This window comes from Perissodus microlepis, chromosome 4, assembly GCF_051167445.1.
Source record: "Perissodus microlepis isolate ML-2025 ecotype Zambia chromosome 4, ASM5116744v1, whole genome shotgun sequence".
Classification (NCBI taxonomy): Eukaryota; Metazoa; Chordata; class Actinopteri; order Cichliformes; family Cichlidae; genus Perissodus; species Perissodus microlepis.
In genome coordinates this window covers 5,292,853-5,359,339 of record NC_140464.1, presented here as the reverse complement: position 1 = coordinate 5,359,339, position 66,487 = coordinate 5,292,853, and the positions used below count along the sequence as shown (strand labels likewise).

Here is a 66,487-nt window from a genome sequence, read left to right as displayed (position 1 = left end):
ACCCTGGACAGGTCGCCAGCCTGTTACAGGCCAAGCTCTGCGATGGGGGGGGTTAATAAGCTCCCTGCAGCTGTTGATAGTTTGATCATTGCCAAGTTAACTTTGTTACCATGTACAGTCAGGTATACACTGTATACCACAGCCACAGCAGTCACAGCACCTCATACATGATCCTCCTCCTCGAGATTAGATATAAGCAGGTCTGAAATCAGCACCCACCGACCAATCAGATCTTTGCAAAATGGCATCACCATTCCTTCAGACTTCTATTCATGCATTTTTGGAGGGTCAAAAGTTGCACACATCTATTTTTCTGGTGAGCGTCAGTAGTAAATATAGATTCTTGGACACAACTTTGTTCCTTGATGTTTTTTTTCCTGTTTTCTACAAATAATTTTATAACACTTTTATTGTTCTACATTGACGCTTAGATCATACGACACATGATGTAAGCCGAGGCTTGAATAGAATTTTTAACCTGCCAAGTGGGCGAGCAGACAACATGGACACCCAAGTTTGTGAATGTGATAACTCTAAAAAGAAGCAAACTAGGAGTTTCAAATGGATACCATAGGTGCATCTACTAAAAATCTTGATCGAGTTTGAATCTCATTGACTTTGGCCTCAAGGTCATAGGTAAGAGATCAAGTTTTCTTGCATTGTAAATGCAATAACTTGAAAACAAGGTGATGTAGAATTTTGAAATTCATACCATATCTACTAGGAAGCTGAGGGGTACAATTAGCCACCGCCAGTATTTTGTATTTATTGTTTTTATACCCAGACGATTAAATTTCACTGCAGCTGCAGCTGAAAGAATAAGCATGTAGTCTATGTTTTGTGAATAACGATGTCTTAAATCCAACCATGTTTGATTCCTCAACTTACCACTGAGCTAAAAGCTTTGACATCGGCGAGCAAATGTCTGTTTTTAGCAATTTTTTGTGAAAGTGTGTCTTCAAATTTACACAGTGTAAAAATGGCAACGCTCACTGATGTCATGATTCAGACAAGCAGCTTCAGTGCATGCCCCCAATGAAATTACGATTGTAATCCATCAGATTAATACATCCCACGTATTAATAAAAGAGATGATACGTGCTGATAAGTTTGTTTACTTACACAGTCTGCATTTTTACCAGCACTCTGTCTGGTCTTCAAATAGGTTAAACCTAATATAGTCGATCTTTTCCAGCATTCATACAGTGTTTTCAATACTACACCGCTGCACTGTGCTTGTCCTGTTACAGACACTGATACCGCAGATTTGTCTGCAGCAGCTGTGTTGCTGTTGGTCTGTATTCTGTGTTTTACCTCTTTATATTTTTCCATGATTGTAGTTTTAAGTCCAGGGCTAAGCTGTCAGTAGGCCTGTCTACAGCTGTGATTGGTCAGATGCTGCCCAAACCACCCTTTTCATATGAACATGCTTCTACCTAGATTGATGAACCCTGGGTTAACTTATTAAATAGATAACCACCTTTCTAAGACCTGCCAACGTTAGGGTAAGTGAAACCAGATAATGGAAGGATACGTGAACTTGCTCTGTGCAGTTGTACAGTAGGCTTTTAAGACTTTAAGATTATTTGATGTGTGGATGCGTACACCTCGGAGAGCTTTTGTCAAGCTGAGCAGTGTTGTCATACATCAAACCTTATAAAAATCTCATGTTCAGAGTGAAACACATGTTTTCTCCGGGGAGATCTTATGTGACTGCAGTAAAAAGAAATGTTCACATTCTCTAATTCTGGGTCAAATGACAAAAACAAATTATATTAAAAAGAAAAGCTAAGCTTGTCAGCAGAAGTAACTGAGCTTTTGATATTCCACAACACACCGAGTACAGTCAAGTCAAAAATATGTATAGACAACAAAAAGTACATATGTGGTCCTGATCCTTTTTTTTAATAATTCAACTAGTTGTTGTACTCCTTTGTAGTTCTAGTTTTCATGTTCCCCTCTCCCTGTCTTCATGCCTCAGTGTGTTATCTGCCTTGCAGTAACTTCCTGTTTTCCTCTTTTAGAGTTTTATTTCCTTGTTAAATCTAGTTGGAATATCGCATTGATGGAAATCTCTCTCTCTTTTTGAGATTATGTATCGGAATTTCAGGAGCAGGACCACGCCTCCAAACACGCTCCTTCCGGTTGTCATCTACATAGGTTCCCCCTGTTCTGCAAGCTGTTCATTTACGTGCCCCACCCTCCCTCCCTCCTTGTTCTCAATTCTTTAACTTCTTCATTTCTATTTAGTACATGGGGATTTGCCAGGCCTGGGAGCCATCGCCAGTCCCCTTCGAGGCCCCCCCCCAAACCGCAGCTCAATTCATGTCAAAGCATTCACTTTTACTAAAACGCTGTCAAACATAAAATGAGGACGTGGGCCCAGCTAATGAATTGTAACTGTGTGCCTCTTTGGTGTTGTGCATTTGGGTCTGTTTAAGACCTTTTGCTAAATTATCAAACAAGCAGCTCATAAATTCACCGTGCTCCGTCTGGCCTCTGGCTTCTGGCAAAGCTTCTGTCGCATTTACGTGCAGTGCTGAATTTTTTTTGGAGGGAAAGTTTATAACTAAACTTACTATGGCCACAAGTGCTCAGCAAGTTCATGCAGCTTCTGGTCAAACATGTTCTGTAAAATAAAACAATTCATGCATATTTAGAAATATGTCTGCCACGTTTTGAATATCCAGCTAGATTCCAGACATTTCCTTAAACTGTTTAAAATTTGAGACAATTTCTCAACTAGTGTTGTGAATAGTAGCACAGAGGTGCAGACGCTGGTAATGGCTCTGGGGAAACAGTTTGTTTTTGTAGAATTTCCATGTTAAAAGCTGGTCTTTTACAGTTACACTTTGATTTGATACCTGTTGCACCGAGGTGCAGTACTGTCATCTGACAGCAAAAATGTTCTGAGATGAAGCCACAGGCCAACTGGGGCTTCCCTGTGTGGAGTTTCTCCCTGTGCCTGTGTGTTCTCTCTGTGTACTCCAGCCTTCTCCCACAGTCCAAAGATATGTTTTTTCTTCTTCTTCTTTTGGTTCCTCCCTTTAGGTATCACTAAAGCAGATTGTCTGCCTCTGTCTCACCCTGTCCCTAGTGTCCTCTTTTGTCACACCACCTCTCTGCATGTCCTTCTTCACTACATCCACGACTCGTCCTTCTACCATGCTTTTCCCCGTTCCTCTTTCTTTGTCTTCCACTGGCACCCTGTTGGCCAACAGCACTAGAGCATGTTGGTGTTTCATCCCAGGCTCCAACCAATCCAGTATGAAAATGATATTGTTGATGATATGCATGTTTGATTAGGCAAAGAATTTTAACTAGATGCCCTTCTGATGCAACCGTGATACACCCTCAGCCAGGCGACACAGCCAGGATTAATCAGACCGCAACTTCTGCCCTGGCCGCTGCCCACAAATGTCCACTCTTTGTCATCAGCCATCTTGACGCTTTCTCTGTAGCCTTTTTTCTCTCCTGTGATGCCAAGCCCAGTGTAGGCCTGGCAGAGCAACTGTCCCACGAAGCACCCAGAGAAGTACCTTGCCCTCCAGCCTTGCTTCTGGCACTCCTTGACCCTGCCACTCTCCTCCATATACTCGTCTCCTCTTGGTGCTTTTAGCTCCAGCACAATAATATTCTTTTTCGCTCTTTCTCCACCCTTTCTACCTGAATTGGATAAACAATTAATCAAATGCATGGATGGACCCAGTTGTGTTTTCTGGGCATCAGAAGAAGAACATTTTTTCTTTGCATGCTAACTTTTAAATATCCTTTTTGCAGTCCCCCTCTGCAGAATTGACCTTCTAAGCTTTTTACCTGTAGATTTGTTAAAAAGGTTTTAAAAAAAAAATCTTCTTCTTTCATTATATATAATACATATTGTTAAATTTTGCATTTTAATGCCTTGCCTGGTTAAAATCACACTGCACTGTCCTGTGGTACAAATTGTTAGTAAAGGAAAGTACAACCTGGCACCATTTGGGCTTTGTTTGATTTTTGGATGTACAGTAACAGCAGCTGTTTCTGCAAGATTTTGTTGATTAGTTTAGTTCACTTTGGAATATTTTAAACATTTTTTAAAAACGGGAAATTAAAACAAGTACCTTTAGAATGGGTTTCTTTAAAATACTGGCATATGAAAGTGGAACAAAGACACTGAATGTGATATGAAACGTGCAAGTTAACCATAAAACAACTCAGTGCTTTATACCGAACATTCCAATATCAAGCATTTGAGTAAAGATATTTTCTTTTGTGTGCCTCATATAGATTTATGACATTTGCATTAAAAAGACGATTACACATATTAAGTGCAGTTACCCTTACGTGCCGGGACACATCCTCACACACAGTATGCCCATAGTCTGTGCTGTTTGACCACTTTTTACTGCAAAGTGGTTTGGGCCTGAAATTAAAATATTGATGGCTGGGTGACATTTTGGTTATTGCTGTCTGCGTTGCCACCGCGAGGAAAGCAGCGGACCAGTTTAAGGGCCAGTTTGGCCTGGCTATAAGCTAGAGATGAAGATTATACAGCATGGTGCAAGAAGTACTGCTCGGCATAATGGGGTTTATAGGCCTGTGGCAGAGTTTGCTTTACGCCCTGCCGGAGGAGGTGTTGACAGGAGCGAGAGACAGAAAGGAACGAGAGACGTGTCTTATTATTCAGCCTCACCACGTAGTGCGAATGAGTTGCGGTGGTCATGTTTGAAGATGTGATGATGAGATTAGGGTGCATGTGGAGAGACGATGAGGAAAAGGAGGCAGGTAAGAGCAGCGTATAACACCTAAAATTGGATCTGTCTTCAGGAGCTTTGTGGTCGAGGTCCACTTGGCCTGGGTGTGGGAGGATCAATGTCTCCATTGAGCCCTAATGGATGCGGTTGCCAGATAGGGCTGTTAGTGATAAGGGAGGAGTATTAGCTTTAGTGTTGCAGATATAGGCTTGGTTAACTTTGTGTTTAAAGGAGCTTCTTGTTTTTCTGTGGGTGAAAGCCAAGTGTTTCAGGGTCTACACTGCCATAAGCGTTGGAGCATTCAACCCTTGCTTGCTTGTCACGACAGCCAGAATGTTCAATTTGGTATCAAACGGGTTAGGATCTCTGCAACCTGTGGCGTGTTGTTTCACCATCAGATACGGATCAGGGCTCTGTTAGGGCCTCGGAGGCTGCGAAGAGTTCAGTCTTGAGACAGCATGTGAGAAGGGAGCGGCAGAAGGAGAAAGGCAGGAGGCCTGTTCCCTACACCACCGGCATATCTGCCCCAGTTCCTCTCACCACGCCATTCCAGCGCAGTAAGGCGATGGCAGAGGTTTCACCCCGGCGCAGCAACTACCGCCGAGGCCACAGGACCTAAACATAACCCAGGGCAAAGAGAGCGCCTGCACATCTCTGAACCAATATGCCAGCACAGCATAACACACAGCAATACAAGGCAGAGCACAGAAGGCGTGAGCAACCTCATCCACAGGGCAGAGGCAGAAATACTAGATGGCAAGCTTTTTGTCTTCATATGAGGCACATTAATCCTCACAGTGGCTCCCATCTTTATTCATTTATCGGCCTGTGGTGTCCACTCAATCAGTCAGTTAAAGTCTGGCCTGATGGAGCGAGCCCCGCACACCCACCACAGCGAGGGAGAGAGGGAGAGAGAGGGGAGGGAAGGTTATACTCCATACCATATAGCCTGAGCAGACACTGCAGTACAGAGATACAAACAGGGTGGGATGGGGAGGAAGAGGAGGAAATGTGAGGGGGCTCTTTTAAATAATGAGGCAAGGAGGGAGGAGAAAGGGAGAGAGGGGGGGAGGTGAGACAACTGGAGGTGAAAAGAGAGCAGCCTTATATCAAGAGTGAGCGAGATTGAGAGGTTCAAAGTGAAGGAGGGGAGAGAACAGTCAATATCAAGAGCGAGCGTTAGGGAGAGATCCGGGACGACGACAACACCTCCACAGACTACTGAGGTATGTATGTGGGAGGGAGGAGGGAGAGGAGGGAGAGGAGGACAGGGAGTAGGGAGGGAAGGAGGGACGTGTTGGTGGAGAGTGTGTGAGAGTTTAGAGAGAGGGAGGGATATCCACTGCACTGTTGTGTGACTGGAAATTTAATAGAGAGAGAGAGAGAGAGAGAGGGAGGCAGGAAGGCAGCAGGGGAGGAGGGAGGGTGGGGTGGAGAGAAGGGCGAAGGAGCGACGCAATGCAAAAAGCACTGAGCGAGAGCCGTTGTTGTTGGAATTACAGAGGACTGGGACAGAGCGTGGATGCTGCTAGACCCTCACTGCAGAGCGTGGGGCTGTTTGTGTGTGTGTGTGTGGGTTTGGTGGGGGTGGGGGAGTGGGGGGTGGGGGTCAAGTGAGCGAGAACATATTGTGCATAAAGTGGAAGAGAGCAGCCAAGGCCACGTAGAGTGTGCACTGTGCAATGTTTAATAAGAGAGAGGAACAGGTTGGCCACCCTGTTGCTGCATCCAGACTAAATATGCAGGGGTCAGTCATAACCCTGATCCCCATCTAAATCATGCCTGTATGTGTGTATATGTGTGTGTGTGCGATAGCCGGGAGCAGTGCTGGAAGGAAGACACGTGTGTGAGGAGTGTGTGCATGAAAACACGTGCCTGTGATGAAGTGCTGGCGTTGAGGTGCAAGAATGTGAGAAGAGTGATCCACTGAGTCTCGATATAGAACATTATCAATCCAGCACTAATCACCCGTCTGAATCCCCCCACAGCACTCACACACTCATCCCCTCTTCCCCTCTGTTATCTGATGGACACACGCTCAACCACCCACCCACCCTCTCGCGCACATCTCCCCGCTAATATCTTGCTGAAGTGATTGACAACTCAACCCCGAGCAGACCTCCAACCTTAACCTGACCTTAAACCTCACCTCACTCCCCCATTTAATAACCTATCCCCGGAGAGGCTTTGCCCAAACTGTCATCACCTGAAACCAATCACATTAGTGCTCACATTCTTTAAAAAGGAAAGTTAATTTCTGGGAAATAAACACGCTCAACCCCCCGCGCCCAACACAATACCCCTCCTTTCCTCCATCTTAGGATGCCAATCAATATACCCGCACGCGTACTGTATATGCCACACGTACGACGGGATCCACAATGGCAGCAGGACTCAAATCCAACGAGGTAGCGCTGTACAGGTGGGGCTCAGCACTGCGTGTGCGTGAGTGTTGCCAAGGGAACCGACCAAGCAGCAGTGTTCCTTGTAACAAGCAGTAAACAGCACCATCACCGTCATTTTATAGAGATTATGCGAGCATATGGACACGTGCGTGACTGTCTCTGGGATCAAATGTAAGAAAACACCGCAGCTGAATAGTGAAATGCAACGAAAGTGTGGGTTCCTGTGACTAATTATAATCATAACACATAGGAAGGTGATAATTACTGTTACATTGGATGCATTTATTTATTATGTAATCCCATTTTTTGCGTTATTAATAGGCTGTTTAATGCTACGAGCGCGTTTGCAACTGACTGTTTAGGTTTTATGTGCAACGCAGACTAACGCAAAATCACTCATTTAACATTTTTTTTTTGCTTCAAAAGTAAGAATTTAAAATAACAATATATATATATATATATATATATATATTTTATTTTTTTTTTAAAAAAAGAAAAACTGTCCCGGCAGTGTAGCCCATCCCCTCTGAATCGACCAGTGGTTCCATCCACCTGAAGATGTCTGAGACAATTCTCATTACCAGCGGTAGAAGCGCAGCACTTGGAAAGGGTGAATCAATCAGAGAGGGAGAGAGAAAAAGAGAGAAAGGGAGAGAGAGAGAGAAGAAACAGTGAGGGAGACGGAGGAGAGAGAGAGAGAGAGAGGAGAGCGAGAGGAGGGAGAGAAGACAGCGTCGGCGGCTCTGCAGTGGAATACGCTGTTATTTGAGGGAAGGTGAGAGCTCTCGGAGTACCGACACGCGCGCTTTGAGCGAAGATGTGTTTCAGGACTTGATGGTAGCATAATAAAATAAAGGTAAGTGTCTCGATGACATTCAGAGTCCGGGTGCAGTTTCGTGACATTCTGGTGTTTGTCTGGTGTGTCCGCTTGTGTGTGTGTGCGCGCGCGAGAGAGTCTGGCGGACAGTTAAGTGCATTTCACGCGCTACAAACTACTAATATGTTGGAAATCCGCGTGTATCATGACCGGATGTGATTTGGGAACTGTCCTCGTTTGGAATCCGAGAGAGGCCTATAAAGGTGGCTGATATCCAGGAATTACGCGTGACAACAAGACAGACGTGTGTCACAGGGAATCGATTCAATTCTATTGATTTGCATGATTGGATGTGGTCTGTATGCGCAGTTCAAACTTTGCACCAGCTCCTTGGGATGTGTTTCTTGTTTCTGTTTGTGTTCTGTGTGCTTTTTCAGCACAAGTTAATCTAACCTTGGCGATAACAGGAGCATCCACTGTAGCACAAGCTGTTGACAGGGCTTAATATATGATCCGTTTAACGCGCAGCTTTCACTCAAATATACTCAATTAAACCCCCCCTAATCGGACCAGTTTACAATGTTAATGTGTGTGTGTTGGGCTTCAGTTACCCTGGCTGGCCCCTGTTGATGACCCCAGATTTGGAGGAAAATGCGCAGGCACCTTGCGGCTTACGCGCGGTGGGTTAAGCTCTGAGTCAGAGCCTGGGGCCCCTCCGGCTGAGAACAAGGAGCAGATAGATTAGGACTGATGAATGAAGATCTACTGCCTCTATCTGCAACACAATGATATGGTTATGAAGGGATTTAAATGCTAATGTGCAGTGTTTGAGAGAAATCCGAACCGACTGGGACTAGCAGGAGGAGATTGCTGGCAATGTGTGCGCTGTGGACCAGCTGGATGATCTCCTGAGTTTTATGACAGACAGAATAGGTTATTAATGGGGTGTAGGAAGGTGAACTGGGGCACTGGGGCAGGATTAGACAAGAAAAAGGTTGGAAGGATCTGCGTGTGTCTGTAGTTATGTGTGGGAAGGGGAAGGGGGTGTTGATGCACCGAGAGGCCCCTCCAACAGTGTACGTTTTAGCAGATTTGCATGCCTGGAAGGAAGAAAATGAAGCCGAATTTCAGGGAGGTTCAGAAGAAGTGTGTGTGTGTGTGTTTTTAACTGGAAGATGGCTTGTGTCAGTATGGATTTCCTCCCATCCGCTCATACTGCTAAAGCAGGACTGTTTGCTGCTTGCATTTTACACCCCGCAATTCAAAGCTCTTTACAGTACCTATAAATTTCTACACCATTGTAGCTAAAACAGTCGAGCAAATGACCACGACATATACCATTTATGGGCCCTCATTCCACTGCACATCCTTTCTATTGGATCCAAAATAAGCCTAGAGACGTAAAACTTTAAGAGGATGGTAAGTTTTTATGTTGCTCATAAAAGCATGTATTTCATCCAATCATATTGGTTTATGGTCAATAGTGAGGAAGCGAGGCTTCTTTCTTAGCTGATCGTGAACTGTATTTACAACAGCACCAGTAACTGCAAGGTTCGGGCTTCATGAAAAGCTTGTCACATGATATCGCATTTAAAGCCAAGGTGCTCCAGCTCGGGGCAGCGCTTCAAAATATCAAGACATCTCACTGCCGCAAAAGCCAGGCCGGAATGTCACCGGAATTTGTTCATCTTGAACTTTGCTGCTACCCTCCTCCCACCAACCCCACAAACCGAAGCGTTACCTCACTTACTAAAAGACAGCCACATTGTGACCACTCAAACAAGACAGCAGTCTATTTAGCTTCTGTGATGTGGTTTTTATGGATGGAGGGACGTGATTTCTTGTGATCCTCATTCTTGGGATTTTAATTCTAAATAAAATCAAGAAGACCCTGTACTGAATGAGTAAAGACCTTGAAATAGGGGGAATCTAATGCACAACTTACAGTAGGTCAGATCTCTATGAAGTCCTGAAGGTGCAAAGTCATGACACCTCTTGACCTAATATGCATGTTATTAAAATTGAACAATGTCACGATTCACAAGGAAAGGTTAACACAGATTAGTTAAATGGGATGCAGGTGGAATGTTTTATTCATCTGATTTCCTCTTCATGGACTCTGTTCATGTAACGGGAACATTTAGACACTGGTAGCTCCAAGGTCTAAATTGTCGGCAACCAAAGGAAGGACATTTGGCAGATTTTCTTTTTAATTCTAAAATGTGCGAAAGGTGGAAAAATAAATACAATAAAATATAGCAGTCAACACTTTCCTGAAGGATTTTCTGAACCTCTTCTACAGTCTGACCACTTAAAAAAAGAAATAGCATGTGGGTCATCTTGCAAATTTCAACTGTCACCTGATAAATTTAACACACAGACACACACATTCCACTGACTCCTTCCTGTGTCACAAATTAAGCACCGGCTGAGCAATTTCAGTCATTTGAGGAATCAGGCCAAGCTGCTCTTTAATTTCCTAGGCACACCACTTATGCATGGCCGATGAGCTTGATGAAAACAAGCAAGCAGGTTAACAGGGACATGGTAAATTACACCTGCACACCTGGCCTAGAGGGAAGGTGTGACTTTGAGATAATGCTCAGCCCCCCACTGCTCTAACGTTGTCGGAATAGTGGAGCCATTGCGGATTATTTCCAGAGGAGATATAGAAAAGTCGAAGCAAATCCTCCAAAAACAAACACCCTAGGTGGCAAAGGGCATGAGAGGAGTCCAGCATATAAATGATTGCCCCCTAAAATATTGTCCCAATGATTTGTGCATCTCCCAAATGAAGCCAGGGTGCTTTTAATCTGGTTAAAGTGTAGTTTGCCTTTCTTTGTCCCCTTACTGTAAAAGGACAATGGACTGCATTAATTCGCTGCTACATTAGAATGCAAAGGGAGTAACTGTTGCCCTAAATATGGTGTCTGCCTGAGTTTGTGCATACCTGTGTGTTTATGCACACGCACTCATTTCTGTGACAAAGAGCCAGAGCCAGATAGAGATTATAGATGACACTTAAACTGTTCTAATCAGGGCAAGCTGGCCGCTGATCTCTTCATAGAGCGGCGGTGTCACTGATTGATGGCTGCAAGACTTGCTGATGTACACGGGTTGAAGGGTGAAGGGAGAGTCGGTGATCAGCCAAGAGAGGCAGAGAATTGTGGGAGGAACCTCCGGCGTTCAGCTCAAAATGCAGCACGACGAGGGACCCATCTGAGACGCTGGGATCGTATCGCACACAGTCGCCACGTGCTCACGCCACGCCAGAACCTGGATATCCGAGATTCTGTTTTTGTGCATGATGTGGCACAATTTGAATCCCCGTAACCTGGGGGCAGGGAGTGCATGGGCACTGACCCGTGCGGAGCAGAAATGCTAAGCTCCCTATGATGGCGCGGTGGGTATAATTAGCCATGATTGGTTTGATTGAGTCTTCTGTCCAGGCCTGGGTGTTGGCCCTTTGGGGAACATGATGATTGTCCAGACATTAATTATTGAATAATAGTTGGAAGATTGGCAATGGTTAATGACACAAAATGAAAGCTATAATCCATTGAATTGACATAATTAGAAATGGTGAGATTTCCCCTGAGGAGTATATTCTCATCATGACCTAAAGTGAAGAGCGACGCCTGAAAAAATGAACTAAGGCGATTCCTTCCCCCTCCTACCTCATGAGTTCATGAAGGCACATTGGGAGAGCTGCCTGGAGGTGCTCAAAAATCCGATCATCTCCTAGTAAAGATGGCTGAAAGCGGCTGTTTCTTGCTCGTGTCACCGTGAGTGGCAGTCAGGATGCAGTTTCGGTTTGTGCTGTCTGAAATGAGCTCGCCAGAGAGAGCGGTCAGCTCTGAGTGTCTGATATTGAGTTTGGCAAATAGAAGAGATATTATCTTCTCCTGGTTAGATTAAGTATTAGTAAATGTGATTGGGTAATGAAGGCGGTCAAGCCTCAATGACCACCCTGCTTTACAGCTACTGCCGGCTTGGCTGCATCTATGCACAGAATCTTGAGGGAGTTTGTTTCGGGTCAGTGGTGGCATAAGAGTTCAATAAAGCATTGCAGAGTCAGGCTGAGGCCTTTCCTCCTCTGTCTGCCTCACTGGCTGGCTGTGCTGGCCGGAGGCACAACAGTTGTGGCATACTGATGCTGATGATGATGACAGTATAAATATTGATGATGGAGATGGCAAGAAACAGAAGCATGAAATTATAATCCTGATGACCAAAGTGTGATGCTAAATGTTTTCTCTCTCTCGCTCTTTTTTTTCTTCCTCCCGCTGTTGTTTTTACATGTGATTCAAGCCTGACACAGACAGGTTTGGTTTCCACGGCGCTCTGAGAGATCACAATGAGATGCCAGGAGAGAAGCGTGGGCATGCTGTCGCACAAGATGACACGTAATCCAAACGTCCTTTTTTTTAGCTGGTTGGAGGTTGTCGTATTTTCAGGGGCAGCAATAGGGGCTGTGCTGATGTCACTGTGAGATGGCGGCTCCTGAGGTGGGGGTGGGCGATAAGACATGCCAGCAGCCGTCCCTGGAGGCCGTTAAGGGCCCCAGAGGAGGCAGTTAGCAAAGCTACGCGCCATCGCTGTGATAAATCGCAGATTCTGCTGTATGGTTAGGACGATTACTCTCGGTGCCATCACATGAACCTGTGCACGTCTTCACTGTTTGTTTTCCAAGTCCCCGGACTCCCCGAGATATATGTAGAGTGTTGACTCAGTTGTACTGGTTTATTTATATATTGTGCCCCTCTTGCATATTTCTCTTGTGGTAGCTTTCAGATTGGGTGGTGCAGTGACGAGGTGTTCAGGCTCAAATTTCTCTATCAGACTCAAAACAGTTGATATGGTAAGGCACTTCCCATACTAAACCCTCAGTGAGGCTTAGTTTGACCTTTTCTGTTAGAATAGAGACTTAAAGAGTTAGAACATCCCAGACCAATATATCTAGATTGCTTTGGTGTGAGCTGCTGTGTACTTTTGGAGATATTATGTCTGCCCTCTCATGAATACCAAAAAACTAGACCTTACTTGCCTTGTGGTGCTCAAAGTGCAACAGTGGGGTGGTTGAGAAATGTGAAGAATCTTAGTTTTCCCGATGAGGCACAGAAACAACTTGTTGAACTTGATATAGTTATCTTTAAAGTGACCAAAGACCAAAATAACCAAGAGTTCTATCTAAAGAAATATACCGAAGGCGACCTAACTGATAGGAATAAACCAAAATGCATCAACTTACCTGCCTAGCATGGGGAAAACATGTCAAAAGAAACAGCATCCCACCACTACAAACTCCTTCAGTCTATCAAGCAAACCGCATAGCAAAAGCTACAGGTGGAAACACGTGTGGCAGGTTGGAATAGGAGGAAGATGAATAAATCTCTGCCCACGATGGCACCAGACTGTCCTCAGCCTGGAGCCAATCATCTGCAAGCCGAAAGATGGCACATCAATCATGGCCAAGTACCTGCACATTTCAGTTATCATATATCGACACACTAAACCACACGAACCAAACATCCCACAAGGAGAAGGAAAAACAGATCCGTTACACTCATGACAAAATACCATTGAAGTCGTAAAAGTCTCTTTCCAGAAATCATGATACATTTATCAAAAAAATTCTAATTTTTTAAAAATCCACAAACCTTGCTGTGATCAGTTTCACCTTAGGAGCTATTTTCTTTCTACTGTCTACATCGGTCAATCCAGAAAACATCCAGTTAGCTAATATGATGGCTCAGCTGAAGGTGCTGCAGTCATGGGTATTCACCTGTCTTTGCAGGTAGATAAAGACCTAAAAATAAGACTGTGCCAAATACTAAATCATTTGGATATCCATTTGTTGAGTATTTAATTCTGAATTTTCAGATTTGGTTATTTTTTATAAAATGTTGACTGTATACTCAGCTTGTGTGACTGACCTCCCTCACACTCCCAGTAGTGAGCATCACACTTCAAATGACCTCACTGCTGCTAACTTAGCGACTTTGCTGGGAGATTAAGCAACTTTTCACACCCCTGTAGAGGATTTTTTTTAAAGGCATTGCAAAAAAAAAAAAAAATCTCTGGTCAGCATCACGACGACTTCTCCTGGCACAGGAACAGAGGTCTCCCTCTCTCTGCTGTCTTCACTGGATGAGTAGAGCTTCTAAGAGTGACAGAGCAGTGGTGCATAGTGCGAGAGAAAAAAAAAGTAAGAAAATAGTTACTAAATGAAACTGCTCACATCAAAGTTTGTGGGCTTTTAGAGTACCCGGGTCATGAATTCTGGCATTGCTGTTGAGTTTGGATTTTTGAGTACCACAAGGCGAGTGCCGTTTAGTTCTAATACATCCAAGAGAAGGCAGGCATCTGAACAGCTGATAGCTTTAAAAGCAGGGCACTCATACTAGATTAATTTAGATGGATGAACAACACTACAGTCTAGAGGACGGGCATGTATCTTTGATTTTGGAGTGAACTGTTCCTTTAATGGTTGTATTTTTCCTCTCAGCTGTGGGTTTGCAGTGACCTGACTGATCAAACAAATCCGAAGATAAAATAGTTTTGTTTTTTTTTCAGTTATCACGCAGTTATTTCTCCTCTTAGAGGCGTAGTCATTTAGAGTTTTTGTTTGGCCAAAATCAGATTCGATCCAGGGACTGTTCCACGGTTCCACACTGCAGGGTTTAGCGAACTGACACCCCGCTTTGGGAGCTGCAGAGCAGGGCCGCGGACGCCCCGAGCCCCCGCCGATGTGACGGAGAGACGCAAGATGGTGAGTGGTTACTATGGCAGGTTACTATGGCAACCTCAGGTCTCTGTGAGAGCTTCCATTTCGCACAGCGTGGGAGAGAGTAAGAGAGAGGGAGAGAGGGGGAATGAGACAGAGAGGGAGAGAGATGGGCTGGAGAGAAGAACCTGCAGAGGAAGAAGGGTGGAGAAATCAGCAGAGGAGGTGAGGTGTGGAAATAAACATGCCTTAGGTGTAGAGAGAGGAAAGCGGGGCGAGGAGACGAGCACAAAGGAGGTAGAGAGAGAGAAGAGGAGTGTGAAGGGGGAAAAGTGATGGAGAGGTGTAAGTGATGGGGTGAGACTGAGGTGTGAGAGGAGCCGATCGGAGGGCAGCGAAGACGATCACGTGGCGCTTTAGAGCAGATCTGCACTGCATCCAGACGCAGGCTGGAACATTTCAACGCTGTTTTGTAATCTTTCTGGTGCTGCACACTATTTATCGCTCCTTCTATCTCCATTTCTTCTCCCTCACCTCTCTGATTCAGTTGGCACGGCGCTCAGCGGCGAGAGACATTGTGTCAGTCTTGGTGACTAGTCTCCATGGAGACGTCCATCAGTCAGTCCGTGTCAGTGTTTTGTGGGCAAAGCCTTATCGTGTTTGTCAGTGTGAGTGTTTATCTGTCTGTGTATTAGTCAGTGTGTCACTCATAGAGAAGGCTGGGGCGAGGCCTGAATGGATGGGGGCCGAGAGCGTGTTGCTTATCACTCACTCATGAACGCACACGCCGTCGGTTTGTTTGGGAAAAAGACGAAGGTTTATGCGTAAAACCGCGAGGATTCGCCGGAGACGTTCACACAGATGCACACAAAATAAAAGTGTACCCACCTCTGCTCCACATGTTGCACGACACTTAGTAAATACTTATTCTCCCTTTTTCCACCCGTGTTGTCCGAGTTAAACGCTGAGCCTTGTTCCAGTGTAAAATCTGGCATCATATGTTGCAGAGAACTCCTTTGGTTATATAATTCACTTTCACTGTTCTGCATGTTGTTAATGTGCAAAACACCAGCAATATGACAGCATCAGTGCTGAAAATGTCCCATTTTATAACTAATCTAATTGATTTTTCTTTATAGTGAGCAGACAGTTGAGTGGTGTGTTGCAGTCATGTAACAGAAAATGTTTTTCAAATAGAACATATGCAGTTATAGCATTCTCCTTTGCTTTAAAGAATAGCACTTCACTTGCACAGGCAGTTAATATCTTAATCGTTTTTATTTTAAACTGTTGCTGTTCTCATTATTTCTCAGGCATTTGCTCATTTTTATTCTACACTATGTAGCTGGAAGAGAGTCCACAACTCCATTTGTGAAATCATGTATTGATGACCTTCACTTTGACCTTGAGTAGTAAAGGAAGACTTGTAATGACATTACTTGTTCTAATTAGAAACAAACGTTTTCCTGATTAAAGGTGCTCAGTCGGAGCGGCTAGCTTGGAGTGTGTGTGTGTGTGTGTAAATGATGTAAGTGTGTGGGGGACTCGACTTAATGTTACATATAAAAAAACGCTCTTGTTAACTTCAAAGTGGGGCTGTTGCACAGCATTGTTGAATCGCAGTGACTCCTCACTCCAATTAGAGATGCAGCGAGCTTTGTCCTGATACATGGATGTGCATCAAACCAGGCTCCAGCCATTACATTTATACACAGCAAACAGTGCACACTCTGGGGCTTTGCCACTACCTAAATAGTGCAAACCATTAAGCTCCCTTAGCAGTGCTGAAGTGTATTTTACCCTTTAGCATATGGTTCTCAAAGTGCAGCCCTTGCTATCATAATTTTTTCATAAGAATGAAAAAAATAAATAAATAGAGGTCTTTGGCACAAATTCACCCACTTCCAAGATGCACTGAGGAGAGAATAAAGTCAGAAGAGAGAAAAACTCCAGCAACACTCACTTGACTGACATATTTTGGCTTGTGGCTTTTTGTCGGGGTCAAAATTGAAACATATCAACTTTTTAAATAAAATAAGTATAGGTACCAAAAATACAAAACTGTGTGCTCACTTGGTGTTGACATCCAAAGACATTATGGAGCAAAATTTAAACATCATTCCACCCATGTTTCTTCTTGGACACTCCCCTTTGTCTGTGATTGGCCTGAAATCGCTTGACCATATGAGCCCATCCTTGTAGATGTTTAACTTTCAGATATCTTTGTGAATGTAGATGACTGGTTGTTTTTTCCGACTCTGTACCCGTCCTATGTAAAATGTTGTCTATAACATCTTAAATAAGATTGGTTTTGATGATGTGCTCTGATAAGGCAAAAAGTCGAGTATGTTGGTCGAGTAATTGAAGTCTAGCTGGAGTTTTGACCTCTTAAGGCCTCTGCACACAGGCCTAGATACTGGTCGGTGATCACCTGGCAACCACAAGTCGCTAGGGAAAAATGTATAACAGCTGACTGGATGGCGACTGGTCGCTGTCAGTAGATGAAATAGATTTCAAAGAGAGTGCAGAACCAAAAACCTCCATGTGATGACTTTGGTAGCCAGCAAGTCACTGTGGTTTGTATCAAAGATGCCAACTTATCTGCAAACACTTGCCAACTGCTCACCAGGCAGTAGTGAAAGGTCAACACAAACGGGAAAGTGAAAATGTCAAAGTAAAACTTGTGACTTACTGCTGCAACCAGTACATTTTAAAAAGTCCCATTTTCGCTTTGAAGGCAAACCAGCTTTATTTCTGATTTGCATTCCACTTTCCACAGTTTCACCACCATTTAACTGGGGTAGTCTGCTAATTCTCCAGAGGACTGGTAATGAACTAATCATTTCATTCAGGTGTGTTGACCCAGGGTGATACCTAAAACCTGCAGGACGCCAGCACTCGAGGCCTGGAGTTGCCCACCCCTGCACTAGACTTTAGGCCTGCATGACCAAATCTTTAGCAACTCATTTCACCTACCTTCCAACAACCACTGACTAACCAGTTTTCCCTGCAAACAGAGGTTGCCTCGGGGTTGTAAAGTAATCTCTACGCCTACTAGGACAGAGGCCTAAGATAACAATGCAATCATGTTATCACATAGTTCATGTCATACCATGATATTGCAGCCCAGCAGGAAACTAACAGAGTATGTCTGTAATTTCAGTTCCCCTGTTTTAGTCATCGAAGCAGGTTAAATCTTCCTAACATTGACAGATACTGTCAATATTAAAAAACAGCCACCTTGGATATGGTTGAAAAACTCTAAACCAGTATGAAAATGATTATTAACAACATAAAGCACTGTGCTGAGCAGACATGGTACACACTCTAACTGAAAGTGTTTTCACTGATGTGTCAATTTTCCCCATGCAGTCCTCAATCATACGCAAGCTCTAAACTGGCTATTTGAGAACCACTGCTTTAACATGCCCAGGGGAAACTGTATTTGAAATGACCTCAAAACAAAACAAAAAAACCCCCAAAAAAACAAAACAAAACAAATTAATTAATTAACACCACTTTACCAGTATCACAGAAATAAGTTGCCTTCTGTGTAGTCAAATTTTAATAAGCAAAACAGTAGTGTGTGACCTTTTCTGTCATGGATGGGAATGGCAGCTGAGAACCATTTCCAAATTATCCCATCTATCGGAATTGAACGCCTCCAAGCTTATTACCTGCTATTATCAATTCTGGCATGTTTTTGTCGTTATACAACAATGACGTCAAACTAATAGTCGAGCTTTTACACACCTGAGTCATATACAGGCCTGTTTTTTTTCCTACACCGTGTTCAGACTCTAAATAATAAGCAGCTGCACTGATACTGGAAATCTGTGAAGGCAATATTTTTTTTTAAAAGAAAATGATCAAGGATCAAACCTATCAGCAGAACTGTTATAGCTAATATCCCCAAAGATCTATTTTTTTTTTTTATCTACACATTCTGTTCAACAGAAGACTTTAACATATATAATGCCTGCAAGCATGTCCAGCTCCATTGTTTTTAAAGACTTCACTACTGTACTAAGAGTACTTTTGCATGATTCACAGTTCAGAATGATCATTATTTATCCTACATCCTCTCCCTTTAATTTGTCCTTTTTCTGATTGGCTGTGCCTCATAAACATCAGGTGGATGGGGGTTGTGTGCTCACAACCAGATGTGTGCCTGATGTGACTATTTTAGGGACCTTTGGCTCAATGAAATTAAAAACATCAACTAGCAGAAAAAAATGGTTTCAAACGGAATGTTTGGAGCAGTCTGAAATTTCAGCAACAACGTTTACTTATACATATGCTCACCTCATTATTTGCAAATTTGACCATGTTCAGATGCAGAAAAAGGTCGACTTTGAGGGATAAAGGAGTGTTAACAGTTAAATATTAAGAGCGACAAAATTCTAACTCATCTGTAAAACTGCCAAACAAAAAATATCCCAAATATTAGAGTTTTATAGGAGTACTTATACTTGCCAAGCCTCATGCTGAAAGACATTATGCACATTAGTTTGACGCGACTTCAGTGTGATGTGAAAAATATATAAATTATATAATTTTCATGAGCAGTAATGCAGTACTAAATGTAGACTCCTATGAAACATAGATAAACTTGATGATGCCTTCAGGTTCTTGTTAAAACCTCAAAAAATGTCAGATATTAGAATTTATTGCCAAACTGCAGCGTCTGTATTTAGTCCAAACTAAGAATAATGATAAAAGCATAATGTGACTGTGACAGCCAACTGCTGCACGTCACTATTATCATAAGTGATTGCAGAACACCCACTTTAATGCAATAAATTGAGAAGTGTCAATGAAGAAAAACAAATAGTCATCTCCATTTGTATCCAGATAAAAAGATTTTTGTTGCCTTAACAGATGCATCCTGTTACATAAACCAGCAAAGCAAATGCGAAAAATCAGTGGATTATTTTAGAAAATGACAATAATACAGAGCAAGAATTACACATGGTAATCTAAGTTATGACAGGCAGATTACACCCCTGTAACAACTGTAACAAACCAGCATCAATTCATCTTTAGCTGAACATGTAATTATGGAGGAGTGAAAGATAACTGCGCTAGCAACTCCGTGTGTAAGAGGATAGTGTTGTCACGATACTAGAATTTCAAACCCAATTTCAAAACCATTTTCAGTACCAAAAACAACAAAATATAAAATATGAAAAAGAGACAAAATTTCAAACACTCAAACTGACGTCAGATGCTGCTCACATGGAGTTGTCAAGGTAGGCTGCCACTGTTTCTTTCTAGTTGTTGGTTGACTTCTCTCAGCATCTATCTGGGACTTTAGGAGGAAAGTTACACCTTTTAGACTCAAATAATTATGTTATCCTGTTAAATTAACATAATCTATGGGCTGGACTGATAATGTTTGCTTCCTGGCTCCCACCATTAACATTATGGTTTTGTTATTAGCTGTAGCTGCTAACTGCTGCCTTAATGATAACGAATTATAACAGATGGCTAATGTTGCTCCTGCCAGCTTAACACTTATGAGTTTAACATTGTTGAAACTGGAGCTATGCTGACCTCTCACGTTGTCTCAAAAAGTGTCGGTTAGTGTGGTGAGTTAGTGGTGTTAGTGCTCACGTTTTCAGCTGCTAGTGAGGGGAGGGGCTGTGTGCCTGCCTGTTGGTATTGATACTGTTGCAAATGAGCATCGAATCCAATAGTAATTTGTATCAATTGTATCGATTTATCTGACAATCCTATATTCAGTTGTCCATGAAGTGTATTTCCTTAAATTTCAATGGTACCTCCACCTAAAATGGGATACAAACACATTTCTGTTAAAAAAAAAACAAATCAATGAATTGTTTCTTGTTATCCATTTTAAACTCTTAACCTCCACCTGGTCACCAGTGACCCCAGAGTTTGTGATGGTGATACGGTTAGGTTTACATCTACCCCTTTATTTCAGTTTTTAAAAATCTGTTTAGCATATTCAGTCTTGTAGATGTAAAAAAACTGTAAAAAATCTGTGTTAGAAATCTGATTTAAAAGGTAGAATTGTATAGTTTCTGAATCTTTTTTTGTTTAGCATGTGGCTAAAATGCAACTCTAACCCTCCCTTACTTTAGGGGTGGACAATTAATTTGCTCAAGGGTTCACATAAAAACTGGGACTGTTGTGGAAGGCTGCACCAATAAGATGGAGTCAGTTCTGGTCAATAATAATTTTATATCTGTAAAAAGTTGTTGGTGTGGCCCTCCATAATGGTCACAGTTTCTCATGAGGCTTCTTGCAAAAATTAATTGTCCACCTTTGCTCTACATGGTTCACTGGTGAGCTAGTGGATGTTAAGAGGTTAACAATTTATTTCTATTCCCATATTATGGTTATCCATCTGATGCCTGAGAGAAATAACGTGTTTTGCTCAGTTGTTTTATAGATTGTGGTCACAGTTTTATTCTGTATTGTCTGTCTTTACAAAATGCTTATAATTATATTTATTCACATGTCCCAATTATAATACAGCATACACCTTCACACATATACATATTTAATTTTTTTTTTTCTGATATAAATTGCTGGGACCAAAAATGTTCACATGATGCATATAAAGACGTTTTTGTACAACAATGACGTCAAACTAATAGTCGAGCTTTTACACACCTGAGTCATATACAGGCCTGTTTTTTTTCCTACACTGTGTTCAGACTCTAAATAATAAGCAGCTGCACTGATACTGGAAATCTGTGAAGGCAATATTTTTTTTTAAAAGAAAATGATCAAGGATCAAACCTATCAGCAGAACTGTTATAGCTAATATCCCCAAAGGTCTATATATATTTTAATCTACACATTCTGTTCAACAGAAGACTTTAACATATATAATGCCTGCAAGCATGTCCAGCTCCATTGTTTTTAAAGACTTCTGTACTAAGAGTACTTTTGCATGATTCACAGTTCATTATTTATCCTACATCCTCTCCCTTTAATTTGTCCTTCTTCTGATTGGCTGTGCCTCATAAACATCAGGTGGATGGGGGTTGTGTGCTCAGAACCAGATGTGTGCCTGATGTGACTATTTTAGGGACCTTTGGCTCAATGAAATTAAAAACATCAACTAGCAGAAAAAAATGGTGCATATAAAGACGTGAACCAGTATCAATTTGTGCATTATGGAAACATGTCTGCTTCAGTTGGAAATATTCCACCTCTATCGCACACAGACCTCATACTCATCCAAACACACCCATCCAATTTGGTGGTCAGTTCATGCTGACAAATTTCCAAACACTCTGTCAGATCTTTCAGCGCCTCCACCAGCTGACTGCTGGACTATAGTGCAAGCAACAAAGAGCAAAACTTCCCTTTGTGTTTGTTTGAACCTAACTTTTAACTGTAAATGACATATTACCTTTTACTTTTTGAGGATTACTTTTTTTCATTGACTTCAATCCAGGGCACGCAGATGCAATGATTAATGTTTGTTTCAGCAAAATGGCACATTATTGTTTTTGGATTGAGCTGATGATGGCAGTAACTCATGCATAAATAAAAGAAAAAAAAATTTGGAATAAGTGCCAGTATTCTGTTTATTATATTTGTTAAGTGATACAGTGTTCCAGATGTAGTACAACTTTGTTTCTTTTAAAGAAACCAGTTCAGCTTTGCTCATGCACATTGTACACTGACCAAAAAAGTATGATGATACACGCGCTGAACACGGCATAGTCTGACCCCATCACAGAAATGTCACACACATAAACAGCCACATGGAGTCAGAGTTGACATGCTATAGTGTGACCTCCTGCAAGAAATTCTACACTGAGCTAAAAAAACTACAAAAAAAGGAAAGCGAGGGCAGCGTGAAACCCAGAAATGCTGAACCAAGTCCTCCTCTCCAAAACAGCTGGGAGCAACTAACGCTCAGCTCAGAAACACTGGGAAAAGGTTTTAGTGTAACCCCCCCCCCACCTACCCCTCCAAAGGAAAAAAAAAGTGCAGTTTGCATTGCTCTGTAAATCGCTGAGAGACATTTTGATTAGCTGCTGGCTTTGGCTTCTCCCCTCAGCGCGCAGGAATTCAGTGTATCAACACACTTAACAACCTTAAATACGGATTAATTGTTCACAAAATCGGCGTCCCGACTAGGCAGCGCCACAGAACGGACAGTAATAAGTGGATTTCATTTGAAGTAGGGAGGTGGCGTAGTGAATGTGACGATGTTAACATTAAAAAGACTTTTATCCCAGCATGTAATGACAAGTGGTATGAAGCCCCCAGTTAGAGATTTGAACATGTGGGGTAGGTAATGTAATGTCTGTTAATGGGAGTGCTTTAGCAGGGTGGTGAACACAGTGACTTTTAATCTGGAGCTCTATGCCCCCTCTGAAGGGGAGGAGGTCCCCGCTCTTGTAGGAGCAATTCTGAATAGATCAGGGCTCCTCTCTGCATTCAGCATCCTAATGAGAGTAACACCGTGTCTTTGGACATTTTGAGTAGGAGGGCGAGGTAGGAGACGGATGTGGTGCAGAGGGGGCTGCAGTATATCCTATTTGACAAGGATGAGTGGTGATTAAAATGTGGAACGCTGAATGCTCCAGTTTAAGAATAACCTAATCAGGCTTTTATGCTCTTTTCTAAAAATAAGCGCTTATTGTAATAATACTCCGATAACCAAACGGAATCATTTATTGCAGCAAAATACACCAAATTGCGAGAGCATAACATCATCTCAGACTGCATGTCCTGTCATGAGATCACATTAAGGAGTTTATTGAATAGGGAGAAAATGGGTTTGGGGGGGTGGGGGGATTATTATTGTCTAATTAATAGTTTATCACACCACCATAAGCTCTATTGACCTTCTGTAGGTTACGCCAAAGAGCACAAAATTACAGTTTAGCTCAAGTGGAAACAAGACATTATAAGACATAAAAAGTGAATTCACTACCACTGATATTATAAAAATGCCATATTTATTACAACTCCTATCCTGATGCAGTCAGGCTCTGAAAAGCCTCTTCAGTGGCATCATTGTCACATCTTAAAAAAATACAGCCTACTTAGCTTTGAGAGTCTTATTCATTTGTGTTCATTTGTGTGTGTCTTTAAAATTAGTCCTTAAATGTAACAACAGGCTACCTGCAGGGTGTTTATCTTAGATATTGCTAAAGATAAGACAGTAACAGAGTGACTTGAAGCATGACAACTATAAAATATCACTCCACACACCTAAATTTAGACAATAAAAGGCAATCATATTAATTACAGATATGAGCTCTTTCCCTGCAAAGGTTAGGGGTTGTCGAAGAGCAAAATAGGACTGTAGCTGTTTTAACTATTAATAAATTTAAGTATTACTTTTCAGAGATATATTTAAAACAGTGTACCCTGTTTTGTGTATTTATTGTAGTTTTTATATTTTGTGTGTTCTGTATTATATGAGAATGAAAACTGTATTTTATTTTACCCATTGCATGTTAAAAAGCTCAGCTAAGGACAAAGGTTAAATAAATGTAACTCAACTGGAACACAAATAACAGGAGTGAAAACGAAAACGGGTCAAAATTAATACTGCCTTGTGTATTTAGTTAAACCAGAAATCGGTTTTATTATTTAACGATGGAAATTGTTAGAGCCAATCCATAGAAGAATATTTTCGGTACTGTTTGGTTTATTGTGTTACATGTTTGATTTGTATAAGATGTTATGAGGAAAATATATACTGTGTGTTTAATTTGTGTTGGGTAAGATGAGCACTGTATGCCGTATGTGTGGTAGTGGAATAGAATGAGCCAGCACAGCATTGGAAATGTGCGCCGTTGCAGCAAAGTTTTTTGACTATGACATTGTGATATGATAGCTTTGTTTGTAAGTATGAGTCAGAAATAAACCTGAACAGCTCACATTAAGAAGGGGAAGAATTATTTTTTCAAAGCTTGGGACAGTAATTCGCCACTACAGAAATATTAATGAGCTTTTAATCTTTTTGTAATGTAATCTAATTTAATTTTTTTTTTATCTCAAATTATGTGTGAACAAAGTTTTTAAGTAAATATTGATACTAGCTGAATGGAAACAGAGGCTTAGGCAGAAACTTGCAGAGAGAGGTAAAGTTTTCTCGACGGATGAATGGGATGGGTTTGGCTAAAGGAGTGCAACACCACATCCGTCTGGCTGACCATACCCGCTTTTGAGAGCAGTCCCATCGTGTCGCCCCAGCTGATTTAGATGACTTACACAACCACCTTCAAGGACTTCTGGCAGCAGGAATAATAAAAAAAATGAAGGAGTCCCTATGCTTCCCCCATTGTCCTGGCACGATAGAAAACGGGGCGGTTGCACATGTGTGTGGACTATCGAACCTTGAATCGCAGAACTATTCCTGTACTATTCAATACACAGTTCCTCGTACTGACGAGGTTTTGGACTGTTTATCTGGAAGCAGGTGGTTCTCAGTCTTGGATTTGCAAAGTGGATACTACCAAATTTTCATGGGCGAAGAGGACAAGGAGAAAATTGCTTTCAAACGTCTTTGGGATTCTTTCAATTTGAGAGGATGCCCCAGGGGATAACAGGAGCTCCTGCAACCTTTCAAAGCGAAATGGAGAAAGCGGTGGGAGACATGCACATGATTGACGTAATAGTGTACCTTGAAGATTTGACAGTGTTCGGAAGGACTTTGGAAGAACATGAGCAGAGACTAATCAATGTTCTCGACAGACTGGAAGAGACTGGCCTAAAGTTATCCATCGACAAATGTCAGTTCCGTAGGCCACAAGTGACCGATGTTGGGCACATAGTGTCTGAGAAGGGTACCGTGACAGACCCAAGCACGACACAAATACATTCTCTTACAATCGTACCTGTTTTGGCATTCGCAGACCCAGCCAAGCCCTATGTGTTACACATAGATGCTAACCTTCAGGGTTTGGGTCCTGCGCTTGCCTTTGCTAGCCGAAAGCTTAGCTCGTCAGAGAAAAACTACCCTGTGCACCAGCCTGAATTTTTGGCATTAAAGTGGGCTGTAGTTGACAAGTTTCACAACTACCTGTACAGGGAGCAGTTCACTGTGAGGACAAATAACAATCCCCTCACATATTTTCTCACGACAGCCAAGCTCAACGCCACTGTTCATCAGTAGCTAGCTGCTCTTGCAACATACGATTTCGCTCTCCAGTATCAACCTAGAAGGAGCAATATTGATGCTGACATGTTATCACGCAATCCCTTACCAATGGAGAACACTGACTGGAAAACCGTGCCCTTGGACAGTGTCAAAGCTCTGTGTAAGCTTATCTCCTGTAGGAAGCTGGCAGGAGGAGGGATATTCAGCTTTCTTTAGGGGTTTCCTCCAAGGCACTCCCAGAGTGTTTTGTTTTCCCCACTCATCTGGACTATGGGTGTTTGACCCAGATAAACCCAGCAAAGCCGAGCTTATCAAATCACAAGACAATGATTCAGTGATTGCTCCCGTAAAGAAATCCATTAATGGAGAGATTCCCTTTTCTTTCGACAAAGATGCTAATCCAGAAGCCACGTTGCTTCACCGAGAGGCCAACAAGTTGGTAATCACTGATGGAGTACTCTACAGAAAAGTACAGAGACAACCTTGGAAGGAAATACAGCAGCTTGTACTACCCCGAGAGGATGCTGCCATGGTGCTTAGATTGCTTCATGATGAGCCAGGTCACCTGAGGGTTGACAAGACTGTGGAGCTCATACGATATCAATTCTGCTGGCCTAGGGTGAGTGGTACATCAGGAATTGTGGAAGATGTGTTGCGCGCAAAGCACGAGCTGCACCATTGAACCAGATCACCAGCAGTGGGCCTCTAGATCTTGTGTGTATCGATGTTCTATCCCTAGAGCCAGACTCCCAGGGATATGCTAACATTCTGGTAGAGACTGATCATTTTACCAGGTAGGCACAGACTTTTCCAGCTAAAGACCAAAAAGCCTCTACGGTAGCCAAGACCCTCTGTAAGCAGTGCATTATGGACTTCTGGCATGAATACATTCGGACCAGGGACATGATTTCGAGAGTAAGCTGATTCAAGATCTTCAAAGAGTGTAAGGAATCTGAAATCCCGGACAACCCCTTATCATCCCCAAGGAGATCCACAGCCGGAGAGATTTAACCGGACGTTACTTTCCATTGTGGCAACCTTGGATCCCAAGAAGAAATACATGTGTAATCATTCCATCAGTCATGTAGTACACGTGTACAATTGCACACAGAATGAAGCAACCGGGTACTCACCCTACGTGCGTATGTTTGGTAGAGGCCCTGTTGCCCATGGCCCATTTTTAACGCACTATTTTTAATTGCAATTAACGCATAAATTTGAGAGGTGTATTGGATTTGCTTAAATAACTGTGATATCATTTGTGTTAATAAGGGTGTGTTTTGTACATTATTTATCCTGAAAACTGAAAACTAAACTAAACTAAACTTTTTGTGTTAAAGAGTTGTCTGGGGTTGCTTCTTTTATTAATGATAATAATAATGGATTTCATTTATATAGCGCTTTTCGAGAACCTCAAAGCGCTGTACAATTCCACTATTCATTCACTCCCACATTCACACACTGGTGGAGGCAAGCTACAGTTGTAGCCACAGCTGCCCTGGGGCAGACTGACAGAAGCGAGGCTGCCATATCGCGCCATCGGCCCCTCTGGCCATCACCAGTAGGCGGTAGGTGAAGTGTCTTGCCCAAAAGACACAACAACCGAGGCTGTCCAAGCTGGGGCTCGAACCGGCAACCTTCCAATTACAAGACAAACTGCCAACTCTTGAGCCACGATTACTGTCAGTCTAACCTGCAGGCAAGGGATTTACTGTTAGTTTCCCTGATTCCTGTCCATACCAGAACCATTTGTGGTATCTGGGCTGTAACTAGCCCCACCTAGGGGATCGAAACGGAGGCAAATGGGTTTAGACTCAGTATAATGGGTGGACAACAGTGCTAACCATGGGTGTCTCTGTGAATTCTGTCTGAATTCACAGAGACACTTAAAAGCCAAAAGTTACTTTTTTTTCCCTGCACTTTGTTATTTTTACCAACTCATCCAAACCTGAGAAATCAGTGGAACTAAGCAAATTTCAAAAACAGCAAATATACCCCCTCCGCACCCTTCGACTACAAATTTCCTAGACCTCTTAGTTTTTTGTTTTTTTTTATTAATCAAAATCTGACAGTCTAAGTGAAACTAAGCAGAGGACATACATATAGTCAGGTTATATTTTATAGTTTTGGATCTTTCTTTGATTTCTATCTGTTTCTCTTACACAGTTAGCTACCATGATTCTATTTGGTGATAATTAAAACATGAAATCCCAAATAAGATAAGCGACCCCTATATACTGCCCACTCCTCATTAAGGGGTTAATTAAACATGAGTACATTATGATTAGCTAGCAAGCCGAGAAATGATTTGATTTTGACTGTAAAGCATAAAGAAGTCTTTTGACATTAATTCCGTGTACCTCATAAGGACTGATAAGATTACATATCTCGGGATGCCGATGAATGTACTTCCATGTTTGTCTTTGCAGATGCATATCTCGGCTTCAGCGTGCTTCGGGCTTGTTTCATCTGTGATAATAGGAATTTGCTCTCGAAACCAAATTCTCCACCTTCTCTCCCACTCACAGTCTCCCTTCTCTCCTATTACAACATACCAGCCATTTAATGATATCTGCTATCAAACACGTATTGACTCAATCTAATTCGAATATGTTGCTCCATAAGCCAAAATCATTGCATGCAATATCAGGGAGTAAAAAATCAATACAGTATAGAATGGTGGTGTTTTTGCTTGAATGTAGCATAGTGCTGTAATACACCCCTGTCCTTAAGTCCCTGTTGAGGGGATGGGGGATTTATTGACTGGTTTAATTGATTCACCTGTACTAACATCTAACATCTCTGAATATTTCAATAACCCGGGGGGCTCCTTCCCCTGGGAGCCAGACATGAATCAGGTATAACAGAGACAACACAAAGGGCGTTAGTATGCTATTAGTCACACTCCTTACAGTGTGTGTTTGTGTGTGTGTGTGGGCAAGTGACGTCAGGGCTTCATTCACCAGCAAGGCCAGTGCTCGTCCGGCTTTCTTTCATTGCCAGAGGGTGGGAGGGTAAACACAGTGGAGGAGGCCGACAGAAGGAAGGAAGTGGGAGAGCATGGGGCTTCCTCTCTCCCACCCAGCACAATGTAACACAGCAGCATCACCCCCTCAGCGCCCCCACCATTTAAAAACTATTCACAAGTACCTTCTGTCATAGCCCCATATTCCCATACCCAACCCCCCTGCTCCATCATTAAAAAGAGAAAACCCTGTGCGTGACTCGGCTACTTCTGCGGAATAAAACTCTCTCTCTCAGCCTCGGTCCCCCTTCTTTTTTTTGTTTTCCATTAAATCAGTGCTCCTGTGTCCTGATGCAGAATTCCCCCTTTCATTTTTTTAAAAGCCCCCTGGTCTTTCATCCCAAAGTCAATTTTGCCTGGCAGTTAGTCAAATGCTTTAAATGTGTATAAGTGCCTGTGAAGAGGGTAAGCTTTAAGTGTGATAGACTACCCTGGGACCAAAGCGGGGCTGGGAGTGAAGGAAAAATGAGGCTAGATGAACATGAACAGACTGGGCTAAAAATTAATGCTGGTTGGTAGCAGACTGTGGAAGGTCTGGATGGGATTATAATGGGCTGATTATGGTGAAACTGTCTCTGTGGCGGGATTACCATTTGACATTATGGCTGGCTGCTGAAACAAGTGAAATGTGTTTCCCCGCATTCAGATTTTTAATATTGTAACTCTTTTTTTGTTGTTGTTTTACTTTGGCGGTACGGTTTATATTTAGATTGACCTCTGTATACTCGGATGCTTTTCTGCACGAGTTGCTTTCCTTGGTCGGGATAAACAAGAAAATGCAGGCTGAGTGAGAAGTGCCTGCTAAGTGAAAATTTAGTGGTTGTTTTATGTTAACCAGCAGACACTGGGGGTAATCATATTAGCGCTGATTTATCACATCCTAAATTTGTCTTCTTCTTATGAGCTGTGCAGCACAGAGATCACACTTGCGATAGACCAGCACGGCCTTGACCCGCCTAGGCCTGAAGAAACGATCGTCTGGGAAAGTGAAGACCTCGCTCCAGCCTCCTACTTGATTGTATTGCGATCTGTCATATTCCCTTCTAATAAGACGCAGTGAGATGAGACTGATTTGGTTTGGCGCTGTGTGTTCAAATGCAGTTCACTGGAGGGGCCGGCCTCTTTTGGATATCTGAGTCACTTTAAGAAATTATGATTGAGCTGATCTGGTATTTAGACATTTGTCTCCTGGTCAAATCACATTTATATGATGAGAAAACTGCCACGTCTCTCTGGTAGACAGCTGGATGCTGCATGCACTCACTTGTGAAAGACTGGATTTTGACTACTTTACACGCTAATTCACACATTTTTAAATTCAAACAGCTTCAATAAGTGACTTTATATTAATTACAGACAGTAATTTGAAAGCAGTAACTGATTAATCTGCACAGTATGTATTATTTATTGAAAGACAGCTTCATTTAGCTGCTTTTGTTAGTCAGCAGAACCTGGCAGTTGCATTTTAAGACCTCCGAACCTTCCAAATAGTCATAGGCAGCTTGTATTAAATGTTTAGAAATAACAAGAAAGACACTGTGGCATAAGAAGCAGACAGCCCCACTGACTGAAAGGATTTACTGACTCTGCAGCAACAGCTATCTAAACTTTGATGACTACAGTATTGCAGTTTTCCAACATCAGAGTCGCCAACTCTGAACCAATCTGTCAAAAAAAGAAAGCCAAGCTAATATCAACCCTCCATATAATACTAGTTGGTGAGGCAATTCAGTTTAATTCAGTGCAATTGTATTTATGTAGCATCTCCAATAAGGAGCGAGAAAACACCTTCACACACGCCCTTCTGGTTCTCTACGTATATATGACCCCGACCGGTTCTACTAGCTGTTCGTTCTCATTTTCGTGGCCTATCCTCCCTCCCCTTTTTCTATTCATTCACTTCTCTTTAGCAAATGGGGGCCTGCCTGGCCCGTGAGCCGCTGCCAGTCCCCTCTGAGGCCTTCCCCAAACCGCAGCCTCAATTCACGTTCAAGCCATCTGCCATTATCTACTAGAAATGCTTTCAAACCTAAAATGAGGATGCGGTCCCAGCTAGTGAAATGTCAGTTTTAGCCCTAAACAATATTAAACAAACACGAAAAGCAAACAAGATAAAAAAAACAACAACCATCAAACATCCCCGTATGAGGAAGCACTTGGGGACGGTGGGAAGAAAAACCTCCTTTTTAACAGGAAAAAACCTCCATTAAGTTTATAGTATAAGATGGTGCCTTCATTGTGAAGCCTGGCGTGTGGCATTTTGGGCAGTGCCAAGCTAGCGGCTAACGCTAATTAGCATATGTAGCTTGAAAGGTACCTTACAAAGACACAGAAACCTTCTAATTAATGCAAATATGATATGATAGTATGTTTAGCACTGTTGCCTCACAGCATGAATGGCCTGAGACTTCACCATATGGCCGGGTCCTTTCTGTGAGGCGTTTGCATGTTCCCCCCCTGTTTGTGTGAGTTCTCTCCGGGTGCTCTGGCTTCCTCAGTCCAAAGACATGCAGTTAGTGGGATTAGGTTAATTTATGGTTCAAAACTGCGCCTAGATGTGAATGGAAGTGTGAACGGTTGTCTGTCTGTCTGTAGCCCTGTGATAGACTGGCGATCCATCCAGGGTGTACCCCGCCTCTCAGATAAGTGGAAGAGAATGGATGAAAAAAATAAGACACTCGAAAACATTCACACATTTTGGATAGACTGTTGCACAGCAAGCTGGATAATTTTTCAAATAGCAAAACAGCACTGACACCACGAATGCAGTGAGATAGTCGAGATTAGTGACAGAAATTAGCTAAGTTCAAGCCTAGCAGACAGGTAGTAGCTGAAGCCCTTAATTAAACATACCTTAAAGCCTTAATACATTGAAAGTTGATAATCCTACAGATAACAAGACATGGGAAATTGGAAATAGTGAACACAAATATTTTTTCGTACTACGCTCGCAACATGTTTGTTTCTGCTGTAAACAAACATGCTGAGAACATTTTAACATGAGAGTCTGTGAGGACTGAGTCGCTTTTGGAGCCATTGTCAGCTTCTGCTTTGTCTTCATTTTTTAATCCCAAAGGTTGCAGCTTTGGAAACCTAGGAAACAAGCTGAAAAAATGCAATGTGTCGGAGTGCTATTTTTGAATAATAACTTCCACAACTTATTACACTTTAAAGAAAGGATGCGTGAGTTTAGAGAATATTTTAAGCCAGATCTTAAGAACATCAAGTTCCAAGAAATATCTTAGTGATTCCCAAACTGTAATCCAGGCCACTGTACTGTTTAAGGTGTCAGCAGTGATGGCCTGCATTATGATAAACCAATTTAATTATATTTGTTCCTAAATCTTAGCCCATTGTAATTTAAATATGTATTTATTACATTGCAAAAGTATTTACTCTTGGGTGTTAAACAAAACACTGTTATCAGTCACATTCTCTTTGAAGCTGTATTGTCATGGGAGAAAAGAAGAAACCCAGTGAGTTGACCAGCATGTCTTAAAAACGGAGCTCAAAAGACTCTTCGAAAAGATGAGGGCGAGAGGGGATGATCCTCTGTTGCACAAAGACTTTGCTTTCCCCAAGAGACTTTGCCCCCTAGCGATGCCTCGGGGTGCCAAGACTTGTGTCCTTTTGTGAGGGGACATCCACTCTGCCCTGTTGGCAGAAACTAAAAGTTAGAGGAGAAAGAAGGAGTGAATGAGACAAGAGGTGCATTTGGATGTCTACTCTTGCCCTCCTCATCACCCCAGATCACTAACTCAGAGCCAGTTGTTAGCAATTAGACTACAAGCATTTTTCCTGTTTGCAGACAGTCTTGTGTGCTGCAAAATCTACAAATTTTTACTGAAATCATTGTGTTCTGTTGTAGGTTATGAGGGTGATATTGATGTAATTCAGATAGAAGAAGCAAATTTTTCTTACAGTTGTGTTTTTCTCAGGGTGATAAAGCCTCTGAACTGAGTTACAGGAGAGCCCTGGACACAAAATAATGACAAAAACGAAACTGCTTTCTGGGGAATCCGGTCAATGAATTCAGTTCAGATTAAAAGATTCAGACAGTGTAGCTGATCAATATGTGCATTGATTAGAAAAGCTTTGTCATATTCATCATCTCAGACATCTTAGACGGCTAACTGAATTTTAATAAAAGGTAAATTGATTAGATTGATTCATTAAATTGACTGAATCGGTGGCAGCCATGAAGCATACCGTCCCTGAAATGATAACAGCATTGCAGGTTTAAGGTAAATAAATTTGCTCTCTGCAGCTTGGAATAAAATCAGATTCAGGTTATTATTTAAAATTACTTCCTTGCCTCAGAAATTGGGGTGTGTGAGAGCAGATTTTCCACTGTCTTAAAGCCTCACAGGCACAACCCCGTTTGGCAAGATGTCACAGCGATCAGGAAAGGTCATAGCTCTATTCCCACAGCACACAACCGACATGATGAGCTTTCCTCTTTTCTTTTTTTTTTCTCGTGGCTGCATGAGCTGCCATCTTGGTGTGTGCCGAGTCATTATTGATGGGCCTCCATGCTGATGTGCAGACAGGGTTCTGCAGAGAAGGAGTGTGCTCCTGTCTGTCCGACTTGCTGCTTGTTCGACTGTCAGCGCATCTTTCTGGTTGTCTTTCATCCTGTCTCTTTCTTCTTATATCACTTAGAGCAACAGTCCATTATTGGTCAGTATACACTACTAAAGATCACACGTTTCTCGTGGTGAAAATAGGGGAACTCTTCACTCCCTTTTCTGCTTCTTTCCTTGAGGATTCGATCTGATGGGGGAAAGAACCAGACGGAGATGAAGTGGAGGATAAAATTATTCAAACTCAATTACCCAAAATTTAGAAGCTGTCACAAGTCTTTATGAAATAAGGTTCACAGGATACATGATTGCAGCGAGGATCAAAAGCATCAAGATGGGGGTCTTTTGACCTTTTCAACTCTACAGAGCCTCTAGCAAGTCGGGCATTAAAAATTCATAGTGGGCAAGCATAGAGTGTGCAGATGCACACAACTTTACTTTAAATTACTGAGAAATGAAATGTGGGAAATCCTTTAAGTGTAGAATGGTGTCAGGGTTTATTTGATAGAATCAAAGTTTTGTGCGAACAGAATATACCAATAAAATCAAATACATCAGCTCTTTGTAGCTCGGGGGGAATTTAAAGAGAATACTGAAGGAATACCTGTGATGTATTATGACCCAAAAAAGTGAAATTATTTTACCTGATGTTCCAGTGATCCACTGACTTCCATCCATTTCAATATTATGTGAAAATTGAAAATTAAACTGTTAGCTTCTGTCAAATACTCCCTTCATAATAACTGAAAAGATAAAAAACTGAAACAGAAACTAAAACTTGGCATTTTTTAAATAATAAAAACTAGACTGAAATGAACAAAACCATTCTGGAAGCTGAACTGGAATTTAAAGGAGTGAAAAACTAAATAAAAATAAAAACCATACTGAAAACACAGAGCTATAACTTATGATCATTTTTTTAAACGTCCACCAGAATTATTTGGCAGTTTTGCTAAATTTCTTTGCACGTTCTCCCTTTGCCCGCGTGGGTTTCCTCTGGATTCTCCAGCTTCCTCCCACAGTCCAAAGACATGCATGTTAGATTAATTGATGATTCAGACTTGGTCCGAGGATATAAATGTGAGCGTGAATGATCGTCTGTCTCTCTGCGTTAGCCCTGTGATGGACACGCATAATGTCCAGGGTGTGCCCGATGTCAGTTAGGATAGGCTCCAGCTGACTGTGACCTCAGCTGGATAAGCAGTTAAGGAAATGGATGGATGGTTAAAGTCCCTAAAACTAGGGTTCAAATCTTAAAACTGCATTAACTGACTGTGCTGAGCAGATGATTTACAGTGGGCATGTTAAAGTATTTTTTAATGTAAGCTGCCCTTTGTGGACAAATAACAAGCTATCAGAGGAGTGACAGCAAACCTAAATAAAGTAAATCTAAAATGTCTCTGAGCTCAGGGGAGTGGGGAGCTGCATGATAGATTTCTGCAGGTTCTTCATTATGAACAAATAGATTCAAGTTGTCATGTGATCAGCAATGATTTAAAACATGTTAATTGTAGTAGCTTTATTTAGTATTATTCCAAGAACATTTAAAAATTCTTATAAAAATTCAAAAAAAGATCTGTGTAACTACAGTAATGTGTGCATGTGAGAAGCTGCTTGGGAAAACAGGCTGAAGCCTTAAAAATTCAAAAAAAAAGTTGTTTTCTTTGCGTATGAATTCGATTTATGCACCTGTTAATGTGCCACTACGTCATCGCTCTCAGGGAAAAACAGCCCTGACCTTTGCTCTTGTGATTTGTGGTTGCTTGACATTTGTGGCGACTCGCTGGACGAAGGAAACTGTATCGACATCAGTGCGGCATCGCTGCTACAAACGGTAACCGCGGCCTGCCGTTACCCTACCTCGTGGTTTGCGCAGCGTTGATGTCATTTGCGCTCACGCTTGGTCCATGCCATTTGTATACGTGTGTATAGGGTGCTAATGAGGGAGGACGGGGAGGTGGAGCGGGGTGGATGTGGAATCGGTGGGATACAGCTGGACGGAGTGGGAGACTGTGGTGAATAGGTAACCATGGTAACTCTGTTGGCTAAGATTTGAATGCAGCGAGAGGAATGAGAGAGCAAAAGGGGTGGGGGAGTGGGGGGAGGAAGCTGCAGTGTGTTTGTGTTTGGTGGAAAGAGAAAGAGTGGGGGTTAAGGGTTAATATGCATCATTGTAGCAGGTTAATCTTTCATCAAACTGTGGGGTCAGTGCAGCATTTACCCCCGCCACTGGACACTACAGTGTGCCACACGGGGGGGGTGGAGGTCCAGGAAATATGTAGTAGTAGGGTAGAGGAGGAGAAGGAGAGGGTGGAGGGGAGGTGTGAGGCAGCTGGGAAGGGAGGGGGGATGAATGCGAAAGAGTTTGCAAAGAGGAAGAGAGTGTTCCCACTTTTAGAGAATGAGATGGGAGATAGGAGGAAGAAGATATCAGGGGAGATAGAGAGAGGAAGAGGAGAGTGAAGATAAGGGGGGAGGGTTACAGTTAGAGGCTATTGTAACATGTGGAAAGTGACAGCGGTGAGGCAGAATACAATCAACCAGCCTCTAACCAGCTGTCAGCTTTAAGCAGCCTCATTCTCCTCGATGGACCCAACATCTGAGCTAGCATCTTAACCTCAGCCCCAGTCACCCCCAGCTCTCCCCCTCGCGCTTTCTTTCCCCCCCCTTTTTGCACCTTTCCACTCTGCTCTGATGCCCTCTATCTGAAATAGCTCTGGCACTTAAATCTCGCCAAAAGGAGAGGGGGAAAAAAAGGTAGCTGGAAATTAAAATACGTAGAAAGGTGAGAGCTGGTCCAGAAATAGCACTGCGAGTTCCTCTTCATCCATCGGCCGATGACGAGCAGCTGCAGACGAGTGGGACTGTTGTGCCACCGCTGGTGCCCTGTTCTTTCTGACCAGAGACACCGCCGCCACTGCTGCTGATATGATTTGTCATCGTGTCCTTGTGTGTGTTTTAATGTCATTGAACTTGAGCACACGCATTATTGATCAATCTTGGCCCAGCCAGTCCAAGCCTGCCTCTCCTCCCACTCCCCTGGCACTCAGGAGAAACCTCCCGCTCTGTCCCTCCATCTCTTCCTCTACATCTCCACCTGTTTCAAATTCATCCCTCTGTATTGTCTTTTGCCTCCATCTCTCCTTCACTCTGTTTTATATGCGTCTCTGTGTTGTCATTCCCCTCCCTCCATCTCTGTCTGCTTTATATTCATCTCTCTATTGAGCCTTCCTCCCTTCTCTCCTCTCTCTCTCTTTCTCCCTCTCTTGGTGAGTGAGAGATGATTAATATTAATGTCTCTTCTTTTCTTCCTCCCTATTTTCCCTCTTCCACTTTTTTATCTTCTCTTTTTTTAAACAACTCATCTCTTTTCTGCTCTTCCCACTATTTATACCTCTCTCTGGGTCTTTATCCCTCATCATCCCTTTCACTCACCCTTCCCTCCATCTGTCTCCGTCTCGATCTCTTTCTTCCTTTCTGTCTCTCTTTCTCCAGCCCTCTCTCTGCAGCTGTTCAGTATTCATCTATTACTGTAGTGTTGATAATTCCCTTCTCTGCCTGCAGCCATACAGTCATCTATCAGATTAATAATCCTCCTCTCCTTCTCATTCTCTGCTCCCCCCAACATCTCCTTTCTTACTGTGCCAAGTGAGGATGCTCAGCATGTCAAATGAGTTTGCGTGTCAAAGTCCCATCATTACAACTATCATCATTAATATCTAAGATTGCTGGATGCCCTTATTTAAGGTTATTCAGGTTCTAAACAGCTTGCAGGGAGGGATACAGAGGCGCTCTGCATCTCTGACTTGAACGGCCGCATTTTAGTCCCACCTCTGTGTCTGTGCTACTGCAACAAAACAAAAAAAAAGCGCTTACTGATTTCAGTTTGTTTTCAAGGTCTGGATAACTTTAATTAAAGGTGGTAAGTGTTCATGTTCAAACATCAATATATCATTGTCGTATTATTTGTTATACCTTGGAATAATTAGTGCTAACAAATGAGACCACAGCAGAGATGACTGGAAGGCTCTATCTCACACTTGTGGTGTTATTAATGCTTCTCAGAATTAAGACCAAATGTCCCAGAAACCCCACCGCTCCCTGTCACGGAGTAGATCTTGTTTTTCATTCTTTCTGACGTCTACCTTTGCAAAATGTTGTGCTTTTTGTCTCTTTTGCTCCTACAAATCACACATTTCCTGTAAAACCCAACATTGTTATTCACTCTGTAGACAGCAGAAATATTGCAGTTGATGCAGAGAATGGTGTATTGTGTATGTTCCACAGCGTTTTAATAATTAGAAATTGTAGTTAATATCACAGCTTTGAGATTTTAAGTGGAAATTCTTCAATCTGACTAACCATGCATACGTTCTTGCATATGTAATTCCTTTCTGATATGGAAACTGTTTTCTTTACTTATTTGTTCCTTATGTTGGAAGTAGTGATATAACTGCAGGTTTAATTGGGTTTAATTTAGATGGATTTTAAATAACTTACTTTTAATAATTCAGGTAATCCCCTGAACAGTCAAAAAAGTCTACAAACCAAAGACTGTATATAAAAGATGGATGGAGAGGACCATTTTAGAAAACATGCACCTGTTTTAACTAAAAAAAGAAAGAAATTGAGGCGTCTGAACGTGACTTTACAAACCATTTGTTAATGTCGCTGTGTTTATCTTCGACCTACCAAACAATTGACAATTTTCGTACCCACTGAAACTACCATTTCTGAAGCAATGTAAAAGCCATAATATACTTCTAAATATACTATCGTGTAGTTTATGTTTTGTCCTGTAAGTTGTTTGAGGGTCTTTTTCCACTCAACCCAAACTGGTCAGTACATATGGGTGTCCTTCTCTGACCCACATACTGCTAGAGATTTCATCCTGTTAAAAGGGAGTTCTTCTTCACCACCGTTGCCACGTCTTTGAGGTTTTCTTTCTTTTTCCTTAAATAAAAATGATTTTGGTTCAACTACTCCTTTTCAGATGTCTAAATACAGGTGAGCTTAGTTTTACACAGTGAAGAGTTCTGACCCATGTCGAGCTGACAACACGTGTGCAGAATTCATATGCATTTCTTCACAAGTGTAACTTTAAGTTGCACAAAATGATCCATGTCATTGTCTTTCAAGGCTTTAATATTTTCAGCGCTATATTGCATCAAATCAACAAAACTCATTTTCCTGAATTACATTTCAGGCAAGTGACATTTGTCACCCAAACACGGTAATTCAGTAAATATTCAGCATTCAACAATTGTCGTGTTTATTTGGCGACAGATCTTATTCTTTTAAACATGAAACAAGTGTACAAAGATCACTTCTTCTCTGAGTGTTCTTCTAACTAAACTTTTGAGCAGTTGACATCTGCACAGGAAAACCTCAAAAGCAAAACTGCACCGTTTCCATGCTGTTTCAGTACGATTTTGTGTGACACTGCTTATCAGTTTACAGCGGTTATGCCAATGTTTCAAGAACTAATTTCTTTCTGATTTATTGATTTACAAAATGCAATCCTTTAAAGACCAAAATACCTGATTGTCCCACTTCACATTGTTTGTTTCCGTATCTCCACACCTCCACCTCGTAACATTAATTACAGAATCAGCTTCCATCTGCCCTGTGTGTAAGGATTTGATTTCTGACAAAATGTCTGCTCAGGGATTATGTGGGATTTGATATGAGCAGTGACACAGAAGTTCTAATGCTTCTGAAAGATTTTTTGACAATCCCTCCCATGATAAGCTATATCGTAGCTGCCTACCCATTATTTGTTCTGTTCGTTGTCTATTGGTAAAAACAAAGTGTAGTCTGTGTACTGTCTTTAATATCTGCTCTCTCTCTTCTTCTCTTTGTCTCTCTCTCTTTTGTTCTTCACAGTAACTCCTGGGTTCTTCTCACTTCACAAAAAGCCTCACTCGAATCCCCCGACAGCACCAGAAAAAAAGGGAATAACATCTGTTTATCTGCATATTTCTATGTTCAAAAAACAAGAGGGAAAAACACAGAGCTCGACAGAGGACACGAAACATCTCAGAGCATGCGGAATTAGAAAGAACAAATTGCCACTGGAGGACCAAAGGGAAAGGAAACCTTTTCTAACAGATCCACCAGTGTGGAGTCACCTCACCTGTACCTTCGGATTAAAGAGCAGGGTCATGTCCCAGTTGCCATGCGCATCGCCACGCTGACCTGCCTTCCCGGCCCCTCCCCCTTCCTCTTTCTATTGGCCCAGCTGCTGCTGCGGCTCCTCCTCCCTGGGCCGGAGTTAGTGGGAGCCGCCTCCACCTGCCCCTCCCTCTGCACCTGCTCCAACCAGGCCAGCCGAGTCATCTGCACCAGGCAAAACCTGGAGGAGGTGCCAGAAAGCATATCAGTCAACACGCGATACCTCAACCTGCAGGAGAACTCAATACAGGTAAATAATGGTGGACGGAGGTCAAATCATTTCAGTCTGCAATGCAGAGCTAAGCATGACTAATGTTTTTATTCACTAAGATGATGATGTTAGTGTTGTGAAGTTTTTTTTCCTTTATATTTGTCACACTTACATTTTTCAGATCGTTAAACCAATTTTAAAATTAGACAAAGAGTAAATACAAGACGCAGTTTTAAAATTATGATTTCATTTATTAAGAGAAAAAACTATCCAACCCCACCTGGGCCTATATGAAAAAGCAATTGCTCCCTAAAACTAATAACTGGTTGTGTCCTTTTGGCAGCAAGAACTGCAGTCAAGTGTTTCTTTCATCATTGTAGAAGAATTTTGACTCGCTCTTCTTTGCAGAATTGTTTCATTTCTGCTACATTGGAGAGTTGTAGAGCATGAAAGGCCTGTTTAAGGTCAAGCCAAAGTATCTCAGTCAGATTTAAGTCCAGACTCTGACTAATCCACTCCAAAAACGACATTTTTATTTTGAGCTATTCAGAGGTGCTTGTCGGTGTGTTTCGGTGCGTTTTATTGTCCTACATAACACAAGTGGATTTTCGGTAGATGCTAGAATTCATGGTTCCATCAATTGCAACAAGGTTTTCAGGTCCTGAAGCAGCCAAGCAGCCTCAGACCATCACATTACCATCACCGTGTTTGAATGTTGCTATGATGCTCTTTTCATGTGATGCTGTGTTAGTTTAATCCCAGATGAAACAGGACTCAAACCTTCCAAAAAGTTTAACTTTTGTTTCATTTGTCTGCAGAATGGAGATGGGTTTTTTGTAGATGTGAGATGAGCCTTTGTGTTCTGTTTGGTCAGCAGTGGTTTTCAGCTTGGAATTCTCCTATTGGTGTCATTTTTGCCCAGCCTCTTTCTTCTTGTTTAATAAATAACCTTAACTGAGACTAGTAAGGCCTGCATTTCTTTAGATGTTGCTCTGAGTTCTTCTGTCTCCTGGAGTAATTTTAGTAGGTCACTCACTCCTGAGAGGGTTCCCCACTGTTCCAGGTTTTCTCCATTTGTGGATAATGGCTCTCACTCTGGTTCACTGGAGTACCAAGGCCTAAGAAATAGTTTGCAACCCTTTCCAGGCTGATAGATGTGAATGGCTTTGTTTCTCACCTGTCCCTGAGTTTCTTTAGATCGTGACATGGCGTGTTACTTTTTGAGATCTTTTAGCCTGCTTCATTTTGTCGGACAAGTTTTACTTGTCTTGGGAGGCCTGTGCCAGGGAATGGAGAAATGGTTGGGATTGGCATAAAAAGCACTAGCTTTTAATTCCCTGAGGCTGGGTTTCTGTCTACTGCCAGTCTGGAACCCAGTATCCTTCAGATGTAAAGGGGAATGTGTTAACCACTACAACAAGGAACTAATATGCTACCTATAGTAGTTATAGTGCTATAAAAAATGACAACAATAAAAAAAAAGTCTTTCTTTTGTTGTTATTATGAATCTCAGTTACCAAAAGGTATCATGTATTAGTAATCAGCTGCTTCTCAAAGTACTCTCACATCCCCCAACTGGTACTGATTGTTTTGCTTCGGTTACCTTTGGGTGGCAGCAGAGGAAGCGGTTCACTATCTGTTACAGGTTGTAGATTGAATACAGTTCAGCTCAAGAACAAGGACTACCACGGCAATCTGCAGTCCAAGAACGAGCCATTGGAGTCTACCAGAGTGAGAGAGGAAGGATTCACGCAGCTAAACTATATAGTAGATCTTCACAATAGTGATCCAGTCACCTAGCCATTAAGCTAATGGGGAAACACAAAAGGGGGAGGGCTGGAGCTAGCTGGCTAACAATGACTGGATTTTCCAAATAAGAGTGAAGGGATGTCCAATAACATATACCAATAATAATATACTGCAGATGATGTTGTTCTCTGAGATTAATAAAAAAAATATGCTAAAATGATTCACCAAAATATACTAACCGACTCGCCCAAGTAAAGTCTGTGTGTGGGAAACTCTGGAATATAACACAAATATTCACACATAAACTGCTAAAAAGAAAAGCATACAATACATGCAGTTTATTTCTGTAAGCATCATAAGCTGCATCATGATGCATGATGTAATTTCTGAAGGTGCTGACTGCCAGTCATTTTTCATATAACACTAATTGATTGGAGGTCATGGTTCATTCTCTTTTTTACAATCAATGCACAGAGAAAACACTCATTCTGTCATTTGAAATACGCCACATTTTCAGCATTTCTTTTCAGCAAATAACCTATTGACACTTCTCTACAAACTCATTTATTTCTTTTATTATGAAAGGAGATATTTGCATAGTCAGTGATATAGCACAGTCGCATCTTGTATAGCAGACTGAGGATTTTCACATCATAATGCACACATCTAAAAATCAACACATACACAGACACCAGCACACTTATGTGTCTTTAACACTTGTGTTTGCATTTTTTGCCCGCTATCAGAGCGAACATTTGCGTTTGCAGTTGTGGATGTTAGGATTAACTTGTTGATACAGGTTCTCTCTTGGAAACTTTATTTCTAAGAAAAGACAAGAAAGTAAGCGGCTATAATGGTAGAAAAAAGCACTTAAGCCTCTAGTGAACTGAGGGAATATTTTATGAATTGAAAGCAAGGCAGATTTCCATGACACCGAGCTGCCTTTTGTACGCATTACCAATTTATCTCGAGTCCCTCGACAGCATTTGTGGCTTTACAGCTGCAGGGGAAGATCATTTAACCACAGACCATCGATACAAAGCACACGAATCTCTAAATTTATAAACCGAGTGGGTTGATTTTAGTCTTTGCTGCAGCATTTGATGTAGCTGGATCCATCCTCATGTTCCTGACAGTGCCTTGTTCTTTTGTGGTTTTAAAATCATTTCCACAACATTTTATCTCCTCTAATGAAAAGCAACGAGTATCCTAAACGTTGTTAAAATTGTCCAGTGCATCTCTTATAATGTCAAATTGCTCTGTACATTGGACCGAGCAGCCTGATATTCTCTATTCCTCAGAGAAAACATCTTATTAAACTTTATGTGACGTTAACGGAGCAGAAATGGGACATCACGCCACTTGATTTGGTACGTGAGGCTTTAAGAGATGCTGTTAACATGAAAGGGGAGAAAAAAATAAGGAAATAAGAAGAGTATTTGTTGCGTTTTGTTTTTAGCCTACAAAATTTGGATTTGGCTTGTTGTATCCTGCAGCCCCACTTGAAATGATTAAAAATCTAAAAATGTTTTAACACCTGAAGGCATCCTAGATTCTCTGGCTTATTTTTTCCTTCACTGAGTACCCTCAGAGTAAAGCCTTGACAGCTCCCACCCCCTCTTAACATCCTCACCCCTCCCTTTTCGCCCCCTCCCTCCTTTTGCCTATCAACTCCCCTCTTCCTCTCCCCCCGCTCCTGCTCTACATACAGAAGAAGCAATGGCCTGACTCCAGGAGCCTCTGTGTGCCTCACTGAGGGCTTTGGCTGCACATATCTCAAACAGTCAGAGATTTAAGGGGCTTTTAGTCGCGCTCACTAAACTGTGTGTCTTTGACTTCACGCCAAATGAGCTCCAGTTGGACCACACCAATGCTACTGTGCTCTGTCCAGGGCCCGTGGCACCCATAGAGTTCAGATTCATGTCTTCCTGCAGACAAAATCATCTCTTTTTGTTTGTCACACCAAATTTATTAAAAATTTATTAATTTAATTTCATAGTTCCTTTGTGGTTTGTCGTGACACTTTATGCGAATACTGTAGTCCAACACTGATAATCAGCTTATTAGCAAGGGATTATAATGTGTCAGTAGCAAGCCCCCTGAGTCTCACGGTAACAACGGTGTGAAAAGCACTTTTGTGTCTGCAGCAAGCGCTGAAATATGGTCAGGGTTAAGACAGGGTTGGGTTTACAGTAAATTTACCACAGTGCTTTCAGATTTAATGAAAAGTCAAGAGTTTAACTGCTTTTTGTCATGTGATATATTGTTGAATGAAGCATGAAACTACTAATTAAAAGTGACCATTTTTTTTGCCATTTTTCATCAGTACAAGTTGAGCTGCGCTGTAGTCATGTGGGCTACTGATCAAATTCCTAAAACTTTATTTTGGTCACTGGGTGTATTTGACCCCAACTTAAATGGCAAAAACAGTCCTTTTAGAAGCAAGTCTTGCAATTCCATAGCCGTCCAATTGGCAATTATTTTCTAAATGAATGGGAAACAGAGCAATTGTGAAACTACATGTGGAGAATCCATCCATCCACCGTTCCATCAATCCATCTTTTCTACAGCTTAACCAGGTCTGGGTCCTGCGGGCAGCAGTCTAAGCAGACATGACCAGACCTTCCTCTCTCCAGCCAATTTAAAAGGACGCTCCTGGATGCTTCCTAGTTGAGGGTTTGGGGGCATTTCCTAGTGGGAGAAGATCCTGGGGGAAACCCATGGCAAGCTGGGGAGATTATGTCTCTCAGCTGGTTTTGGAACGCCTCAGTATCTTCCTTAAATTGTTGGTGAATAGGGAGAGAAATTTCTTGGCTAATATAGAGTCACTAGTTAAATCAGATCTTTTGAAGCTTAAAAAGTCTGATATTTTTGCCCAGGATAAAGCTTTAAAAGCTTATATTGCCTCCATGCAATGTGACATACCTCCAACTATCTCCATGGAAGTCCTTGTCTCCTTTTACTGACAATAGTCTGACATGGGAGGGTCGTCAGGTAATGCAGCTCACCTGGGCATTTCAGGCTTTAAAAGCTGGTTCGCTGGGCATTTGATGTTTGTTGCTTTAGTTTCAATAAACTACCTCTTGTGCAGATTCACTCATTGTCACATACTTTGGGTGAGTCTACTGAATTATGGCGTCACAATGATACCTTTACAAAGACAGCAGGTGCAGCCTCACAGCTTACCCTATCAGGAACCTCTAGTATGTGAACACATTTGGCTCATATGTTCGTTGGTTTTGGCTGTTGATTGAGTTTTTGAGGACGTGGGTGGGACATCCACCATCTTTTCAGTCCAGAATTGTCCTAAAGATTTGTATTCTCAGTGGGTGTTAGCCAAAGTTGTTGACTTAAGCTTTATTGTATCCCTGCTATTTACAACCTCTGATTGTAAATCAGAGCACTCAGTGTAACTCCATTACTCAAATGCATATTGTTTTAAGAGAAAGTCTAACGTGGAGGCCAGGGAAACCCTTAATTTGATCATGTTTATCTCCATAGTCAGAGGGAGTCAGTCTCAAATGCAGACAGCAGCAGGAATCACTGAGGGTCAGCAGTTATCAGTATTAGGAGAAAAATACATTTTTATTTAAATGTATGGCTTCTTTACTTAAACATACATTTAGCCTGTAAGTCATTCATTAGCAATGTTTTTTGTTTTTGTTTTGCTTTGCTTTGTGTGTTTGTTTTTCGCACTGATTTGTAACATTACAAAAACTAGACCATCTCCAAATTCCAAAGATTATTTGCTAAGAACAGATTAACATAATTTAATTACATGTTGGAAACAGATTAACACATAAGAATAACAGAATGCAGAATTAAAGAAGACATTTGTCTTTCAGGGAAGAAAATATTCTTTGGCCACTCAGCCGTCGCAATAGGATTTTCTCCATTTTTGGAACATCCAGCAAAGGGGCCGATTACGCTTTTTATTGTTGTCTGGAAAATATATACTGTTACATACTGTTGGTGGATCCTCATGTTATACGGAGAAAAATTTCAAGTAATGAGGTCAAAATAAGTACTAAGTAATAAGTAATTCCTGTGAGCCCAAAGCTCAGGATTCAAGCTGCTCTGAATGTTCAGGCTCAGGCAGTTTTTTCTACTCTAGGCTCTGCATGATGTCACTGAGAGTGGATATCACTGATGGATACATACATACCATCAACCACTTACTTTCCTCATGTGAAATCAAACACATTGTTCCAGTCTTGCCATCCATCCATCCATCCTTTTCAGCTAATCCAATTCAGGATCGTGGGGTGACCAGAGACTATTCAAGCTACAATGGGGGACAGATCACCAATCTGTCACGGGAATTTATCTGTCTATTTAATCTGAAAAATTCTGCATCTCTCCCTCTGACTTGCCAGTGCCATTGCTCCCCTGCATTGCTGCTGGCTCTTTTAACCCCTCCACCTTCTCTGATTCTACCTGTAGGCTCAGGGAGAGAGGTTTATTCACTGCTCACCTGATTCTCTGTGTATCATAATTGCAGGAACAAGCCTAGACATCCAACTTTAAATGTATTCTGCAACTATATAAACCAGTCACTTCACATGTGTAATACAGCCATCTCAGACTCATCCCTCTGACCATGGGAACAGAGGTCCAGCCCACCTGTTTTTGAGAACAAGCAAATCAGAAGAGATTTAGCTTAAAGGGAGAGCGCTAAAATGAGCTTTTAACTTTTAACTATCAGTGCATTCTGACAAAATCCAAGGATAAAAATGTGCAGGTGGGAATGAGCATAACAGTCTGCAAGTAATCTTAGACCTTAAAATAACCACATGAGAAGAAACCAGAGCTGCTATCACACTTAGTTGCTGCGTGTTTGCGTTTAGTTTTGGTTTTGTTTTTTTCTATTTTGTCTCACTGTGTCCTTTCTGCCATTGTCATGTGTAATATAATGAGATATTATTTGGTTAAATGGCTGTTTGGTATTGTTTGACAATCATTTAAAATCTTCTCTGTATAAGTTAAAATATTTTAAAAGATTAATTTAATAATTGTAAAATGAAAACACTGACACATTACAGTAATCTTGATTAATGTGCATTGTCCCTAAAAGGAAAAAAACAAACAATAAACAATAAACAATGTCAGTATTAGTGCTGCATGTCTGCTAAAGGTTTTATATCATTTGGTATTCTTTAATAAATAAAAAAGCAAATTAAACATTTAGGGAAGCTGTTATTGATCTTCATTCTTATTGAGAACTAATGCATGACAGCCAAATTAACATTTTAAAAGTGTATTTGGTTTGTTATTATGAGAGGTGTAATCGAGTTTGTTTTAAATAGCTGCTGTAAAACACAGCTTCCTTTTCATTTTGTTCAGATACCTTTCTTTCAGTAAGCTCCATTAATAACTCTACATGTTTTGCAGTAACTTTATCGTTACTTGTCCTTCCAGGTTATCAAGTCGGACACATTCAAGCACTTGAGGCACCTTGAAATCCTCCAGCTGTCCAAGAATCAGATACGTCAGATTGAAGTTGGAGCATTCAATGGCCTGCCCAACCTCAACACGCTGGAGCTTTTTGACAACCGCCTCACGCTGGTGCCATCACATGCCTTTGAGTACCTCAGCAAGCTGCGGGAGCTGTGGCTGCGCAACAACCCCATCGAGACTCTGCCAGGCTATGCCTTCCACCGTGTGCCCTCGCTACGTCGCCTGGACCTGGGTGAGCTCAAGAAGTTGGATTTCATCTCAGACGCAGCTTTTGTTGGCCTCATCAATCTGCGGTACCTAAACTTGGGCATGTGTGGGCTGAAAGACATTCCCAAACTAACAGCTCTTGTGCGCTTGGAAGAGCTGGAGCTGTCAGGAAATAGGCTGGAGATCATCCGTCCCGGCTCCTTCCAAGGCTTGGTCTCTCTTCGCAAGCTGTGGCTAATGCACTCACAGGTTTCCGTCATTGAGCGCAATGCCTTTGATGACCTGAAAAACCTGGAAGAGCTCAACTTATCCCATAATTCCCTCCACTCCTTGCCCCACGATCTCTTCACACCCCTTCACCAGCTAGAGAGGGTACACCTTAACCATAACCCCTGGGTGTGCAACTGCGATGTGCTTTGGCTTAGTTGGTGGTTAAAAGAGACGGTGCCGAGCAACACCACCTGCTGCGCTCGTTGCCATGCTCCACCATTCTTAAAAGGCAAATACATTGGAGAGCTTGACCAAAGCCACTTCACCTGCTATGCGCCCGTCATTGTGGAGCCACCTACAGACCTCAATGTCACCGAGGGTATGGCTGCCGAGCTGAAGTGTCGAACGAGCACATCCACAACATCCGTCAACTGGATCACCCCTAATGGCACTCTCATGACCCACGGGTCCTACCGCGTGCGGATATCGGTCCTGCACGATGGCACGCTCAACTTCACCAATGTAACCCTGCGAGACACGGGCCAGTACACCTGCATGGTGACTAATGCTGCTGGCAATACCACTGCAACCGCTGTCCTCAACGTTACTGCTGCTGATGTTAGTGTCAATTACACCTATTTTACAACAGTTACTGTGGAAACTGTGGATACTGTAGGAGGTAATGATTATGCGTTGGTTGCCATCAATGAGACCTTCATCCGTGTTCCACCTGGCCCCACTCCCTCTGATTTGTGGCCAGACGGTGTTGCTACCACAGACTCCTCTCTGCCTATCAGCTGGTCCTCCTCCTCTCCCCGCGCCACTCGACCCACCTTCACTGAGCCCATCACAGACGCTACCTTAATGGATGATGTGATGAAGACCACCAAGATCATCATTGGCTGCTTCGTAGCCATAACCTTCATGGCAGCCGTGATGCTGGTGGTGTTCTACAAGCTTAGGAAGCAGCACCAGCTGCATAAACATCACGGCCCTGCACGTGCCATCGAGATCATCAATGTGGAGGATGAGCTCGGCGCTGGGGCCAGTGGTCGGGGCAGCGGCATCTCAGGCGGAGCCACCGTGACACAGAGCGGAAGCAGTGGAATTGGAGGTACCCAGAGCCTCAGGCTGCACCACCCAGAGATAGTCAACCTGCCCAACCTGGCTCGATCGGAGCACCTCAACCACTACTACAAAACTCATCACTTCAACAACAACATGATGGGCCTGGGCCTGGGCACAGGATCTGTGGGCCTCAACAACAATAACAACCCCTCACCATGCTCTCAGTCACAGAACATATCCTGTTCCCAGATTCCAACCTCCACTGGTGGGGGAACACCGACAGGTGGCACTCTGCCCTCCCCAGTGCCCCTTCCTCAACTGGGTCTCCACAGTTCTCTGAAAGGCCTGATGGGGAAAGGCCAGAACGAGCCACTACTTTTTAAGAGTGGCTCCAAGGAAAATGTGCAAGAGACTCAAATCTGAGTGAAAGTGAGGGTAGAAGTATGAGGTAAGAGGAAAGGGATGCTGGATAGTGACAGTGATATAGAAAGTACGCGAATATTTGAACTGACTGTAGCCTATACCGTCCTCGTGGACGGGTTTCAGAAAAAAAAGATGAAATTTCTCGTAGTTGCTGCTTTGTATTGTCAATCTTGGCAGGTAGAAGCAGATAGGAAGACTGAAGGAGACAGTACTGCATCTGATCTGTCCCACGAATAGCATCTGAACATAATTTTACACTAAGTCAGACACCAACACATGGAACGATCACCACAAAAATCACAATCATGTGCGCAACCCGCTATAGTCTTTGCCAAAGTCCAAGATCAAGCCAACTCTTTTCACCCAGTGGACAGCTATGAACAACAGCCTGTATGTTTTTTACAGATAGCTTCGTATATTTCCAGACACACTCAGTGTATATATTTAGAGGGAGACATAATATTGGCTACTGAACATGTTTTCAGATTAGTGTTTGGCAGAGACTCCGAATAACAAACAATGATTTGGGTGAGCAGTGCTGTCCCAGGTTTCCAGGAAGCACTAAAATACAGAGCAGAGCAGCGATACTGTTCAGAACACACGTATCAGACTAGTACTTTGCAGGGAGAGAAAACAACAGCAATTGTTTTTTCCGAGTGGTTTCACTTCTCTCTCACTTTCTCACTTTTTTCCCTTTCACACTTTACTGGCTACTGTCTTCTTTGAGGGAGGAAAGCAACAGAGTGGGCTATCATGGGAGAAGAGAAACACCGTGGCATGAAGGACAAAGAGCGATGTATTAAAAAAAAGGACTAAAGTACATATTATATATACCGTAAATATATTTTCATTCAAAGAAGTAAATTATAAAGAATCTTTATCAAGCTTCTGACTAGAAACTACGACGTCTGAAGAATATATTAAAAAGAAAAACACACACAGTTGTTTTAGTGCCCCCCACCCCACTGCCCTCCCCCCCCTCCCCCTTACTACTTCCCTCAACTTGGAACAAAATGGCCACTCTGACTGTGCCGCATAAGGACACGTGGGAGAGTGGGGGAAAAAAAACAACAAAAAAAGCAAAACAGACAAAGTGTTTGAGTGAATTTATTTTGGTCTTGACTTTTTTGTAGCCACAGAGCGTGTTTTCCCCTCTCCTGTCGCATTCACATAAACAGGGTCACCGGAGAAGGGACGTGTTTATGCTCTACTGCGAAAATACGAAATACGACAACGGCTCTCCATCGTTTGGTACAGCTACAGCCTAGCGGGAGTGTTAATAATAATAATCGGAACGGTAATAATGATAACAAAGTTTAGCTTTATTTGTCATAATGAACGTTTAATGATTAGCACATGAAATGACACAAAATGTTGCACATGCTGATTTAGCATGCTCTACAGACGTCTCCAGATTTGATTTCAGCCTATCATTTGAGATTTATCCAAGAGATTATGTTATCATTATTAGCATTCATGCGACTATTATTATTACTACTTGTGCCTACAAATAACTGAAAAGTACTTTTTTTTTCATTTGTATATGACGCTGAAGTTGTTTATGACTGATCCTGTTGGACTTCGGCTAATGAACAGCGGCGGGACGGCGTGCCACTACTCCACATGCATCAGCAGGAAATAACTTGGCCCCCTCTAAATGGCTTCCTCAGTCCAGTTCTCACCAACTCCTCCAACTGTCTCAAGCAGTCAGGAACCCTCATGTTTGTCACGCGTTAAAGACAGGACACGAACCTTTGACGAAGACTGCATCTTTGCAGAGGATTATCTCGCAACTGTATCTCAGTGTTATCGTGTGTGAGTGGATTTCATGGCAGCAGGGAACTACTAAATGGACGACAGGCATTGCCAAGCATTTCTAAAGGTAAGCGATGCTCGTTCAGTGAAGAGGAAGGAAGTGACGTGCAGTACAGGAAACAGAGATGGGGGGAATTTTTTTCTAAAGAAAAAGTACAATTAAATGAAAAAAAAATACAACCTTATAGATCTCTTTTAAAAAAAAAAAAAGGAAACAAAACTATTATGATAAGTGTTTTTCATTTTGGGTTTTTATCTAGTTTGATTTTTTTTTTTGTTTTATTTTTAAATCAAGTGTTATCTTTATTGTAATATTGTTATTGTTATTATAATTAGCTAATTACACTGGTTATAATTATGAGAGATGTTCTGTTAGCAGAGGTCACTTTTAAAATTAAAAAAAAAACTGGCACATAAAATGGCAGTGGAAGTCTGTGAAATTTGGTGGCTATATATATTTTTTTCTCCTTTATGTTACAATCAACTTTAATTGTAGTATCACTGTTTGTGTCCCTTTGGCTCTTCTTGAGATGAGACATAGCGAATGTGAAATGGTCAGCACTGGGTCCTTTTATTTTCTGCACAGGGGGACAGGAAAGGCCCTGCTCCGGTTTACAAGCTCAATCACACTCGCTCTGTACTTTTCGTGAATGTCATCACCATCACAGTGCTCAGAGTGCGATTGCGCTATGTCAACACCTCGTTGCCATGACTACACCCTCAGACTAATGCGCCAAACGCCGTCAGCATCGGCTCCTCGTAAGGCAGCCGGTCGCCCTCTCCCTCTCCTGTCCGTCTCGTTCCTTTTGAGGTGCCATATCTCGACGAGCCGGCCAGTGTTCCTTCAGTGGTAGCAAATCAACCTGAGCATTGTGCCCATGTCCTCACATAAAACTCCCTCCACCCTCCAACCCTCAGCATCTTGCCATCAGGTTTCCCTGGCAACTGTTGCTGCTGCGACAGCCCTTATCACAGCGTCTTGATTTGGGTTTCGAATGCTAAACAGACGAGAGCAGAGGGTATAGAACTCCTCTTCTTTTTTTCCATGCCAAGTAATTCACCCCGGTAATGTTCCTCGTTAATGTGTTTGATTTGTTTACACCAGCAACTATACTTCTCACGCCGCTGACTTTCTCTTAGTGAATCATACGATTTACATGCCACTCTCCCCTATGTGTTTAATTTGCATAGGCCACCACACATTTATGCACCCAGCACTTGTGATTAACACTCATACCCTGCATCTCTCATTAACATATTCCTTCCCAAGCACAAGGGATCCATATTCTGCTCACAAGTTATTTACATATTCATCTGCCTCTGTGTGTGCAAATAACAGTGAAATTATCATGTGGGCATGCTGGTGGGTAAGAGTGTGGTGTGTGTGCGCGTGCGCCAGGTTTGTGGCTGAAAGCAAGGACTGTTACAAAAGCTATTTCCCCCTAATTCTTCAAATACTGCGTGCCCTGCCTATCGCCTGTGGTAGCTCGCCACTTTGGAAAGCGCTGCGTAGCCCCTATAGCTCCTGTGAAGTGGCACAAACCAGAGGCCATGTTATTGAGGCTCAGTGTTAGAGAGAGAGCAGCGGTTGAGCTGGAGACACACAGTCACAGTGCTGCAGTGTCTGAGTCACAGAGCACTGAACACACTCCCAACAATCTAATGGAAATGCTGTGTTTACTGTGCAGGAAGGGACCCGCTCATTCACCCATTCGGGGAAATAGGTGAAAATCACCAGAATATGTGCGCGTGTGAGTCCAAGCTTGAGTGCGTTTAGTGCATGTGCAGCTCTGGATTATAAAATGCCCGTTGTACTGTTGTATAAGGCAAGGAAATCAGGACATTTGAAGCGGTACGCTGTTTATGGCAAGAGATGTTACACCATTGTTGATGCAGCGCTGCTCGGTGTGTGCGCTCCTGCACAGGTGCGTGCGTGCTCAGGTGGGCTTTTGCTAGCTCGGTTGTGTAAAGAGGGGAAGAGGGAGGAGGGGCGGTCAGACCTCCATTTTAAATCCCCAGTTTAAACCAGCTCTGTCTGTCTCCCTCTGCTTCAGGCAACTTTTGTGATCCTCTCACTGACACTTAAAGTAAAAATACATTTTTTTATTTATTTATTTTTTGCGTAAGCAGTCCCCCCCCCCCTTCTCTGTCTCTCTTTCTCTCCATACTAGGAGTGATGAAACGTCCTCTTGATCGAGGCGACCTCCTCTTTCACCAAATCCTCATCGTCTTTTTAGCTCCCTGTCAAGTTCGGGGTCAAGGGTCAAGATGAGCAGCAATTTATGTTTACCTCACACTTTTAGCCAGCTAATGAAGGTTAGCGTTTTGGATTGTGCCATTTATTTTTATTGTTTCGCCCTGGCTCAGGGAAACGCCTGTTGGCGAAGCTTAAGTGATTTTTAATGTGCATTTTCAGTGGCTGTTTTGTGGTTAATCACCTTGACGGTGATGTGACTAGTCATAACAGTAATGCTGCACATGAAGTGATTTTTGGGCAGCTCGCTTGCGGTGGGTGAGGTTTGCGTAGTTGCAGATGGGAGGACACTGGTTCAATCTGCCGCTTGTTGCGACCAGCACTGTTTGAAAACAGGGCCTGTCCCCGAGGGCAGCCCCGCACACATGTTAACCTCAGCACTACAAGCCCCGTGTGAGCACCACGCTGCCTCATTTCTTTTTATCACCCCCCCCTTTAAAAATAGCAGAGAAGTGACAGCCGAACTCAATGCATTATTGATACACAGGGTGTCAATGATGCATGTGCAGTCACCAGTGCTAATTTTCTCCACATTGCAGAGGCCAGAAGCATCAAACGGGTTGTAATTTATATGCATCGTTATAGCTATTATTTTTCACACGGCCATCAAGACAGTCCACGGGAGCCAAATGTTGCAGCTTGTCTCCTCACATGATGAGTGCTGCGATTCTAATAAGTGCAGCAGTGTTTTGTGTGCCACTGTGTCACCGAGCCAGCCCCCCCACACCGTTCCACTCCACCATCCCAACAGCAGCAGCCCTGTCTCGCTATGCTGGCTTTATCGTCGTCACACTGGTCTAAGGCCGATTTGATGGCACCAGTTTTCAGATGCCCGGGTCACTGTGTTCAGTCACATTATGAGAGAACTGAGGAACTTTTTTTGTCACTGCGATGCTCTTTTTCCTGCCAGAGCTTGAGATGAGATGTGCAAAGACATTTTTTCTGTGTCATCACTGTGAAAACCCTGCTCTGCAGCCACTTTTCAAACCTGACCGTGCACTTGGGTACTTATACATTTAAGAACCACGTGCACACACACACACACACCAGGGCACGCGTGCCCTCTTGACACTGACTGAAGGAGTGATTTATTGATTGAGGTGCAGCTTTCTAAAACAATTTGCAGCTGAGTGCAGCGAAGGTTAATGCAAACCTCTGAACTGCTGCCATCATGCTTCAGTCCACACGTGTGTGTTTTACATCCTGTGAAGGTGTCCTTAATTTGAGAGCGACTGGGACATTAGCGCATGGCTTATTTCCTTGTTGCCTTGGAAACAATGGCGCCGGGCGCAAGATGTCCATTTTGGCCGTCTTGTGAGCTTTGAGCTGTGTGGAGTCAGAGAGGGCTGTCAGAGTGTGTGGGCTGTGACGTGAGAGTGATGAGTGGTGTTTCATCCCGGATGACTATCTCCTCTGTGTCACTCAGCTGTGGGTCAGAGGGCCGCTGAGCTGCAGCTCAGAGGAAAACTGAGAAAAATCCACAGAGTTGCTGTGAATAGCAAAATGGGACACACTCACAGCCCATGTAATTGTAAAGTACCGATTAATGGGAATCATAAAGCTGGAGCACTGCTTAACACAGAGCTTCTCATGAATGCTTCATAAAGGAGAATATCAGTGTTGTTGTGTGAAAACCTTCCAACTGCAGTTTTGAACATCAGTGGAGTGATTATATTTTAGTATTTGTTCTTAGACGCTACAGGCCGTTTTGGAAGTGAAACCTTTTCAGAACTCCACAAAAGAGGCCCGTTCTTTCTTAGATCCTGAAAAGCTGACATTTGGGGCTGTGGAAGGTTTTCATCTGACAGCGACCATATTGCACTTTCAAATGCAGATTTGTGTTTTGAGAACAATCTGGGATGTTGCGGCTCGTGTTGGGATTTGGAAACTTCTGGAGAGACTTCATGCCCTCGAGCGCTGTGAAACTCCCCTCCTGTTTTGTGATGAGCGCCGACTCGGGGACTTGTGTTGTGGCCTGAACAAGCTCGTAACTATTAAAGGATGTGCTGACCTAGCAGCTGTGCTCCTCTCACCGTATATGCTTACAGTTAAGTTTCCAAACGCATATTCCCTGCTATCCACAGCAGTCTAGCTTCCAGATTTACTGTTTCTGGGAGCCTTGGCTCGGCATCATATTCGCACTCTGGTGTGTGTGTGTGTGATGTTTGTTTGAAGCTGGGCAGGGGCCACGGAGTACATTTCAACGCTTTGAAGTGTAAATTCAGGTCTGGTTGGAGCACCTTATGGGGGGCAGGGAGGAGATAGCGACAGCCATATGTATGTAGGCTGGTGGTTTGATAATGGAGTTGTCTAACCGCTTATCTGTCTACTGAGGCAACAGAGCCCCCAGAGGACATGAGGTCAAACCCTCACTGGATGTCAACTCAGTGTCAAGTCAGACGGTGTCTGGTCTCGGAGAGGTGAAACTAGAGTAGAAATCAGCACTGACCCAGTTAAGGCTTCCCCGGCTGAGCTTTGAATCAGACCTGGTTCATCCTCTCAAGTTTAGAAAAAGCTGAAGCGGTTGTAAACAGTCATCAATATGAAATAAACTTTTACTGGAGATATTGATTTTTCTTTACCCTTTTTTGTCTCCACCCCCTCATGTCAGCCAGTGAGGCATGCTGCTTCTCTCATTGGTGCTGATTTATTTATCCAGTCTGGCCCTTAGTACCCTCATTTCATGTCTGCTCTCATTTCTGCTCGCAGTCTATGTGACACCAACCTTTCAAGTTATATTTTTAACCCTGATGCTCGAGAACGGCTACGAGCGACGTTCGACGGGCACCGCAGTGGCCTCGATTGTGCTCAAGCTGCGGCGTTTTCTGTGCATCCCGTCATGCCAGTGCCACATTCGCTAGAGCCTGCTTACCACGCAACAGCTTCTGTCGCCTCTGGCTTCCCCACCCTCTGAGCCCAAAGGAAACAGAGTGACGAGGGAGGACAGAGTAGACAGAAATAGAGAAAGCGAAAGGAGAGATAGACTGCAAAGGGACGAGGATGACAGGAGGAATGAAAGCTGACAATGAGAGACATCCTGTCACTCCATATCTGTACAGTTTTTTTACTCTACATGTGCGAGTGTGTTTGCATGCGTGTGCACCAGTGTAAGGCTCCAGCTCAGTGTGCGCTTGTGTAATAGCCGCATGAGTGGCATAAGTATGCATATTTATGCATACGTCCGAGTGGGCTGCGTGCGTGCTTGTGTGCACTCGAGTGCGCATGGTATCCGTGTTTGTGTAATTGTGTGCGGCAGAGATAAAGACATGAAGGAGGAAGGGCCGCTGTGGTGCTTATATGTCACCCAGCGCCAGAGGGGAAATGACTCCTTTCTGTCCCCGACCCAAGGGAGGCAGAGGAGGAGCATGGCTGACTTCTCCTGCTTCTCTGCCTTTTCTCACCCTCTCCTTAAGAAATGTAGCTAAAGCCTCAGTCACAGCCTCTCCCCCCTCTCTCTCCCTCTGAGTCACACGCACACACTCGTATGCTTGCTTGCTCACAGGAGTACATCTTACATTATCCCCCCTTTCTTCCCCTCATGCTTCTCATCCCCTTAACCCTTCTGTTCTCCTCCTCCGCTCTTCTCTATCTACCTCATATTTGGTGTTTCACCCCACCCACCTTCTCCTACTGCCATTTTCCACCCCCCCTGCAGCTAGATGTTGTGATTCTGCATTAACCCCTTAATCCTCCCATACATAAACAAGTACACGTGCAGTCGTGCTCCAGGTTTGCCCCCTGCACCACTCCGATCCTCTCAGGAAAATGGAAAACAAACCCACAACAAACCAAGGCTTCTGATATTTCCTTCCCTCTGTTCAATTAAACATGGCCTCCATCTGCTTCTTTGTTTCTCTTCAGCTTTTCTTCTGCAATATTGACTATGGTTGTTCTTGTGATTGTTTTTAAGACTGTGTTTTAACCTGTTATAACCACAGATGTGCATATTAACACTGAAGGAACATGTCACAGGGGTGTGTGCGCGTGCGTGTGTGTGTGAGAGAGAGATGGTGTGTGTGGAGAACGGTGGATTTGTTCTGCTTCAAGGTTCCGTGCCAAATCTTTTTCAGAACATTCGATCTCTGTTCATGTGCCATACTGAGAAATTTATGAAATAAAAATAACGTTTTTTCACAAATTGCAATGTGAGATCGTGTTGCTTATTTATGACTGTAGGTCTATTAACGAAAATCAGTGAGACAGAAAAAAAAAAGTGGAAGACCATGTGTGCCACATCATTAGAGTAACAAATGTTGTTTCCGCAGGTTATTTTGCCTCGCATATGTGTGAATGAATTCATGTGAATTCTTAATGTGTGTGTTCTTCCATGTCGCTGTTATTTTCCTTCAGTCAGCATCATTTTTTTTCCCTCAGTGTGCTGCAGCAGTGTGTTTCCAAGAGATTGTGTCACTGTGTTAAACCTGATTTGACACTGAGGCTGTGGACCGGCTGGCTGCAGGGTGTGTATTGTGACCCGAGCTGCTGACCTACGCCTGCGCCCTACGTCTGCTCGTATGCCTGTGTGTCTTTGTGTTCACGTGGGTGCATGTCTGCGTGTGTTGTTCTGTGGGATGTTGTTTAGCCTGCGGTGAACACTTAGCTCGTGCTGGCTGGGGGATTGCCAAGAGGTCAGCTTCTGAATAGTACTGACTCAGGGTTACAATTATTGGCTTACAATATTTGTGTGTGTTTATATGTGCGTTTGCGTGTATGGGTGCAGATTATGGGTGTAGGGGTGTGTTAGGTTTAATCCGCTTTACTGTGATACTGATTCTCCTGTCATGTTTGTGAAATAAAGTCTATCATAAACAATTTTAATATCATAATTCTTGTGGCTATCTGCCTGACAGTTGACAAGAAAAGCACCAAGGTCTGGTGCTATCCATCCATCCATGGGTGGCACAGTGGTGCAATGATGAAGCACTGCAAGAAGGTCCAAACTCCAAACTCCAAAGTACTCTGAGTTTGCATATGTCTCTCCTACGTGGGTTCTCTCTAGATACTCCAGCTGCGTTCCAAGAATAATAATAATGGATTGCATTTATATAGCGCTTTTCGGGACCCCTCAAAGCGCTTTACAATGCCACTATTCATTCACTCTCACATTCACACACTGGTGGAGGCAGCTACAATTGTAGCCACAGCTGCCCTGGGGCAGACTGACAGAGGCGAGGCTGCCATATCGCGCCAACGGCCCCTCTGGCCATCACCAGTAGGCGGTAGGTGAAGTGTCGTGCCCAAGGACACAACGACCGAGACTGTCCGAGCCGGGGCTCGAACCGGCAACCTTCCGATTACAAGACAAACACCCTTGAGCCACGATCGCCCCACGACACCGATGTTAGTTTAATTAGTGATTTTAAACTGGGTGAAGATGTGATTGTATGTGACAGACAAGCATACTGCCTCTAGTCCTATGACTAAAACAGCTTTGCAGTCCTGGACCAGATAATCATTTGAGAAAAACTATGGATGAAAGTTCTGAAAAGATATTTTTCACTAAATATTGCCGCAAATCTGTCGAGATCTGAGCACAATTAATCCGAGAAAACAGATAACATGCATACATGTCTCTTTCCTCAAAAAGAATGTTCAGTGTTCTAGCTGGGGCATTGAACAGTTCTCTAAATGTCCAGGTTTAAAACATGTTCAATAATGTAATCAGGAATGAAACATAATCAATGACTCTCTGCTGGAGATGGCTAATAGATCAAAGACTTGATGGGTCTTGGGTCTTGCGAGTTGCAGTGCTAAAATTGTGCTTGCACAGCAACATGTATATTTAAAAAAAGATGATAATTTTGAGCCAAGCTAGCAGATCTGTTAAGGTGCTTTCGGACAGGTTCTAGCACCTGCCTGCGCTCTGATCTGACACTCATTATTTTCAGTGGTTTGCAGCAAGCAACGTGCAGGCAAAGTGCACAGCTGTGGTTAGCGTTCGCCAAATTTAAACTTAAATCTGCACGTGCATTGAAGACTGCCTGCATAGCATAGCTGCAAAAATGAAATGTTATGCTGGCACTTTTTGGTTAAGACATTTTACCTTAAACTACGATGTGCACTTCATGGTGTTGCCAAGGGATAAAAAAAACATATTCATACCCATCACTGGGACCATAGAACCTTATAAAAAAAACTTCGCAACAAGCCATCAAATAGTTTTTGGAATCAAAGTGGTGCACTGACCAGCAAAATCAAAAGACCAACATTCCTTAGAGTCAGTAAAATAAATCCGTTAACACAGCTTTGAAGGGAAAACCTTTAAATATTGTATCATTCTAACATGCAAGACAGCATCCAGTGTGAAAACTTGACTTGGTGTTTCCCTTGTGGAAAAATCAAGTCTAATAAATTGGCCTAAAATGCCTCATTTATTTTTTAGAAGTATTCAAGGCCCAATGTATCATTCTTACTTTGTTTGCCTTTATATCTGCAGTGCACAACTTTAGTCTCCCCCTTCTGGCACTGTTGACGTGGGCTTATGACGTACATGAAAATAAAGAGAAATTTCCACAGTTCCAAGACAACAGTCTGTTATTTAGGTAGATGTAATGTAATAACTGCCAAGCCTCCCTCAAATATTTTAGCGTCTCTAATAAATTTTATATATTAGTGTTTGTCCTCGCCACTGATTGCTTTAGATGTTTTTAGACTATAACTTTACCTCAAAGCAACAGTGCAGAAATACTAAAAATATTCAGCACTGTGTGAATTTGTTCGTCAAGGTGTTTTATATGTAGGTACTGCAATCTGGCTTTAATTTTTTTAACAATGTGCAAATGGTTTTACTTGTTTCAGATTACTCCAATTGTTCAAATCTAATACATGCACTTTTCCATTTTCTTTCAAGCAGCTTTGACATGTAAACCAGGACGTATTTATTCTTTTTTCAAAGCTGTAATCTAGCATGTAATCTTAGCTCTTCCTTTCCCCCCCTCCAAAATTCAGTAAATTCTGTAATCAGATTATTGTAATCCAGTTACACATTATGTATTACTCCTCCAGCCTTTGTGTGGGTGTGTGCATGAAAGGGGGGGGGGGGAGGAAATGCAAACAAGCACTGTCCTCTTTTGCATGAAGTCTGTGCACAATCAGTGTTAAATAAAACAGGTTTGAATTGCATGAACATCATGTAACTTGTATTACCATATGAAAAAAAAAGTGACACGTCCTCTGCATGGGTGGATTAGTTTAAGTGCATGGTGGAAGGATATCAGTAAGGCGAATGCTAGCTCTTTCCAGAGGAGTCATGTGGTGGAACTTCAAAATGCTGATACAACACCACCTCCTTTTGCATACATGCTATCAAGAGTGCAGTCCACGACCGCGCTGAATAGATTATGCAAAACCACCTAACAATTCTCATTTTCACCTCACCGACACGAGTATCTACATGACTCAAGGGTAGAGCAGCAGTATGTATAAGATTAGAACAGACTGCATGAAATCCAGGGCAATTTATATGTGACAAAACACTGAGGCAAAAGCATGCAACTCAATCACAAGGGTCTATTTCTCTCTCAGCTTTACTTATGTTAAAATAGTTGTGATTGAAGGCAGTGGGGAAAAAAGTGACGGGGGGATTGGAATAGTGATTTGAGAAAGAGGCGGAGAAGAAAAGGAAGAGGAAGGACCAAATAAGTTTTTGGGTTTTTTGGGGGGGTTTGCCTCCCCTTCCCTTTTTAAAGGCCAATTCTTGCAGTTGGCTGGAATCTAAGTGATTTCTCCCTCCTGCTTCTTCCCTTCTGGGGCCCGTCGGATGTCACTCTGCTCCTCACTGCCATTTGTCTCTCTTTCTGCTCTGGTGCTTATGCTGCGTTGGCGTCGTCTGCATGGTTACTCTGGGAGGTGAGCTTCGTCTGGAGGTCAAGGCTGGAGTTAGTTCTGGATGTGAAGGTCACAGCCAGAAAGAGGTGTCTCTGTCTTCTTTAATTCATTCTGGTGTGATGAACGGTCCGTGTCACCCTTCCACTGCCCCACACTCGCTCTTCCTTCACATCACCACTGTCCCGCTCTGCAGTGATACAGTTGTAAAGTGTAACCTTGGAGACAGGGGCTAATCATCCATCCCATGGCTGCCCGTTTAATCCTTCTCCCTCCACCTCCCTCTGTAACTCTACTCCCCATCTTTCCCTCCCATGTCCTCTCCACCTTTCCCCTCCTCTTCATTGCAACAAGCTTTTTTGCCATTTCACTCAGTTTACCGTATTTTCTTAATTATCTACTTACCTCTTTACTTCACTGCCATCCCCCCTCACCCCCCGCCACCACCATCCTCCCCTCTCTTTGTTTGTCCTGTGGAAGGACATTTGTTTTCCTGTGGGGGTAGAGGGGAATCGACATCGAGAGATGAGTTATTGATTAGAAAGCAGGTTTCGAGAAAGCGGGAGAGAGATGGAGGGAGAGAGAATGAAGACAGGATGACACGTGCAACCTATGACACATCCTGCATACTGTATCGAGGCGCCGCATCCCGGTGTGACATATGTGCAGTGTGCTGTGTACCCGCTGTAACATGCAGACATGATTAATGGTGACACAAACTGTGTTTGTTGTGTAAAAATTAATGTTTATCAGATTATCAGACACGTGGGTGCCCGTGGGTGGATTCAGCAACCTGGCAGGCATTCGAATACAGATTTTACGTCACTGGAAGTGGTAATTCACTGTTAATCTCAATCCCATTATTGACATTCACTGGGACCTCAAAATTAGCCCTTTTTTGAGCCTCGGTGAACATAATGCTCATTCATTTTGAACTTTATTTATTGCTACTTTGTCAAAATGAAAATCAAGGTTCTCTCACAAATAACAGCTGTGCACCAAAGGTCTTCTCAAGAAGGCTATCCATCCATTTTCTTAACTGCTAATTGAAATCTGGGTCTCCCGGCTGGAACCTATCCCAGCTGTCACCGGACAAGAGGCAGAAAACATCCTGGACAGTTCACCTGTCCATCAGAGCTAACACAGAGAGACAAGAGACAACCATTCGTACTCACATTCACACCTAAGGCCAATTTAGAAGCACCAATTAACTTAACAAGCACGTGTTTTGACTGTGGGAGGAGGCTAGAGTACTTAAAGAACCCACAGAAGGGTCCCAGCTGGCCCACAAATTAATTCTCAGAACCTTCTTGATGAAGGATAGAGTTGTAGTATTAAATAGCGTTATATATTTTTTTTACGTTTCTTACACATATGGAAGTGTCTGTTTTTGAATGTTAGCTAACCAAGCTAGCTAGCATTTTAGCATTGTCGTCACAAGCGTCCAAGACACTTAGTCTGTAACATACAGATATTAATTTGGCTTTAACAGATCCATGGTAGTAGCATGCTCAACTGCTCCAATGGAGCTGAGATAGGTCATGAATACATCCAGTTCTGCTAACTGTCATCATGATTTCTGCAACTTTAATGTGTAGCTGTATGCTCATTTCCAACTTCATATTTCTATCCTTGGACTCTAACCCTCTGGAGTCCATGGATGTGCCGGTATGTCCAAATCACATGACCGATTTAAGATGACAGCAAGATGCAGGCTCACTGAATCTCTGTTTCAACTCATGGACCCTACAGTTATGATGATTTTATCGACAATTTGATGCATACAAGTTTTATACCACAAAAAAGGACTGAAGCCAACAAAATAACCATGCATACATTGACTATGTTGCACTATGCATATATTTGCTTTAGACTGATATAGCAAAGCACCATTTGCTAGCAGTGGGGATTTACAATATTTGGTGCTTATTCAGGAGACAGACACACTCTCTACTTTTAAAATGAGGCTGGAAACTTTCCTTTTTGTTAAAAAATATAGTACATATAGTGTTATAGAGTGTTTCACTCACTATGTGTTTACACATCAATCTTTAATCTTAACATTACTATATTAAACTCTGGCTCTCTTCCTCAGTTTGTCTTTGTCCTGTGTTCCTCCCCCTCACACCCAGTCAGTGGCAGCAGATAGCCCCCCATCCCTAAGCCTGGTTCTGCCAGAAGTTTCTTCCTGTTAAAAGGGAGCTTTTCCTTCCCACTTTTGCCAAGTGCTTGTTCATAGGGAGGTGCTTGGTTGTTGGGATGTTCTCTGTATTCTCGTAGGGTCTTTACCTTATATTCGCCTTGAAGTGAATGTTGTAATTTGGCGCTTTATAAATAAAGTTGATTTGAATAATTGCTTCTTTCCCAAAGTGTGTTGTAGGATTAGGGTTAGAGTTATCATATATGATGACTGACCTCAAAGGGTAACTTTGCATGACTCATACTTCAAAATATATATTTTTTGCAACCCTTACATTTATCAGCTGTTCAAAACATCCTGATTGGCTGAACCATGCAAACAGAAAGTTTGAAGAGTAGGTGGGTGTGGCTGCTGTGCTTATTGATGACCATGTCTGACCAGACAGACCCAAATGGTCCTGAGCCTGACCATTTGGGTAACGGAAATTACTTGTGCCTTTGTCTTTGTTTACTATGAGTCCCCACCATGGTAACATTGCACATATTGCAGAAAATAAGGAAGAAGGGAACAGGTGACCTTGAAATAATTTGCAGATTTGTCCGGTCTTTTTAGTTGCCAGACTCATCTGATTCATACACAAACTGAAGTCTCAGTTTCAGGGTGGCTCTGTGAGGTTGTGGATGCTGGTTAACCTGAAAATGAGGCTATTTATTTCCATTCTTGAAAGGCAGCACCCAGGCGATACCATTTTCCATCTTACTGTGACACATCCTAAATGGACTGTTAAACCTAGCGTAAGATAATGAAAAGCCTACACACTTTAAGAGCAGGTATGACAAAAGCAGATTGCAGTTAGACAGAGCAGAGAATATGTCATCCCAGGAGAAGGTCAAAAAAATCCCACAAACAACACAAGATGTAATTTATAACAAGGATTTGCCAAGGGATAATATTTCATGCACAGTTATCCATGAAGAGATGTCTATTTTTTTTCCCGAGAGCAAGCATATGTTCTGTCAGACACCGGTGGAAGCGTCAACGTAACACCAATCCACCAGCCAACGTGTGTGACTGAGTGTGCATTAAAACAGCTCTTTAAGGAGGTGGTGGAGTCTGCTCTGTGGTGTGCAGCGTCTGCAGCATATTGATTTGCGATAGACACTATCAGAGGTTCCAGTCTGGGCCCCAACAGTGGGCTCTTGTCCACACATCAGTTTCCATAGAGCTCCTCCAATCCTGACATCCAACAGGATTCCAACAAAAGAGACGAGAGTGTTTCAGCTGGCCGGAGTGCAGGCTTATATTGCAGATAATTATCTCCAATATTCAGCATTCCAGACTAGAGCAGAACAACCGGAAGACAATCTGTACAAACAAACATGATGCAATTATGAATGCATTACCACCCAGCAGACAGGCAATCAACACGCAATGACTTGTCGTGCAAACCTGCAGAATTAAGAGTTCTCTCAGGTTTCTTACACATTGGAGATGATTGACATGCAAACAGCAGTCTCTTGTAGAGAGAAGAGTCAGCCTCGCCTCACCCCTCCCACCCCCAGCCTCAACTTGCTCTTCCTCTTCGCTCTGAGCCTCCTAGTTACATAAAGGTGCCGTGTTTGTTTCCCCAAGGTGAATTGACTGGCTTAATGGTGCACAATGAGACGTGAGTGTGCACTTGTTGTACGTTTTAAAAATCCATGTACTGTGCGGTGTGCAACCTTAGCTGGAGCATGCGGGCACTTCTGTCACCACTCCCTTCCATCCCTTTGCTGCAGCGCTAAGCGATTCAAGTAGTTTGGTAATGATTTGAGGCAAGAAGGCAACGGCTGAGGTGAATGTCTCTCTCTCGCGCTTTCTCTCCCGGTCTCATCAGTGTCTTCAATCCATCGATTAGCCACAGAGGAGTACTGACGGGCAGCAGCCACTGCGGTCCTGCAGGATTGCCTGTGTGTGTGTGTGTGTGTGTGTGCGCGTTGGCCAGAGAGTGTGAACAACAGACAGGGATACAGACAGCAGACACGGGGGCAGAGCCTGCAGTCGTGCACACCTACATAACGGAGTGCACAAGACTTATTTACTCCACTACCTGGCTTATTGAGTCAACCCCCTCAGTGTGCTGCAGCTGCCTGCCTGCCCCCTCGCCTTGGCTGCCTTCGCCACAGCTGCGCGCTAACTCGCTGTACTTTACCAGCATCCTGCAGCTTAACGCAACCGCAAAAGCACACATGTCTGCAGCGTAAGGATTGTTGACCATGCAGGGGCACGCCACCTCTGCTCCTCCACCGGACCTGTTTCTGTATGGACTGGTGGCGGCGGCAGTGGTGCCTAATGAGACAACATTATTTATAGTCTGGTGTGACAGCAGTGGCCTCACCATTAGACTGATAATGAGTCACTGGGATATTGATGGATGCTTGTCTATATTGGTATTCACCAAGGAACCAGTGCCACTTCTCCGGGTTGCCGTGGATACCAACGTTGCCTGCTAAATGACCCAATAATAATAATGATAACAATGACAGCGCTATGTGGAGGTTGAGTTTTAAAACTCTGGGGACAGTATGGAAGGATAGCGTTACAAAAAATAGAGGACGAGAGGGAGGAGTGCATTTTTGTTTTTGCTATTTTTGTTTGTTTGTTTGTTTTTTGTTGGGGGGGGGGCAATTGATGATCACTGGGGTAACATTCACATTGTTCACACATCTCCAGCCTCATCCCCCTTACCACCTTCTCATCCAAACCCCCCCAACTCCCTGAGTCCCCCCACCACCACCACCACCCATCCCCCCCCCCCCCCCCCCCCCCCTTCCTCTTGCGGCCTCTCTTTCTTCCTTGCTGCAGCGTTGCCATGGCGACCAAGAAATGTGGGAATACCTCTGTCCTTCAGAGAAAGAGAGTAAAAGAGAGTGAAGGAGGAGACTCAGGGTGTGAGGAGGAAGAGAAGGATTGAAGAAAGGAAAGGAAGGGGGGTGGGCAGAAGATCAGTGGCTGAACGCACATTTAAGGCTTGTTTAGCCCTTGAAGGAGCAGCCAAAGTATGAAACACGGTGCTCTTACACACTCGTGTACACACATATACAAATGTGCGTCAGAGTCGGCGCCCTGCAAAAGCATTCAGCTCATTCTGTTGATTCCAAGAAGGAAGTTAGAGAAAAGTGTTTTCAGAGAGTTTGTGTACACTAACACAAAAGCACACCTTCTCCTGCATGTGCTCTGTTCCAAATCATATTTTTTAATCACTTCATAGAAAAGACAGAGGGAGCCACTCTGAAGCCACCGAATAATTTAGGAAGTTGTGTTTTTTCCTCGACTCCAGCATTTTGGGTGCCTCCAACTTGACATTTTTAGAGTGAAAATGAGATATGAAAGGTGGCTCATTGTGATGACCAGTCTCATCGTGTTGCTCATACTCGAGACAAGGTGATTTCTTAGCCCCCGACCCCCACCGAACTCCAGCTCAGGCTTAAAAGACCTCTCATCTCCCACACACTTCAGCACTTTTATTCGTTCATAGGACAGATATGCAGTCATTCCCAACTTTCACGCTTTGAG

General features: G+C 42.9%; 1 protein-coding gene across 3 annotated transcripts; it reads left to right on the top strand.

Annotated features, from left to right (window-relative positions):
• The first annotated feature begins 5,853 nt into the window (after positions 1–5,853).
• On the top strand, positions 5,854–57,112 carry lrrc4ba (leucine rich repeat containing 4Ba). Of its 3 annotated transcripts, none has more exons than XM_084925214.1 (3): positions 5,854–5,962; positions 39,287–39,824; positions 46,953–57,112. In XM_084925214.1, exons 2-3 carry the CDS (start codon positions 39,579–39,581, stop codon positions 48,897–48,899), a joined length of 2,193 nt encoding a protein of 730 aa, XP_084781340.1. In that variant the 5' UTR covers positions 5,854–5,962; positions 39,287–39,578; the 3' UTR covers positions 48,900–57,112. The 3 variants fall into 3 exon arrangements, with proteins under 3 accessions (XP_084781340.1, XP_084781338.1, XP_084781339.1); XM_084925212.1 differs by lacking the exon at positions 5,854–5,962 and adding an exon at positions 7,689–7,997; XM_084925213.1 differs by lacking the exon at positions 5,854–5,962 and adding an exon at positions 14,802–14,910.
• Positions 57,113–66,487: the final 9,375 nt, after the last annotated feature.

Excerpts from the sequence above, each read along its gene's own strand:
- lrrc4ba (XM_084925214.1), top strand. The coding sequence starts at position 39,579 with ATGCGCATCGCCACGCTGACCTGCCTTCCCGGCCCCTCCCCCTTCCTC. Across the intron at positions 39,825-46,952 it reads TGCAGGAGAACTCAATACAG|GTTATCAAGTCGGACACATT; the intron begins GTAAATAATGGT and ends TTGTCCTTCCAG.